Genomic DNA, 53,145 nt, shown 5'->3' on the forward strand with positions numbered 1-53,145 from the left:
TTTTTATTTTTTAAGGGGAGGTGTTTTATTAACAGCTTTAGTATACAAATAAAAAATAAAGATTTCAAACTTAAAGGGTTTGAAATGTAATTTGATCAAAGTTCAGATCGGTCTTCTTACAGTATTTTTTATCGCTGTATTTGAAATCTTCAATTCAACAGCCTATTTTGTTTTTCTGTTTGACTTGCACCTTTCTCGAATCAACCTGGCCTATGTTGACTCAGTTTAAACTGTTGAAACAAAGACCAACAATTTTCAGTGACTGGTTAATATGTCTTAAGGATTGGGACAACAGAGATATTTATATTATGAAAATAAATGGACGAAATTTATAATAATCTGTGGATTTGATTTCTATATAAACAATGAGAAACTCAATGATATTGATGTTAATATTTAAAAATTTATAAGACACGACGCTTCCAATTCAAACTGATCAAGAAGATACTTCATGGAAAAATGGACCACGTAAGTAGTTGGATCAGTTTAAATTCAAATTTATATTTAATTTGAATAAATAAAATTTAAATTTAAATTTAAATTCGATAATTTGGTTTAAATATAACACATTTTCCTTCTTGATTGTACTTTCCATTTTACTAACGTTTATATGATGATATTATTTATCAATTTGAATAAATTTGAATTCGAATTAAATATTATAAATTTGAACTAATTTTATTTTGGATTTAATTCAAATCTATTCCTAGTTTATAGGATTGAATTCAATTCAAACTACTCAGTCTTAAATTGAACAAGTCATGTTTCAAGTCAAGAAATGAGATCGTTTTCATAAAATGAACTGAGTTTAAATTGATCAAAATATTTGAGTTCAAACAAATTAAAATTATTTTTTCAATCAAGTTTAATCTTTAACTTATCGATTTTAAACTAATTTTTTTAAATTCAAATTGATGTTATATTGAATTTTTTCACACTTGACCCAAATAGAATACAATCCTAATAGTTTGACGTTATTTCAAAGATTTATTTATATAAGTGATTAAATAATACTAAATGTACTTTTAGAATTATATATATTTATTATAAATATTAATTTAAATAATAATAATAATAATATATTAATATATAATCAAATAATTTTAAATTAATAATAAATTATATCTAAATTAATATATTACTGTAATTATGGATTATCTTATAAATTTTAAGGGACTCATGGAGGGCACTCTGTCAATCATTAACAATGAACACATTTATTTGTTTATTGATAAAAGCAGTATGGTCATTCGAAAGAAATAGAAAATCGTGCTTTAGGCCACTAAACAACAGAAATTAGGTGAAAGATTCCCCTTCTTTTTCGCCTGTCATTTAAAATTTTTAGAAGGCTACTAAAGGACTATTTCCCACCCAAATATGCTTGTTTCCCAATTTTTTTTTTTTAAATTTTAAAGATCTCAAATAATTACTCATGAGTAGTTAAAATTAACGAAATTCTAACTCCTTAAAATTTTATCTCTTTTCCCCCCACTAAATTTTAAAAATTAAAAGTTTCCACCTAATTAAAGTTTTAAAAAATAATAGTTTTTTTTTAGAGTTTGATTTCTAGATCTTCAGTGTTATCTTCCTCTTGAAGATTTTTCTCCCTCCGATGATCTCTCTCTACCTATTTGAACATCCGATCAATGTTTGGAAGATAATGAGAGATGAATGTTGAGATGCAAGCATAGATAAGTTAAACTTGAACACCAATTTAATTGAGTTGAGCTCCGATAAATTGAGTTTGAGTTGAATTTATGATAAAATTTTAAATTTAAGTGATAATTGAATTAAGCTTAAATTAAAAGATGTTTAGCTCGATGTAATTCGCAATTTAAGTAATAATTAAACTAAGTTTGAACTAAAGAGTATTCAGTTTGATTTAACTCATTAACATAAATTAATTTGAGTTTGATTCGTAACTTAAATTAAACTAAGTTATATAATTATTAAAATGATATCATTTTAATCATTCTACTATTATAACTCAAACTATAAATTTAAGTTATAAACTCAAGTAAAATCATCCAACAATAAATGTTAATTGAGTTTCGAGCTTTTCTTCGATAAAATTCAATAAACTCAAACTAAACTTAAACAGTCATATTATCCTTAACTTTCAAAACTCAAACCAATTTATATTAATGCTGGACTCAACTCATTTATGTCCAATATACTTCATTTGATAAATGGGCAGTTGTTGAAAATTTCAAAGAAATCATTGAACTAATAAAATATTAATGATATAATTGCCATTTGCATAAGACGAAACCCTAAATAAATAGGAACGGAAAAATAATCGACCAAGTCTGATAGAATCGGCAACCACTTTAAATATAAGGTACACCACACATAAAAAATAACCATGTTTTGTTTTGTGTCAACTAAGATAATTTGCCCATGTCTTCATTTTAACGTTCAATTGTTTACTTAATCGATTCCTCATAAACTGTAGTTGGTTGATTAAGGTTGGTAAGAAAACTCTTTTTCACTCGTAAATTCAAGTATAAAAACCCACTTACGATATATTTTTGTAAAAATCTTCTCCAAGTTCTCCACAAAACCTTCATCTATTTATTTACATTTTCCCACACTTACTCGGATTTTCTCAATAACCAAACACCTTAAGAATCACTTTAAAACTAGAAAAATTGAACTTTTTACCCTCATTTAGACCCACATATACATTTATATCACAATTTTTACACTCTAAACATTTTTATCATTTTATATGATAGAATATCTAAATTGTCTTTATATTCAACTTTGAGAAACCAAAATAAAGTTTACAGTATTACTTGTTTTTAATGCACTATAGAGAAAGAACATGTATATATATTTAATATCAGTATTTGAAACAATATTTATATATATGTGTTAGATAAGATCAAGTAAATTTAAAATTGTTGAGTTTAAATTTTTAGATTAAATATACGAAAATTGTAAACTCAGTTGATCTTATCTATCGAGATTTTGGTTGACGTCAATCTCATATTAAAACAGCACATGAAAAGATAATCCAAGAAACCACCCATAAAAAGCATGCACTGAAGTACTTGGTGTTGAATATGCAAAAAATACATCAATATATATATCCAAAAAATCAAAACAAAAATGAATTGGATATTCACGTGAGCTTGTAGAGAATAATTTTAAATTTTTCATAAGCTTGCAGGGAATAACTTGACTTGTAGAGGAGAGATAATGCAATGATTTGTGCAATAGTATTCACGTGAAGTAAAATTTCATCTTTAGCGCATATATATATATATATATATATATATATATATATATATATATATATAGCATAGATATATTCATCTTTAGCACATCTATTTTAAACATAAAGAGAGATCTAAAATTAGCACAGTTGGATAAAAAAAAAATTCAGTGAGCAATCGGCCTACGAAACTTATTGGATTTATAGAGGTGAAATAATGGCAAGACAGTAGGTGAAGTTTTCTTATAAAACAGAAGCATAAATGTATTGTATCGTACCAAAATTAATTCAATTTAAATTTCACGTAAATCAATTTAATTTAATTCTATCAGAATTCGATTAAATAAATCAAAATATTATTAAATATTATAATTTTAATAATATTGTTAATTAGTCAATTGTTATAATTTTAAAAATAAAAAAATATCAAAAAACTAATTTTGACTAGAAAGATATTTTGAAAAGGGGGTTGACGGCGCATATTCGGGGGTTGGCACCAACCCGTTAATGAAAAAATTGGAAGGGTTGGCGTCATATGTTAGGGGTTGGTGGCAACCTCTTTTTATAACAAATAAAGGGGCTGGCATAGTTAGGCTACCCCTTCATTTTTTATTTTAGCTTTATTTAATTTTTATTTAAATAAATATATATTTTTTGTCAAAATAAATATTATTTTGTTAAATAATAAATATTAGACTGAAAATAATAAATAAAGGCGTCACCAACTCCTTTTTGTTTGAAAATTTTTCAGAAATAAATTTTTGTATTTTATAACTATTAGTATAATATTAAACAACATTATAACAATTTTAAATAATAAAAATTGTATGAAATAACGATATTAAACAACATGAAATTGAGTGGAATGGAAGAAAGTACGAAAAATATTAGTTTGGGTGTCAAGCCCTAGGTTGGCGGCGCTAACCCGTTCTTCGTTTGGAAATTTTTTAGACTATAATTTTTGTATTTTTTGACTATCAATACAATATTAAACAATATTATAACAACTTTAAACAATAAAAACATTAAACAATCTAATAACATGAAATCACAACAAAATTAAATTTCACATTAAGTCATGAACATGAATCTACCATATATTATTTGATATTTTATTATTTATAAAGAAAATACATAACATATGAGATTGAATCAAGATTAACCTGAATGTGGATAATTTTACTGTGAAATCTTTGCAACAAATGTTAATTTTCTAAATAAATCTATCAATTTTCGTTTCTCCTCCCTTGTGTCCAATTTGAATCCTTTATAATAACTTTCTCACAGGTTTTTTTGTTCAATCATATGTGTTTTCTATTGAAAAAGTATTTTTTTCCATGTTGCAGAGATTTTTTATTCATTGGAAGGCTGAAGAAAAAAATTTTCTCTTTTTGCATGTATAAATTATATCAACGGGGATATTTTGAAAAAATGAAATACTGTTATTGTATTTTTGTTTAAACTTTGAAATGAGTGTTATATATGTATACAAGGTTAAAAATAAAATAAAATTTTCAATTTCTCATATATATATATATATATATATATATATATATATATATGAAGTTAGAGGCAGGCCCTCTTTCACGCACTCATCATATTTCTCCAGAGCTGAAACAATGTCACTGAAATTCGGACGCTTGGATGGATTTGCAGCCCAGCAGCGCTTCATCAGATGCGCCAGTGCAAGCTGGCAACTCGCAGGCAGTGGAGGCCTCTCGTTTTTCCACCAAACAAGAAAAATATCAACAAGAAGAAGCCCAAACTTGGTTTCAAGAACATTGTCAAGATTGAAATGGAAGCCAGCCAGCTAGTCATGTTGTTAAATGTTACCTTCTCAGCCACGGCAGGGGTCAGTCCTTGGAATGGAAGCAAAGCCATAGTGAGTTCATGAGCCTGCCATTGTGGCTTTTATGTTAATACTCTACACACAAATATTACTCCTTCCTTCTGAATGTGTGAACTGATTTCAGAAAGTGCATGAACTGATTCAAAAACATGGGCTCTGCAGAAAAATAAAAAAGGGAAACGGATTTCATGAATGGAAGCAGGTTCATGGCTTCAAGAAGTGTATTGAAATGAAGAGAAAATTCAAGGAAACATACATTTTCCAGTGAAAGAGAAGAAAATTGTAATTTTTTTCACGGCTCTATCTAATAGGATCAGGAAGAGATTTGGTCGTTTGGCAGTAGAAAGATGAATTCAGAGCAGAAATTTCAGGGTTGTCCCGTGATTTCTCGGTTCAAAAGCAAGAATTGGAAGACCCTTTTTTTTTTTTTGGGTTTTCTCTTATGCTTATCGCTGTTTGTTATTCCTTTTCAGCGTCATTAATGCTGTTTTACAGTGGATTCGAATTCGGTTTGAATTCATAAAATCTAATTCGAATTTGAGTTGCTGATGAAATCAACATAGAAGCGTCGGAGAAGAAGTCTCTGAACTACAAATTGCAAAAACCCTATATCCCCATAAATTCGACAACTTGCCGGTTTACAACAACAAACAATTAAATGTGGGAAAGAAGTTGGCCCAGGCTGAACTTGCAAATTTTTGGGCCTTCTGCTACAGTTGCATTGATCATTATGGCCCAAATCATCGCTGCGTTAGGCCCATAAACAAAGAAGCTGAAAATAGAATTTGGCGAGAGCATTACTTCTACCAGTCAAATTATATATACAAATACAAATAAAAATAAATTTTATTAATTTATCTATATAAACTATATGATTAGGTGATAAAATTATTTATTTATTTTTTCACTTTAAAATCTTATTACATTAATTTATATACGTAAATTAATAAGATTTATTTGTATGTATAGTATTATTCAATCTTTACTAAGAGTGGGTTTGATTTAATCGGGTGAATTTAAATTGAGTTAAAGTTTTAGTTTGATAATTTAAATTAAAATTAACTTGTTTATTTATATAATAATATTATTTATCTTTTTAATAATATTATTTATTTCATTAATGCTTTTATAATAATATTATACACTAATTTAAAATTTAAATTAGAATTTAAAAATAAATATTATGTATTTAATGCAAATTCAAATTAGTGTCAAACTCGCCTACATTCAGATTAGATCTACCGTGACTGTTAGCCGCTTTTTTTATTTTATAAGGAAAATACATTATATATTGGGAAGGGATTGCTATTTGCCGACAACTTTGCACGTGACTCAAACGTGATGACTCTTAATAATAAGATTGGTTACATTATGAGATTTTGCCAAAAGGGCCATGATGTGGATCGCTTGCTTACTTGTGCAAAAGAAGACCCAAAAATGAAAACGATTGACCCTTAAACTATAATCTTAATCAAGGATTCAAGTCACCCAATTGTTTCCTTAATGGGATATTGCCTTCTAATTATTTTCTCCATGAATGATCGAATAGCCCTTTAATATTTTCATTATTAATAATTGTGTGGACCATAATTAGAATATATCACGATTATCGGTAAACAAAGATCGAACCGAACATAAATACCTCTAACTTAAATTTAGTTTAAATAAAAATGATTAGATTTAAGTTTATCAAATTGATAATCGATTTATATATTTTTTAATATGATTTGGTTGAATCTAACTAGATCACACATTAGTTAGTGCGATCCATCTAAATAACAATTTTTTGGTATGATTTTAGTCACTCAATCCAATTAAAATGTACACAATCACAATTATGGGTAAAATGATAAATTTAAAGGAAGCAAAAATAGTTAGGGTAATATAATAATTTATTTTTTTTAATTTTATATTAAAACTCTCATTCATTTACTGGGATAGGTTTTAAATAAAAATATGTAGTTTATGAATTTAAAATGTGAGAATAAATGGTTTCACTAGGATGAAAAATAGTAAATTACTCATTATAATATTTATAACAATTTTCTTAAATTTTTTTTTGAAATTATTAAATACTTTTCTTCCAATTTTTTTAAAAAATAAAATTCTTTCAAACATTAAATTAATGAATAATAATAATTATTAAATGCAATGAGACTTGACAATAAATAAAAAAATTGTCCCAAAAGATTTTTGGCAACTTTATAATAATAATAATAATAAATTGAAATATTATATTAGTAAAATATATAATTAGATCTTCTGTATAAGGTTTTAATTGCCCTTATGTAGAAACTTTGGATTCGATTGCGTGTCGCCACTCGCCACCGACCGATTGAAAACATGAATTTCCAGAATTACCCGAGACTTAAAACAGAAGTGTCCTAAAAAGGGGCGCGATTATAAGTAATTCCTTGATCAATGGCCAATAATGCCGCAAGATCCACTGTCGCCGTCGGATTCAAACAAACTGGGTCAGCTGACAGCTGGGGTCCACATGCCAAAGGTGAAATGATGAGGTGTCTACAGTATAAATATGCATAGAGCTGATGTAGACCGTAGATCAAACAGAACCCACTCCAATCTTGTAATTTATATGGGCCCTGTATAATCCGACGTTGACACCGTGTTTATGATTAAGGTATTTGATTCGAATTTAAATTATAATTTTTGTCAGTCTGAATTTTGTTCATTCTTTTTTTTAATAATATTATTAATTTCTTTAATAATATAGTAAATTTTTATTATAATATTATTTATTTTATTTAAAATTTTTAATAATATTATTAATTTAAACTTAAATTAAATATTATAATTTCAGACCAAACTTAAATCAACCTTTTTTTTGTTTTTTAAATTTTATTCCACTCGAGTCCATCCTTGCTGAGTATGATTATGAAGAAGAGGCAATGATACATGAAAGAAGATACTGTGGCAATCAGATCTGGAAATTACGGGGCCCATTATTCTGCAAAGCTAAACGTCCAGATGGGACCATTATAAACCAGTTTGATTGTGACACATCAGAGCCACTCATCACTTCAAATAGCAATGCAATGAATAATACGCTAATTTTAAGTTATTAAGTTACCTTACCCGGCAATGTTACCGGAGCTAAGGTAAAATGACCACCCATACTTGAGTATTTTGGAAAGCATTAAGCCGAAAGAGTAGAGTCAAACTGAATTTAAAAAGACGGATTCGAATTTGGAAAGTTTAACTCAAACTTAAGCGTACTTAAGTTGACAATGACTTATCAGAATAATTATAAGAGTATGAAAATAAAAAAAGTTAAGGGTCAAAAATAATAAAATTTGTAATAAAAAAAGCAAGAAAAGACGGGATTGCAAAATTATCAATGAAATATCACTGAAAAACATGAAAATCGTTGAAAAAGATTAATATGTCAATGTCTCAATAAAATCGAGCTAACTTAAATCAAATTTAAACAAAGGTTTCTTTTAGCTCAAGTTTAGATTTTTCATTTTGAATTTAGTTTTATTAGAATTGAATATCAAATTAAGTTCAATCTAATTTTACTCGATTTTATTCTTATTTAATAGAGTATTAAAAGACACTTCAACTTTTTAAAAGATAAAGGATAAAAAAGGTAAATGTAAAAAGTAAAATAAGTCACTCACTAGAACAATGAGAAATAGTTAAAAAAAGAAAATAAAACTAATTTAACTCAAATATAAGTTATATTTAAACCCATCCAAGTTTAAGTTAGTTTATCTGGGATCACCCCATCCGAACAGAATATTAAAAGGAACTTCAACTTGTTAAATATAAGGGTAAAAAGGTAAATGCATAAAACCAAAGGCACTGTAGCCCAATCAAGTCGATCTGCTATGCTGTGCCCCATCCATAACAGGCCACTAACGACAAAGCAGTACACGACCATTTGGAGACCCTGGCACATCCACATCTTATGATATTCCTCCATACCCTTTTTCGTCATTTCATATCTATCGATATGCTGCTTTACTTTCTTTCTTTCTTTTTTTCAAGCACCACGAGCTCTACTGCTCACACTCACTCACTTACTCAACTCACTCACTTACTGTTCTCAGTTCTCGTTCTCACATTCACACAACATAAAGATGACCACCAGAATCCCGTCGCACCAGCTCAGCAGCGGGCTATATGTCTCCGGTCGACCTGAACAGTTCAAAGAACGCCCGCCCACAATGGCTTCCAGAGCCGTACCATACACCGGCGGTGATGTTAAAAAATCCGGAGAATTAGGAAAAATGTTTGACATCCATATTCTCGATCAACCTCAAGCTTCATCTAATGTTTCGCCTTTGCCTCCTAAACCACCTTCCCGCGCTTCTTCGTCTTCCCAACCGAACAGTGGATCCGTTCGATCCGGGTCGAATTCTGGCCCGGTTAAGAAATCATCTGGGCCTTTACCTCTCCAGCCCACTGGACTCATCACTTCCGGCCCGTTGAGCTCTGGTCCGAGGAGGTCGGGGCCACTGGACGGTACCGGGTCGCTTTCGACGCCGAAAAAGGCAGCGTACGGGTCGGCGGTGACGAGCTTAGGGGAGGAGGTAAAGGTGGGGTTTAAAGTTTCGAGGGCGGCGTTGTGGGTGGTGATGGTGGTAGTGGCGATGGGAGTGATGGTGGGGGCGTTCTTGATGGTGGCGGTGAAGAAGTGGGTAGTTTTAGTGGCGGTGGGAGCCGTTGTTGTGCCGCTTTTAGTCGGTATGTTGTGGAACTGTGTGTGGGGGAGAAGAGGGCTGCTGGGGTTTGTTAAGAAATACCCAGATGCTGAACTTAGAGGCGCCATTGATGGTCAGTATGTTAAGGTTACTGGGGTAAGTAAGCTATTTGACATAGTTTTATATTCTCAGCTCTATCTAACGTATGTTGGTCCCGAATTAGAATATTGTTATAAATATTTTATTTTATTTTTTTGTCTTTCAAAAGATTGAAGTAGTTATTCTTTGTGATTATGCTTTTAGCAATATTGTAGAAAATGAAGAATCGGATTCACATTAGTAATTTTATGAACTGACACTGGCGTGATTTATGTTTCGCAAGCTAGTGAGATTAGGCTGATAGAGTAGTTTGGTGCTGACTAGTGGCCAGTTGTCTCTTGGATGTCGATTCCATGAGTTTGAATAAAGATGACTTTTGCTATATAACATTTACTATGGAGGAGGATGAATTCTCTTAGTAGAATTAGGTACAGTGGAAGGGATTTTTGTTGTCAGATGGGAAGCGTGCTTACTTTGAGGGATTTTATCAAAATAAGGTTTTGGTCCATGTGATCTGAGCAATGATAGCTAAACTATCAAAATCAATTTCTTGGCTTTCTGTGTTAATATTAGTTTCTTGGAACCTAATATTACTTCTTGAGGGGTTAAATGACAGATAACTCCTAATATTAGGCTGGTATTTTTGCCTTACACCATGTGCTGTAAACTCACTTCATTATTCTATGTATAGAATAAATGGAACAATCAGAAAGTGAGCTGTGTGATTGGATTTGGGTGTCATAAAATTAACTGTTCTCAATTGTTTTTGTAAGAAGTTGCTAGGGGATGGTATAAGTTTCTTCTTTTCACTGAAATAAACAATTAACATGGTTAATTACGTTCATAGTGAAACCAGGCCAATGGAACGTAAAATATAAATGGTTGACTCACTCATTGTTTAGTCCCACTATAAGGTGGTATAAGATCACTTTTGTAAGGCATTATGGAATTTACAGCTCCATTGTACGACTGAAACTTGTCATCTGCACCAGAATGTGTACATTGTTTTAATGATAGTGTTTGTGATAGTAAATTATTATCTAGGTTACTTACTGTAATCGTGTTTAATGCTTTAAGGTAGAAATGATATAACCTATTGAAGATGTTTGAATCGTGTTTATGTTCATTTTTCTGTTTGTTATTGTCTTCAGAAGCAACTTGTCTTACACATGCCTTATTTGTAGGTTGTCACCTGTGGCAGTATTCCTTTGGAGTCATCTTACCAGAGAGTACCTAGGTGTGTATATGTTTCCACAGAATTGTATGAATATAGAGGATGGGGTGGAAAATCTTCAAATCCTAAACACCGTTGCTTCTCCTGGGGATCTAGACATTCAGAGGTTAGTTTGTTGAATTAATGTGTGGTAATCTGTTCTGAATATTGGTTTGACAATTTCATTTTGCAAATGATAATCTAATCACACAACAAATGGGGTATTGAAAGACTAAAACTACCTTTTTTGGTTTTAGAATTATTTATCCTCTACAATTCCGAATTGGTGAATTTCCTCGGTTTTGAATCATGAGTTTGCCTTCATTTCTTTCTGTTATCCACTGAATGTTTCCAGCTGTTGCCAAGAGTGCATTGTTTAAAATGCTAATTTGATAGCACTCTTCATGGTAAGAATAATAGCATCTTGGACCCAATATGGAAATATAGTGTCATGGGTTTGTAAAAGAATCTTCAACCAAGTCTCCAAGCATTCATTAGGACTAGGTATATATTTTTAATCTCAACTTGTATATGTATCTTTGTGTGGTATGCAATTTGTGTTTTCCTCGCCCAAGTTTCTGACTTTATATAGGTATAGCACTTTGATGTGATGTCTCTGTTTAATTGGGACATTTTTTGTGAACAGAGATATGTGTCTGATTTTTACATATCAGACTTTCAATCTGGTTTAAGAGCCTTGGTGAAAGCAGGCTATGGAGCTAAGGTTGCACCATTTGTCAGGCCAGCAACTGTGGTTAATGTAACCAAAGGAAACAGAGACTTATCTCCTAGCTTTTTACGCTGGCTAACTGAGCACAACCTCTCTAGTGATGACTGTACAATACGCCTCAAAGAAGGGTATGCCACTGACTCACTCTTTTGTGTTTCGGTTCCTTTAGGGTTTTGCAAGACATCTTTGATATTTATCTGTTGTATGCTTTCTAATGGCGATCATGTTATTTGTCAGCTATATCAAAGAAGGGAGTACTGTAAGTGTGATGGGGATTGTCCGGCGCCATGACAATGTGCTCATGATTGTTCCTGCCACGGAGCCTGTATCAACGGGCTGTCAATGGACCCGCTGCTTACTCCCAACCTATGTTGAAGGTCTCATTTTAACATGTGACGATAATCAAGATGGTGATGTAGTTCCCGTGTAAATGTCTGTTGTATCATCTGAATTTTGTTTATCAAAGTAAATATTGGAAAATGTAGCTCATGGAGGCATCAAACACCGCCGGGCTACAGTTCTTAATTGTATGTAAAAGTGGGTAGAAGATTGAGAAAGAAGAGAAAGACCACATAGCAATCAATGAATAGTGTACTTGTGAATTAATATGCTGTGAGGACCCTCATTGAGATATCCAGGCTGAAGAAAATGAAAGATCTCCCACCTGAGAAGCTAGAAGATATGGTATTGTGCAGTGGCTGCATATTTTGGTTTTGGCAGATTTTATGTACATAAAGATGCAGAGATACACAGAAGGTCTGGAAATGCTTGGATTCTTCGAATAGATTGATTCTAGCTTGGAAGGTAAAATTATCAGTGTTCCCAAGAGTTTTTATGTAATTCCAGTTGATTGTAAGTTTGTGAGAAACTCTGTGTATATTCTAGTATTCTACCGTCCATGTCATGTAAACTGATCAATGCTACTTGTGTAAGATGGTTGCTGAATCCCACTTCTTTGAAACCATATATGAACCGTGTAATTCTTGTCACAGTTATGACTAGGGTGATTCAGTCCAAGCCGATCTTGGGTTATGTTATTCAATTAGAATTTGTTCAAGTGGATATACAGTATATTTGGAAGATTATTGATCAGAAAAATAATATCATCTAAGAGATACACGGTGTCAATAAATAAACAAATAAATCGATTTTAAATTTATTTATTAAGTTAGAGTTTTAATTCCAATTTGACTTATTCAAACTAAATCATTAACTCATAAATTCATACAATCTGAGTCTACTTGGATTAGATCCATCCTCTCTAATTATGAATGCAATTTGAACCCACCCAGTTCTTTCCAAATTCATTTAGTGTTCTGCTCATTAAAAGAAGCCTTTTAACACTGATTTTTTTTAGGCAATCTCATTTAAAATTATATGTTATCATGCAATATTAAATAATCTAATTATTTATTTTATTTTTAATTTAAAATCACTTAATAATATAATATTTTATCAATTCGTTTATACCTCCTTATTTGTAGCAACTGTTTATATATTAAGTATTATTGTATAATAATTAGAAATTACGATGATTTGCTGAGAAATGCTTAAAGTCGAGATGGGATTCCTCCAGCCACCACTAAAGTTTCTCCTGTAATGTAGGCCGCATCATCAGATGCTAAGAAAGCAGTAGCAGCAGCCATGTCATCCGTGGTACCAAGCCTATTAAGCAAAGTCTTCTCCTCAATGGCCTTCCTCTGCAGTAGTGTAGAGCACAATCCTCAAAATTAGTCCATGGCAGAAGTTCCAATTCAGCAAGCTGAAGAAAAGACTTAATGCTAGAAAGATAAACTTACAACTGTAGGATTACTCGTGATAAAATTTGCAAAGTGTGTTGGTACAAAACCAGGAGCAATACAATTCACACGAGTATCTGGGGCCATCTCTGCTGCAAGGGCCTAAATGATAAAGATAAAAGGCTAAGAACAAAAGCAAGAAACTTATACCCAGTTCAAGGAGTTCTCAAAGAAACTCATGTAAGGCAAGAATAACACATTTGAAAATATCAAACAATCACATTTTTTCTATTGAAAAGACTAAGTTTTCAAATTATTCTGTTAAAGGGGTAAAACTTTCAGATTTTCCTATTAAAAAACTAAATTGTAACTATATCATATTAAAGACATCAAACTGATCATTTTGTTTCCAAAACGAAACAAAAAAAATAATTTTAATTATATTTATTTAGCACATTCAATAAAAAATATTGAAAGTTTGATACATTCTATAAAAAGAAATTTGAAAGTTCAGTTCTTTTAATAATACAATTCGAAAATTCAATTTTTTCAATTGAAAAAAAAAAAAAAAAAAGTTAAATATAATGTATCATACCTATAAAGTATGTAAGTCCTGTATTTACCTTGGTTAACCCAAGGAGGGCCGTTTTAGTTACTCCATACATCGCCATAGACCCTTGTGGTTGATAGCCAGCTATAGAGGAAACTAAAACAACAGAAGAGCCCTTCTGCAAATGAGGAGCTGCATCCTGCAGGAAAACAGGAAAGTGGGTACTAAACATAAAATCTTACAATTACACCCGTGAAAGTCATCAAAAGAATCATAAGGAAACCCACACAACTATAGGAGCAAAAAGTTAAAACAATTTTAGGCGAGACTACCATTGACACATCCATGGCATGTCTATGTTTCATTAATAGTCTCGTGAATATTCAATTTATATAAGAGTAATATTACATGTACTAATAGATGTGTATTAAATAGGAATATATTCAAACTTAATGGAAAATTAATTCGAATTCAAGTTGGTTGAATATATTATCGGAAGGTTGTTGATAGAATAGATAATACTATCAACAAAATGAATAGTATTATTAATGTAATAAATAGTACAAAGATGGGATAAACAATATCGTTAAAAGAGGATTCGAGCTGAGCCATCGAACTAAAACTTTCATTTGAATTTAGCTTGAATCAAGCTAAACACCAATTCAAGTCAAATTGGATTGGTTCGAATCCATCGCTAATACAAATGGGTATCAACGGCTGACATTAAGGTTAGCTTGAGTTTGACTCAAATCCTAAATAGCAAATTCGAAGTCAAACTTCTTTAAACTGGTCACAGATATTGTCAAAGGTCCCCTGTGGAATGAATAGTATACCAATAGGATAAATAGTCATTGACAGAATAATCTATGTTATCAACGAAAAATTCATGCTGAATTACCGATCTAAAATTCTAAGTTTGATTTCAGCTGGAATCAAGCCAAACATACCAATTAAAACCTAAATGACTTAATTTGAATCTATTCCTAACCGACTTATAATTATATCACCCTATCACAATACCATATTTCACTCATTAGTACCAGCTTCTACGTAAGTGTTCGTTTTCGTATAAACCAAATTACCTGTAGAACAAGTATTGCGGATTTGACATTAATTTCCCACAGTTTGTCAAGAACAGATTCTTTGGTTTCCAAAATGTTGTCAACAGACGGATTGGCAGCGGCATTCGAAACAACCACATCTATTTTCCCATATTTCTGAAACACAATTTCCGTCAATCAACAAAACAATATTTATTCAACCACAGATTTCATCAAACATTTCACTACCTGAACAGTCTTGTCTATGAGATTCTTCCTCTGTTGAGCATTTGACACGTGGCAAACAACTCCAAACACTTCAATTCCTTTAGCTTTGAGATTCTCAACAGCTTCATCTACATTTTTCTGCCACAGTTTGACTTTAGCAAATTAACACAAACGATTCACGCCAAAAAGAGTATAAAAGTAATTGAAAAGCTAAAAAAATTACAACTACTAACGAACCTGCTTTCGAGAGGAGACAACAACAGAGGCGCCTTCAAAGCCGAGCCGTTCAGCGATACTGAAGCCGATGCCCTGAGTCGAAGCCGTGACGATCGCGACTTTCCCTTCGAATCTTTTGCTTGGCCTCGTATTTATCTTTTCCATTTTTAGTTTACCGCTCCCGATAGAAGAGGCCATAAGCAAATCCCTTTATTTAGATTTATTCAAGATATATTTTAGTTGAATGCTGACCGTCTGATGTTGTGATGTTTCCTTGGGATTTACAAATCAAGAGGGCCTGGGTTTACTTTTTCACTTTCTGATGTCAAATTTAAATTCAATTTAAAATAAAATGATTTGGGCATATAACGACTCACAGTCACTGAGCTGACGAAAAGCATGACGTATTTAATGTGTGCCAACTATTTCAAACCGGACCAGACCTTGCTCCGGTCAAGGATTCGATCCAGCTCTTTTCTAATGCTATTTCAAAAAAAAATCGTACTGATTTCAGCAGATTGATTGAACCGTGATCCAGACCACCTCAACCGTAGTTCAAAACGGTCCAAGATAATTATACATAAAGCATGCAATAGAAGAGTCATAATGGCGAATAAGCTAAACAAGCTCAACAAAAAGAATTGAAAGTATGAACTCAGTGTTACAAGTGCTGGACTTCAAAATTCTTTTGAGATTCTACTCATAAGGATTTCTAAAATTCTTCAATAATTCTGGGATTTCGTAAGCAAGCATGTCATCTACGGCTTGTACTATCTTGGGTTTGAGTTTTTCAAATTTATCAATGCTATATCCATTTAAGACCTCTCGATAGTGCTCCACATTTGGGAAATCTCCTGCTGGTAGATGGAAATCTCTTTGAACCTGTTTTACAAGAATTGTTAAAAACATATGAGTAACTCTGCTTATACTAACAAAATAGATATTTAAATTATGGTTGACTCAAATTTGGCTAGATTACATGTATACAAAAATTAAACTCGCCGAAATGATAAAATCTCGATTCAAACTTAAAGACAAAAACAGCTTGATTTAGCTTAATTAAAAAATATATTTTTTAATTTTATAATTTATATATTTATTAATTATCCTACCTTCAAAATTAAAAAATAAAATTTTAAAAAATAATTACAAAATTAAAAACTTTTAAAAGTTTATTAATAATTTACTTGAAATTGAGCCATGAGCTCACTGGATTGAGACGAGAATTTAGTCAAGATGAGCAGAGGTTTGAGTTGCTCAACTAGTTTCAGCCCTAATTGATTGAAAGCATATATGCATAGAGAATAAAGAGATTTTAAGAGAGTGAAAGAGCAAGAGAAACTATGCCTTTGCGAATTCGTCTTCGAGATTATCAATCAGGCGTTGCTGAGCTTTAGCTTTGCCCATCATGGCAGGCATCTCTTTCTTAAGATGACTAATAATATAGGCATGAATCTTGGCAGCTCTTGCTCGTTTTACAAATTCATTGATCTATACATTATGCAAAAAGTGAGGGTCAGTCTAATAGACATGAATGTAACCAACATGGCAAATAATTTGAAGAAAAGATATGAAAAGATGACGCACTCGACGATCACAAGCTTTCTTTGGAATGCTGACTAGATCCATGAGGAGATCATCCTGTTCTTTCTCGAAAAGTTCTCGTACTATTGGGCCGACAAAGTCTTCATTTACAGGTTTGTCATTAAAAGAGCTGCGAAACCGGAAAAAACAACAATTTAGCATAAAGCAGTTGAAATGGAATGCTAGAAATAGTTGCATGGCCAAATCTTAAAAGGAAAATCAGCTTTATAGCCTTTAGCTAGTGCCCACCCAATATAAACACGAACCACCTCAGGAGTATTCAGTACTTTTCCCAGTGACCACATCAATGCACCATAAACTCTCATCAACTGTCAACAAAGCATCAATAAGAGTCGATAGAAATATGTTCACCAATTTTTTTTTTCCTACGAGAGCCAAGTGAAAAAGTAATAAAATGAATTACTTGTTGAGTATCAACTTGGTCTGCTTTATTAAGCACAACACGAATCTTGTCATCATTACCACGTAAGGATGCAATTACGCGCTTGAATTCATCACTAATATCAAGTTTATGAGGATCAAACAAAAGAAGAATAAGGTCACATTTTGCTGCAAACCATGATATAACACCAGTAAAATCATAACTGCGTTGCGTTCGTTGTTTTTCGCCTGATAAAACCCCAGGAGTGTCCACAAATGTAATTTGATCTAATAACTGCAATTATATGAATGATGTAGGTGAGAATAAGAAAGAAAAACATGAAGGATAGATGACAATTCAAGAAGGGAAATAGAATTTAACTCACAGGATGAGGCATTTGAGAACACTCGAATTTGGATAAAAATGATCCTCCAAAATGTGTCAGACCACTGAATGGCATATCAGCATGAACAGCAATAGTGTTCCCAGGTATACTCCTTTCATCAGGACCAGACTAGGTTCAAGAATTAAATGAGCTATTAGATACTCACAACTTGTTCAATATAATTTATTACTCATAGTTTTCAAACTTAAAAGAGCAAACTATACCATAACAACAACAAATCTATCTGTTGTAGGCTCAGGTCCTATGTGGGCTCCTGCTTGAAAGGAAGAATAAAGTTAATGCAATAATAACTCATGACTAACTGGAATTATGAACTAGTGTAAAATAAAAATCCTAGTTCTTAACCAACCTGGGTAGTCACATCTTAGCAAATGTTTTATAAATGTTGTTTTTCCAGTTGAATACTGACCCAAAAGCATAACCATAGGCTTTGCATCCAAATCACTGTTTGTCTACAAAAGGGATAGAACATAAATGTCCATATAATTTTCTACAGCTGGATTGCAGACGCAGTATGTAACCATTCACAAAAAATAAATTGTAGCTAAAAAAAAAGACACCCCAACTAAATTTTTATATCCCATCCTAATAAATCAAAAACCATCTTCAGCATACTAACCAAGAATGGGGATACAAAATCATTAAAACGATAGGTAGCTTCTAGTGGCTTTAGTTTTTCATTGTACAATCTCTTCAAACCATCAATTATTGATGTGACTGCAGTTGAAGGTGCCTGAAAGAGAAATAAGAAGCAAGCAGATTCATCAGGCGAAAATCAAATAAAACCCCTCTTAAAGAGCTGTGGAATTTAGTAATCAAGCACACCAGTAACATATATGCATTATAATGCGTAAAACAGATATGTATCATAGCAATACAAAAATGTTAACAAAATAGAGTATGAATCATTTCCTATACATTAATAGGATTGATGTTAAGATGTACAAGGAAATCTGTCATTGCAGAAATGGTCCATTAACAAGGGCCACTAAGTACCATAGAGATCATATCCAATTAAAACAAGACAAAGAGCAATAGTTGGAATGCCTTTAATGAATCAACAATAGAGCACCACAACACTGGAAAACAACCTTACAAGATTAAAAATAAAATGCATGATGAAAATTTGTAACACTGATTTCAGATGGTAAAGCACAAGTCAAAGGCATTCTATAGAGGCAAATGTCTAAAGCATTAACCTTCTGACAGAAGGATCGATAGAAGTTCCACAGGGCACACAAACAATTAATAAACATTATACCTTCTTAGCAGATTTTGAAGTAAACCAAGAAGATGATGATAAAGTTTGTGATGGAGCAGAGCCTGCACCATTTAGAAGATATTAATTTATCAACTCGTTCAACAAATTTGTTACAAAGAATTGAAAGTTGAAGATTCTCTAACCATTCACAGCAGGCTCATTGTTTGTGATTGAACTCTTATTTTTCTGGAAATATTAAAAAAAAAGAACGTTTGAGAATTTCAACTACACAACTAGCCATTAAAAGACAAGAAAAATCGCTTACCGTTGCAAATGCCTCTAAACCTTCCATTGTTGGTGGTTCAATATTCTCCGCTTGGACTGTAATTCAAAAAAATAAAATAATATATATATATATATTTAAACAACAAAAACACAATAAGCAGGGGTTTCACCAATCAGCCTCTACTGTCAGTGCGAAAATTTTCCATACAGCTGAACAATGCTATATCTTATCTTATCACATATTATTCAGCTTAAACTAATCGTGAATTAGGCTACATATTTTTTCGTGCATATTTGTTCAGAGGTAAATGAATTCTTATTGTACTACTTGCCTCCATTTTTAAGGATATCTGAGGTTATTTCATGTCCAGCTTGTGCGAGAGATACAAGCTGATCATCATAAGCAATAAATACATGAATAAACAAAGATCAATATCTCATAAATTAGATTAAAAAATTCTACACAGAAAAAAAAAAAAATTATACAACCTGCATCGCAATAACAAACTCCGCAAAATCTAAAAAACCTTGTCGTTTAGAATCAGCAAGCGCCCAAATCTTGGCACAACAATAAATAAAACCGAAACGTATTAACTTATTGGAAACTAAAAATCAACAAAAGGCATCCAGTGAAGTAATTATCATCCAAAATCAGCAAGTCTAGAAGTGATATTTGAACCTGCTTAAGTTCTTGCCGAGAAAGCTTTGATAGTGCAAAGAACTTTGTAGCATCATTTCCAGTGATGCGTCCATCATCATCTGTAGAAGAAATAATCGATAAATTAATTAATTAATTATTATTTGCAACTGTAAATGAATGAATCGTGTTTGATTCAAGATAACAAAACCTGAATCCGCTATCTCGAACCATTTGCGAAACATCTTTTGCTGCTCTTTAGAGCACAAAGCGATCATCGGTGCAGGAGCTATCTCCATTTTTGAACTGTAATTAAAATTTTCAAAATATTAATTTTGAAAGAGAGATAAGGAAGAGATCGTTAATATAGATTTTATAGTGCTTCATTTGAGGACAATGTACCAGTTTAAAACGTCGGCTTTTCGTTGAGTATTTAAGTTTGACGTTATGCGGTTAATCTGAACCGTATGATAGTAGCTGATGTCGATTTGAGAAATTGTGTTTTGTTGACGTGTGTTGAACACAGAATAATTACATAGGGCGTTTCGCATTGGATTTCTTTCCCTTCTTTGGTTCATTTAAAGTTTGAATTAAAGCGCCATTTTATTTCGGTCCCAGCCAGCCCACAACGTCCATCAACGGACAGGGATGACCCACGTGTACAGTATTAGTGATCGATCGAGTTTGAACTTTGAATTTTCTTATTCAAAATAAAACAAATACTGTTTTGTTTTGAAATTAAATTTAGGCCGAATGTCATATTTCCCACCGGACCATAAGATTGCAAAATATTTATAGAATATGTTAAATTTTTATAAAATTGAAGATTCATTTTATCTTTATTAAAATTAAATTACAGTTTATGCCAGAAAATTTATAAAATTTTTATCCCCTAGTTGATAATTATAATATCTACAAATTATTAAAAATCATTCACCATAACATTTTGTATGTTATTATTATCCTTGCATTGTTGTCCGTTAATCTTTTAATTTCTCATTATTATGTGATAGAGATCTCTCACTCATACCACGCTTTTAATATCATTACAATTTCTCAACGTTATCACTTTAACTAATCGTTAACTCAATTCAAATTCATTAAATCTCACTTATATTTGACATTTCTCTCCAAACTTGTCATTAACCATCACCTTGTTAGTTAAATTTTATTATTTTCATCATCTACAAGATGTTTTATCCCATACAGAGTCTTGTTGCATCTAAACTAATACGTTATTTAATAGATATTTTTCAATGACTACAAATTGTAAAAGAAAAAATAATACATGCACAAACTTATTGAATACAGATGAACTATGGAAAGTCTGCATCAGATCTAGAAACAATATAAACAAATACATGCACAATTTCTTTACCAAATTTTTGACCTTTCATACATTGCCAAAATAAGAGCACATACTACAAAGGAACATTCTCAACAAAAGATCACAAATAATATTGTTAAAAATGATATTTCAATTGTTCGTATGTAACTTCAATGAGAACCATCGATGCCATATATGAATTTGCTGATGAACCACATGAATCACTTGCGTGAAAATAAACCACAACATCCCTGCATGGTATCACAAAAAATTAATGCTTACAAGATACGAGAAGCATAAAAGAGAGTAACAATGGAATGGTGAGGCTCTTGCAAATTGTAGTACTGACTGACAAGAAGCAACGAGAAGTAGCAGGCGTTGCACAGTTACCTTCGACTTGGAGGGAGAAGAAGTTGAAGTACATCTCTGACCATCTGAATGACTGCTTGCTTTTGAATGCACAGTTGGGAACTTGGTAGATGCAATTTGCTTCTCCTTCTTCACTTCGTTGAATATGATAGTAAAACCTTCACCTGATTTCGGGTCCGTTTCGTCCCAAGCTCCAAATTTGGGTACCGATACTGTTCTATGATGCCGCTGCTACCGAATTAAATCAACAAAATCAGAAATAAGTAGCAATTGCTTAAGTTGATTGAATTGTCATCGATGACTGATCTAAATTATAGCTTCTTATTAGCACAAAAGGGAAAGGAAATGTGTAGATCTCTAATTTTAGCACGAAAAGAGAAGTCAGTGGTCTTGATCACATTCCTTGCACTAATTTCAGAACTCATATGATCACCTAATTTTAGTTGAATGGTTTGGCAGGGAGTCTACTTTTTACCAAAAATTAGAAGAAAATATCAATTTCAGGATTGGTTTTCGCTTCGTATCATCTTATAACCAGTAAATCAATTATAGGTTTTTATAAGTCAAGCGACTCAATTATGTCTATTGTTTGCACTTGCTGTAGCAGAACATAAGCAGTTAGAAAAAAGAGGGTTTACGGTTTCATCAGATGAATAACTTCCACTTTTCTGCCTGGGGTCTCCTTGTACTGATGTAGAAAAGCTGTTACTTCCTTCACCTGGACGCTTACTTCGATCAGATTTTAAAGGTCTGTGACCAAGCTGCAGATGTGAATAATCAGAATGACTTTTATTGCTCCCAAATTCTGATTTGATGCTCTTCTGTCTCCCTTGAGGATTATGCACTGCATGACTCTCAATACCTTGTTTTTCTACTGAAATGTACTTATCAGATTCAACATAGACAGGAGTCTGAACTGGTCGGAAATCCCCATGGCCTACCAGATCTCCTCTCCCATACATGAAGGCCTGTGGATTCTCCTCTGGATCATTTGGGTTCATCCTCACAGCGGCTTTCTCTTTGCGCGCATTTTCAAAGTAGGTTGTATATGGGATGTTATCTTTCTCCCAGTTGCCAAATTTTGGGACATGAGGATGTTTCTGCTGCCAAATCAATCACAATCACAAAATTAATGTAACATCACCATGCAATCGAGAAGAACTGTAAAAACAGAACTTATGACAGAAAAGAGATGCTTGAAACCAAATTTCCCTAGTGTCTAGGGGCACTTAATAATAATGCTTGTAAAGAGATTGATTAGAAAGATCATCACGTAGCACCACTACATGTATGGATGAAGACCTTTATTTGATTAAAAGATTCAGTCTTTGATGCCTCTTGTTTTATAAAAATCTTTTCCAACTTTCTATTTGCATGATTTGAGCTCAATTGAGATGGCGGAGATTTTCCTAGTCCACTCACCTGTTCTTTTAGAGACATAATACTGTCAATTGCTATGAGTGCTACAATGATCCCATCAACACAAGCAAAACAAAAGAAAATAGATTTGGGGAAGATTCAAAAGGGATTAGTCCTAATTTGTTTCTGAGAAACTGATTTATAATTCTCCCTTGAATTACAAAGACAGCTCTAAACACCTACCAGGCTACCAGAAATTGTTGGTAGTACATAATTAAATCTCATTTATGTTCCCCGGTGCCTTTCCATTTAAGTTTTCACTGGTAAAAGTTAGCAAGTCACAGCTATACATGCTGGAATTATTAGTTGATCAGAAAGCAGTAACTAGGGGTGGAGCTTGGATTCCAACTCGTTCAAATTGGTAGTAAGTATCATTGGGCTCCAGTGGAACAAACAATGTTATGAGAGAGATGAAAACAGTATCATCAAATAAATAAACAAGTTAGATTTCAAATTGGGTTGTCAAACTATAGTTTCAGTTCGAGTTCAAAATTGACTTGATCCAAACCAACTCAGATAGAATTAACACCTCTAGCACCAATTAGAGAGTAAATGAAAACACCAAAAATAAGCCCCAACCATAAAAGAACCCCTTTCGTTTGGTGGGTTGATTGCTTACAGATTCTTATCAACATAACTGAAGCAAATCTATCCTATGTATCAGCTTAACAATTTCATAATTATAATAAGCTTAGTATAAGAACACTTACAGCCATTACTGAGGAAGATTACAGCTCTGGAAGAAGAGAAACAATAAGGATGGAGATGGTTTGAATCATTTTGAGGTTAAACGTTTTCCCCCCGGAAATTCCGAGGCTTGAGACAACATTTCGATGGTTACAAAGTTCACGTAGCCAATGAAAGTGATTAACATAAAAAATCCAATAATCAAAGTCCGTTTCATTCAAAGATACCGAATAATTTTCAAGGGTTTAGTATAAGAAAAAGCCTTTTGTCTTCCTCTCTGCAACATCTTCTTCTTCGTCTGTACCCTATAGTCTTCAGGCCATGAACCTTCCAACTTACGACAATTATAAAAGAGTGATTAAAATTTCCCACCATATTTTGTAGCTTAAAACAATCTTTCATCCGTTAAACACATAAATTACACTTATTTTTTTAATCTCAAACCTTGCAAGTTTTTTACAGCACTGTAGTTTAGTGCAAATCCTCCCAAATGCAATTTCTTTTTAGTATCCGAATTAGTAAAATAGATTAAAATTACTCGTAATTGCAATTTTTCCTGTCCACATCAATATGACATTATGGTAATGTCAATGTTATGGACTTAAGGGAATCGACCCTCATGATTGAGTTGCAATCCGACGTACCTCTCTTAATTTGACTGCAAGTTAATCCAATCCAAAGACTCTGTATAAAATTGAAACTTTCAAACTGGGTTAGTCATCGAGTCTTGGTTAAATAGATTGGTCTAATCGGAGTATCAAAAACATACTCAGAAAATCTTTTTTTATTATTTTAATTATTAATAAATTATACACATTTAATTTTAAATATTTAAATATATTTAATTTTGAATTAATAATAAAATAATATTTAATTAAATAATTATATAATTTTTTAACATATATTTGATATTAAAGTGGACACTATAAATATTAAAAAGTCAAAAGAATATCTTTTATCTATGTTTTAGCTTAATTAGAAAATCATATTTACGATAAATAAAAATTTTAAATATTTACTTATAGATTAACTATCATTAAAATTTTTAATTAAAGATAAGAGTAAAATTATTATTTTATTAATAAATCTTAAAATCGTAAAATTTATATCATTTTCTCCCCATATTTTAAAAACTAATTCTTCACTTCATTTTCAAAGTTTGAAAAGTTTAAATTTCACTCATACGTTTTGTTTCTCTTTTTCGACCACCATTATTCTGAGCAACGTCTAGTGCTTTCCACTCATCTTCCAAATTCGACCATAAAGGACAACCACCTATAACAATGAAGGGTTATCCTTTGTTGCTTCTTCTTCATCTGGACGACGAATGTTCATCTTTAATTGGAAAAGATTGTTGTTTTTTCTTGGTCACTAGGCCGTTTTCTTAAGCCACTGGAGATGAAACCTAGAAAGAGAAAAAAAAGTGAATTTTTTAAAATTTAATTATAAGGCAAAAAAATTGTTAGTTTTCTAAATTAAGGAGAGAAATGATATAAATTTTTAAGGTTTTAAAGTTTTAGGATAAAACGATAATTTTACCTTTATCTTTAATTGAAAATTTTAAAGCAGTTAATTTATGAACAAATGTTTAGATTTTTTATCTATCGTAAATGTATTTTTAAGATTTGACTAAAACTTGAATAGGAAATTGACCTTCTCCCATAATAAAAAATTGTATAAATATTGACCGACTGGGTCACACAGGTCCATTCGGGGCAAGTTTTTGAATTTGAGCTATCCAAGGATTAGTCTGTCCGACCTCGGCCGGCCCGGTCATTCGGGCGGGCTTACGGGTTAGTCATTTGTCGAACTCAACAGTGGGCAAAAAGAAAGAATATGCGCCTACCAAAACCGCCTTTGTTGCCAAACTGAATGGCGATATAAGTCTTCGCTGAAAATCTCCTTTACTATTTCTCAATTCTCACCATCCGTCTTCTTAATATCTCTTGATCTACTGATTTCACTTTTTATGTTAAGGTTCTGTTTCTTCCATTGGAGAGAAAATGTTAGCCACTTTTTCTTCTTCTGCAGTTTCTGCAGCGACGACTGTCTCCTCTAATAAGCTGAGAAATTGTAAAAGCTTAGCTTCATTCAGCTCTAATAATAATGCTTCGCGTTTCAGTCTCCTCTCTTCGCCCCGATCGCTCTCTAGGTTTGCTGACAATTTTAGCTTCACAGATTAGTATTTCTTTATTTCTTTCGTTCTATTGAAGTTGAATTAATTAGTATTTGGGATTGTCTCCGTTTAGGAAGTTATATCGAGTTCAGGCGACGGTTCTGCAAGATGATGAAGAGAAAGTCGCTGTAGAGGAGTCGTTTCAACCGAAAAGTTTCCCTGAAATTGAGAAGAAAGAAAGCCGCGAGAAGTCTGCGGAGGATTCTTCATGGCTTGTCAAGTTTGAACAATCTATCAACGTTTTTCTTACGGTATTATTATAATTTCTCTGTTTTTATTACGCTAATTGATGCTTTTGGTGTCTGATTATGAACTCTGTTGATCGTTTCAGGATTCGGTGATAAAAATTCTTGATACTTTGTACCGCGAGAGAGATTATGCTAGGTTCTTTGTTTTGGAAACCATTGCAAGAGTCCCTTATTTTGGTGAGTGTCGATGCTTTTTAGCGTGTTTGTGAAACCTTTCTGGTTGATTTTTGTGTTTACTGATTGGCTGATGGACTTTTGTTAGGTAGTTATAGTAGTGTACTTGTATGGTGATTAGTTGTGAATTGATGGCATTTGTTTGTTTTATGGCAGCTTTTATCTCGGTTCTGCATATGTATGAGAGTTTTGGTTGGTGGAGAAAAGCAGACTATTTGAAAGTACATTTTGCTGAGAGCTGGAATGAGATGCATCACTTGCTTATCATGGAAGTAAGATTTCTAAATGATTATTCCTAACATTTTTAGGTTTATACTCTTTGGTGTAAATTTTGAGTCAGACTGGTCATCCTAAGAGTCTTGGACTGTAACTTATATTGGGATGCTTGTGGTTTTCTCCAAAATCCACATGCTGTCTGCTTTATCCAGTTCGCCAACTATATATATGTTGGGTGAAGTTTCAGGAACCTTACTATAGGCAGCATAACATTGGTGAAGTAAAGGCAGTATACAAAGATAAAACAGTTGAGGAGGATAATGGACATTGCCATTGAGAAACACGATGGAGACCGTTTTTAATGAACATGTTCTTACTAACTTCAAACACATATGATTAATAGGTTTTTTTTTCTTTTTAGTAGATGTTTTGACTTAGTTCTCCCCACCTTTTTAATGTACGCTCCAAGATAGCTGAAATATTTTTCTTTCCAGCAGCTGTTCAGTTTGTTGATTGTATAGGCATTTGTTTGCAGGAATTGGGGGGAAATTCTTGGTGGTTTGATCGCTTTCTCGCTCAACATATAGCAGTCTTTTATTACTTTATGACAGTTTTCATGTATGCTATAAGCCCAAGAATGGCATGTAAGTTTTGTGTACTTAAATTTAACTGTACAATTATATATTCCCAGATTTTATCACAAGCATCACAGCCTGCTGGTTTAGTTTTCTAAATGGTTGGAAGAGCTTTTTGTTCTATTTTGAGCCACTGTGATGGAGCAAGTGGACAAAATTTATGTGATTCATTAATTTTTGGCCTAGAAAAGAGGGGCCTTCACTTATTTTTTTCCCAATCATCACTCTGAGATAACTTGAAAAATGCACATAAACACTAGTGTTGTGGGAGTGTGATTTAAGAATAAGCTAACACAAGGTTGTACCAATTACAAATACAGAATTTAACTTATTTGCAGATCACTTTTCTGAATGTGTGGAGAGCCATGCCTTTGAAACTTATGACAAATTTATCAAGGCCCGAGGAGGTAAAGAGTCTTACTATATTTTTAAGTTCAGTTAAGGGACAAATTTATCACTTCTGTGCATGTCTTGCTTGTTGACATGAAGTTAAAAGAAAAAAGATCCCCATTATTTCTATTTTATAAATACTCATGATAAGTCTTTTCACGTTGTGCATTTAGAGGCTCCTCAATGCAATAAGAATAGAGAGATCAAATTATCTTCATAATATCTATAGTATAGTAGTGTGATTTTTCTAATATTAATTTTGTCTGGTTATTCTCTTCTAGAGGAGTTGAAAGGGATGCCTGCACCTGAGGTTGCTGTTAAATATTATACGGGAGCTGACTTGTATTTGTTTGGTAAGTCTGATCTTTTTACAACCTATAGCTCCATCATTTAAAGTGAGACCTAGTTTTGACATGTCCTTCATATTCTGTTCAGATGAATTTCAAACTGACAGAATCCCCAATACTCGAAGACCGAAAATAGGTAAAGAACAGAGTCTGAAAAATTTATGCAATGTTAGTAAGTACTTCAATTTCTACATTATACTATTATGTGGGGATATATGATGCTCTATTTGCACTATTTTGTGGTGTAAATTTGACTTCAAGACATCATTAATGAGTCATACCTTTTATAGGAACAAAAATTTCATTATTTTTAAGGAGGATGAATAATGGTAATAGATATTAAACAGAAATTGGAGTGCCTCTTTTTGATTTCTTTTTTCATTTTCAGAGAATTTGTACGATGTGTTTGTGAATATCAGAGATGATGAAGCAGAACATTGTAAGACAATGAAGGCTTGTCAGACACGTGGAAACCTTCGTTCCCCTCATTCTTATCTGGATGATGACTCAAAAGATGAGTCTAGTTGTGTCCTTTCTGAAGCAGATTGCGAAGGAATTGTAGATTGTATAATGAAATCTGTTGCATCTCCTCGATCGAAGCAGACTTAAACAGTTTAGAGAAAAAAGAATGAAATATTCACTTGAAATTACCAATAGTGGTAGAGTTGTTTATGTAGAAAGAAACAATATAAGATCAAATGTATATTGTATATTGACAATGAATAATACAGGTTATCGTTATTGAAGATTCATGAGGAAATTACATCAAATTTGTGATGGCCCTCTCAATTATTAACAAGCTTATTATTTTCACGGGCTGGGATCCGGTAAGTTCCGCTTGCTTGCTGTAGGTGTCACCAATATTTATAACTGTGTGGTCTAGCTGTGCATCAGAGACTTGTGTGGGTTCATGGTGATGTGACGACAACATTTTGGGTGATGTGTACTCTGTCCTTGGTTAGTTTCTTCTCAAATTACATTGATGCTAAATATTGAATCAAGCAACTCTGTAGAATGTGATAGAAAATATATCAACTTGTAATTTGTTCCTGAGAAATCCCACTTCTGTCAAGTTTCGTGTAATAATTGACGATGTCGTGTCATTATGGCATCTTATTAGCCTTAAGTCTACTGATAATCAAATTGTGAGGACATGAAATTTCGGTTCTAGTGCCGGATGTCTAACTTAACAGAAGAAGACAGATGGATGATCCATTTAACCCGATTTTTTCTGTTCATTATCTTTTATTCTCGCTGAATCACTGCAGATGGTTTGATGAGTCTTAACCGTCAGTAATCTAGTTTGATGAGAATATAGCTTTCGTTTGCTTCCGTTTCTTTTAAGTAGACTTTCGAGTTAAAGTTTCAGCATCTAGTTCAGCTTTAGAATGGGATATTTCCCTTCGTAGTGGACAAAATGTTACAATTCTAGCATGTTGGTGTTACCAAATGATTCAGTGCTTGTAGTAAGCTTTCTAATATAAAAAGAAAAAATGCTGACCTGGCACATAGTAGGTTAGAAATGCTTCCTTTCTCTCACCATAAAGACACTCTATATTTGTAAGAGCGGACCAAAACAAATAATGCCTGCATTGCCAAGTTCCCAGGGGTAGATTTTGAGTGGAGCTCGAATAACGGCCAATCATAGTTGCATGCCCTATATACCAGAGGGTGTGTAGCTTGCATCTTTGTCAAGTTAAAGCCTTAGCCTTCTGTGGAGCGGGCATTTGCTTGCTGGCATAATTTATTCTAACTGGTTTCGAATGATATTGTTAGCGGATTTTTTCAATACGGTTTCTCCATTTATTGTTGATTTGACAGGTTAAAATCTGGTGCACCAAGTAAGATATGAAGGCAACTTTACCAGTAAGTCATTGTGCCCTGAGCAATTATTTCCAGTTGAGGGCTTGTTTCATCATGATACTTCATTGTTCTTCAAGTAGTAGTATTATCAAATTCATCTATCAGTAGTTCTACATATGCCTGTACTTTTTATAGCATTAAATAAATACTAATTCGTGAAATACAAATTACCAATATCTTTATGTTTTGCAATTTTCTCAGATACACACTAGGTCATGAAAATGAGAACTTTGTGGGTCTCTCAATTCCAGCCATTTGAGGCGCCAAAAGCCTCCCTTCAACCCAAATGCTGCCTTAGCCCCAGTTTCTTTTCCTTCCTTTTACAATCCTACCTCCAATTTATTCAAGTGATCAGTTATTTTCCCGTCAAATCTTGTAACTATTTTAGTTGTGATGGTATTTTTGCAGGTGTCTCCAAACCCGCAGCTTCTTACAGATCTAGTTCTGATGTAGAGGATGCTGATTACAATGTGGAACCACATTTCATCAATGCAGTTTTCTGGACGAGTGGCAACCCAACAATGCTAACTGCTAACAGTCAAGGAAAAAAAAAGTACTGGTACTCACAGCCTAAACGGTAATAGCAAAAGCATATGCAATCAAATTGAATTTTATGATCAACTCAAACATGTCAAATGGATGGGCTGGCCCGTGGATAGTCCAAATGCTTTTTTGGGTGCAACTACTCATGGACCATACAAGCCATACCAGGGCCTTGGGCTAGGGCCTATGAACTAGCCCAACATAATAAATTAAAAAATATTAAAAAATTATAATTTGGTTTATTCACCTGAAGTTATGGTCCAGCTTCTAAGCACAGTAAGCTGTGTCAGAGCCCCTGCCATCTCTAATCAATAGAATGAAATTTTATATGTCATTACATGTGAAATAGGTTGGTTCATTCCTCAGTACTGAATATTACTATTTATTGATGATATAATCCTCAACATTGTTTTAAAACCAGACAAGTTGGTCAAACTAATTTGACCTAAACCTAGTTACTCTAATCTAAATTGATATCTAAACTTATATTATCTATTGGACCAGATTGATATATAGTTGAATTGGATAAATCACACCAGGTCAATTATTAAGATTCGGCACCATACTATTAAATAATAATTGTGTTTATTTAAATATTATTATAACATTTATTCAATTTATTATTGATTAGACTGATCAAGACTTAAATCGACCTAATGATTAAGCCAATGCCTAATTTTAGTACGAAAACATTAGTTGTAAAACATCTATTTTATGGCTTTCTTGTCATATATGATAAAGAGGTATAGATTTAGAAAACCTTTTTATTACTTTAATGAATCTTAGGTAGCTGAACATTTTTCAAGTTGTTTCGGGGAGCTTTCATGTGGGCACAAAAAACTTCTAGATATGGAATAGCTAAGAAAACGCGTAAAGGCCTTATTTCTGAAAATTAAATTCAAAAGAATCATATGTTATGAGACATTATCATTTGGAGTAATATTTCATATACCAAAGTATGATAACTAATGAATAGTGACAGATAAATATATAATTAGATTATTTAATTATATAATAATATTATTTACTTTTTAATATAAATAGAATTACTTAGTATCCAATTTTTAATAGATATATTATTACTCGGTTTGTTATGCCATTTTTGAGCCATTATGTTTTTGTGATTATTGTGGTTTTATTTGGGTTTACAGATGCAAGCAAAGGGACAAGAAACGAGTTTCCATCTCTTTCTTGTATCGAACAAAGTGGGAGATAAGATAAAAAATTCAAATTCAAATAACAAACATTGATTGCTTAAGAGTATGAAAAATGTGTCCAGTCAAAGACAGTCTGTACTCATTATAAGTATGATAGTTATGTGAAATTATTTTTTATTAAATAAGTATTTGTATAATAAATTATTATATAATTAAAATATTATTTTATTTTTAATTTAAAATTATTTAATTATATAATAATATATTATTTAAATATTTAAAATTAAATATACCTAACCTTATTGTTATTATAATTATTTCCTTAACAAAGTCTTCCTATTGTCTAATCAATTTGTCCATTGTTCATTTTTCAACTGCCACACATGCCTACTTTGACTAACAAGTCTGACTTTGCAGTCTGCTAATGCGTATTATGAACTTGTATCACTATTATACATAATTGATCTGAGAATTTCTAATGTTTTATTGAAAAAAATATATGAAATTGACATTAATTGATGTTTCGGATAACTTTTTTTAATAAAACTTTAGAACTTAATATAAAAAAATATATTTGATTTATGGTAGTAAATAGATGATAATGAAAAAATAAACTAGTATTAAACCTTAAAACTTAATATAAAAGTGATCTCTTTTATCGATTAATTGGTTGAGTTTTTAATTATTAAATAAAATAAAAATAATTTATGAAGAAATTATTATAGTTGTTGAATCAGATTGGATTGTGATTTAATCATTCAAATTATCTGCATTCGTGTCCTGTAAAAACCTATATTAAACTCGACCATCGATATAAAGTTATCAGGATTCATTTTTAACTTATTTATACCCAACACGTTAGCCTCGGGATGTTGAGCTGTAAACAAAGAGAAACTAAACTTTCCACGTGTTCTACTGTGATTGGTTATGCTCACTTTCCGCAGACCACCCTTATATCCTGATATCAGCGGTTGCGTCTCCGTGACTCCAGCTATATCTGCAATCAAACTTTAAACCAAAAAATTTAAATTTAAATTTTAAAAAACACTTTTTTATTTACTTTTCGAACCCCGAGATCCCCTCTAAGATTCATATTCTCTTTTGATCCAGAAATTGAAGGTGCATAACGACAGATTCTTCATGAGATTCTCTGTATCATAACTCCACCAAGCTCTCGTAATTCAAATTTCTCAATTTCGAATTTGAAAAATTTTGGCGCGAAAGATATGAAACTCGATGGATTTGGAGGGCAGAATTGCGCGGTAATGGAGTCATCTCCGACGGAGACTCCGACAGCTCCGTTCGTTGGAAAAAAAGAGGATAACAGGGATGGCGAGGTTGCGTTAGTGCCGCCGTTAAACTTTGCGATGGTCGACAACGGCGTTTTCAGGTCCGGCTTTCCTGATTCTGCAAATTTTACCTTTTTGGAGTCTCTGGGGCTCCGTTCAATCATGTGAGTGAAAATTTAAAAAATTGAAAAAAAAAAATGCTTATTTTGTATATGAATTTTTTTTAAGGCTGGTAACTGCCATATTTTGTAAAATTTTGTTAGATATTTGTGCCCGGAACCTTATCCAGATTCACATACCGAGTTTCTGAAGGCGAATGGAATTAGGCTTTTTCAGTTTGGGATTGATGGATGCAAGGTAGGGAGTAAATATTGGCTTATTTTTTCTTTTCTTTTTTTTAGTATAATTGGCTTAATTAAGTTTATTGGCGGTAACGAATTGTTAGTTGATCTCCGTATTATCTTATGAATTATGCCTGCATATATAAATGGATTCTGGTGATGGGTAATCATGATTCAAACTTCAGTTAAGCAATTTTGAATTATATAAAAGGGTACAAAGTTGATGAGCCTTTTATAAAACCATCTCTTAACAATATGGATCCCTTTTGTCTAAGAGAATAGATGTGTGTGAAGTGAAGTTGCTACTAACCATATTGTGTTTGAGTTCATCTCTTTCCACCTCGCTACTGAGATTCGTGAATTAGTTTTGTTAGTTTGAATTGACATGTCCTTGTATGAGATTGGTTGTTTGATAGTCGAGATTGAGCTTCAGGCATGTAACTGTAGTGTAACTAGTGGGGTCACTTGATCCCTTAAATTTTAAATATATAAATTTTCTATTAATTTTTTATTTTGTTGGCAATTGCACCTACTAAATATATATTTGTGACTCCGTTAGATAATTTATTATACTAAAAATTATTAAATAAAAAATTAGATGTGAGTCATCTGACCCCATTTAAAGATAAATGAATAACAGAATATATAAAAATGAAAAAGTGATGTTGTGTCATGCCATAAAAATTCTTAGCTTACAATTTTAATATACCTCTACTAACTAAAATTTCTAGCTATGCCCTTGCCATGCATAAAAAAAAAGCTGCACAATACAATACTGAATTCATATCTGGCCTGGCATGTGAATCCTGACACAAATATCTAATTAAGTCCTCTTATATATGAGAGGTTTTTTAAGATCCACAGAATCTTGGTTCATTTCCTTGTACATGCTTGTGTTGTATTTTTGCCTCCATAATTGTTGGCCAATTGCAAAATCCTTTTTTCTTTATTAATTGCTGTCACTGAGAAGGGAAGAAGTCAAGTCGGTGCTTTGATTAATATTAAGTCATTTGATTTGTGTACTACAGGTTGATCACTGAATGAGAGATAAGTTATTTCTCTTTTTGAATTGCTTGTCAGCTTCCTGAAATGGATTTGCATGCATACATGTTTTTAAATGAAACTGTACTAACTTTTAGAGGGGAAGAAGCATTCTGTGGAAACATAGAAAGGGATTGATTATGCCTGTTAAACTTGTCCTCTTCTTAATGTTTATGCCATGAACTTATCAACTTGTTGGCATATTGATGGTGTTTATTAGTGGCTCTTAATATTATTAACCATAATTGTTTCTGGAGGAATTATGTGATTGATAATTAAATAAATTAGGATCCAAAATTAACATTTTGTTCCGCAAGTTGTAAGTTTTTTAACCAATGTGAACAGGAGCCTTTTGTGAACATTCCGGAGGAAACAATTCGTCAGGCATTGAAAGTAGTCTTAGGTACTGTCAACACTTGAACTTCAAGATTACTCATGATTATTTTTCTCTTGTTTTTCCAATCTGCTTATGTGTGTTCTTGGCGCCAGATACAAGGAATCATCCTGTGCTAATTCATTGCAAGCGAGGGAAGGTACTTCAATGTTGCCATGTTCTTGTCTCCTTTAACCAAATTTATTTGAAAATTTTCCACCAATTTGTATCAATAATTTGTGCAGCATCGCACTGGGTGTCTTGTGGGGTGCTTAAGAAAACTGCAAAGATGGTGCCTGTCTTCCATTTTTGACGAGTACCAGAGGTTTGCCGCAGCTAAAGCTAGGGTATCAGACCAGAGGTTCATCGAGTTGTTTGATGTTTCCAGCTTGAAGAACCAGCCCCTGTCATTTTCTTGTTTGAAGAGGTAGCAAATTATCAGGTAAGTAAGATGTTTTTGCCCCACAAAAACAATCGAAGAGAAGAGTCTGAAGAGCTTTAGAAATAGTTCATAGTTCTCCGTATAACACAACTGCTTAATAATGTTTCTTTCCCCTTGTTTTCAACATTTGGGTATTTTCACAAGTTTTGTCACACAAGCTGATATATCCTTACATAATGGTGTGTTATTTATTTCTAGTAGGATTAGTTTAAGTCGAACTTAAATATAAATTAATTTAAACTCTTCTGAATTTATAATGAATAATTTAAGTTCTAATTCATTTGAATTAATTAGAGATGTTGGAAGATTGTCCATAGAATGAGTAATATCCCAGATGAATAAATGGTTATCACTGGATAACGATGAAGTATACTTTCTTATTAAATTCATTTATGTTATTTAGCAACTAAACCAAAAATTTCAATGTAAGCTTTTCAAAAAGTCTTATTTTTGTTATAGAAAAAGGTTGAATCTGGAAGAGCAACAATCGAATCGTCAATCAAGAGAAGTGACGACTGAAACGATATCTCTGCCTTTGATTTTGATATACCTCACTTTTCTTCCCGAATGAAGAAACATACAAACTGTCCTTCACTCACCATATAGAAATGAGGTGTAGATCTAAATTTTCGTTAAAACTCAAAAGAATGCGTACTGAGAAACTGAATCACAGAACCAGAAATTCTACCAGCGTCCTACGTTTTCAAGGTTCAGGATGAGTGGGGCTTTTATAGAGCTGTGGCAAGGCAAACCCTAGAGCACTTGTTAATTGACCAAAGCACCCTTGACAGCTATGGACTGTCAGTAGGTCCTTAAGTTGTTATTGGGCCTCTTACTTTGCCGGTTACCTTAAATGAATTAACAAAAAGCGTAGGGTTGGATTTGATTTGGTTTATTTTTTAATTGAGGGCACTTGGTCTAAAATCGTCACTAATATTAATGGTTAATGTAGTTCTTGAAGGTTAAATTAATGTAATTATTGACAAATTTAAAGATTAGTTGCTAATTATACAAATTAATAGTTGTGTTTATACCCCTAAAAAGCTATTATCATAATCTGTTCCAAGATTATCATAAGGATCTTTAATACAAATATATTAAAAAAGAGTAATGTTATGTGTATAATTTTTTTAGTATATATATGATATATCATCATGTAATTTAATATTATTTTATCTTTAATTCAAAATCATTTGATGACACACATTAAATATATAGTCAAAAAGTATATATATAATTTTATTTATTTAAAAAATTTACCATCTCTATTTATATATAGTTAGAACACTTTTTTTTTTAAATTTGGATTCGACCCTAATCCAGTCAAAGAGTCAATCTACAAGTCGATTAATTTGATGGTCCAAAATCATCAACATCACTTAATAAAAAATTTTAAACAAATTTTAGTTATATTAATATTAGTATAATAATCAAACTAATTTGATTTAATGATTAAACTATAATTCGATATGAATTATTCGATTGAAACTTTTATCAGTCCGGCCTAATCACTAAATTTAGCTTTAACTATGACTAAATTTGTTACATGTTCCCAATCCGGCCGGTCCGGATTTGTTAACAACAATATTTATTAGTTAAAATAAAAAAAAACATATATATTAATCTCAATTCAATATTAAAACATATATAGTTTTTTATGGTTAATACAGAAATATAAATATCATTTATTTAATTAGCCGGAAAATAAAATCATCGGCCACACGTACGGTAAGAAAATCTGGATTTAAGTATACGAAGATGCTGGTGGTAATTTTGAATTGTTTTGATCAATGATTGATGAAAGAAGTATCAGACGGCTACGAATGAGTTCGACTTAAAGATTGTGTAAATCCGCTAAGGTAGTGGATTTATTTAGGGTTTCAAGTTACAGGTTTAACTTCCCAAAACCCCATCTTCCATTGCCACTCTCTGAGAGCCCAAATTTTCTCCAAATTCCCATCTTGTCCTCATCACCCAATTCACGATCTTCAAAGTAAAGCTTAAAGTTTTAAGCTTTGTAATTTGTAAGTTCATCTTTTACTCTTTTATTTTTTCCTATCTGTTTGTTTATAAAGATAAAAATATTGCCTTCAACACATTTGAAAGATTGTTTGTTTGAACTTATTGTGATTGGATAGATTTTTTTTTGTTCTGGTAAGTGATTGGATAGAAGTTTATATTGTGAGAAATAACAAAGGGGTTGTTTGAGAGATATAAAGTTTATTGTGTTATATGGGGAGGTCTGGTGGGAGAAGGAAGAAGGGCGGTTCAAACTCAAGCCAAGTTTTGGGTGATAAATCAAATGCAAATGTTAATGGTGGTGTTGATTTGGACTCTTCAATCTTCTTGAAGAGGGCCCATGAACTTAAAGAGGAAGGTAACAAGAGGTTTCAAAGTAAGGATTATGTGGGTGCTCTTGAACAATATGATAATGCTCTTAGGCTTACTCCAAAAAACCACCCTGACCGAGCTGTGTTTCATAGCAATAGGGCTGCTTGTTTGATGCAAATGAAACCTATAGATTACGAGACTGTGATTGCTGAGTGTACCATGGCACTTCAGGTCCACCCTAGGTTTGTTCGAGCTCTTCTTAGAAGGGCCAGGGCTTTGGAAGCCATAGGGAAGTATGAAATGGCGATGCAGGATGTTCAGGTGTTGTTAGGGGCTGACCCAAATCACCAGGATGCTGTGGAGATTGGTCGACGATTAAGGACTGCATTGGGACCTCGCCCAGAGGCTCAGCAGGACCTCCAGAGCCGCCCATCCCCTGCTGCTCTTGGAGCTTCTGCTGTTCGTGGTGCTCCAATTGCTGGTCTTGGGCCTTGTTTACCCGCTCGTCCAGTAGCAAAGAAGTCAGCAGCTTCACTAGGTTCAGTTGTGTCTCCTACTAATAAGCTGGAGAAACCCCAAATGAATTCGGCCGCTGAAAATGGTACTCAGAACAAAGCCCAAATGCCAAAGCTTGTGTTGAAGCCGTCAAATGGTTCATCAAGAGCTTCTGGCAGTCCACGTAGGGATAGCCAGAGAGATCAGTCTCTATCTTCATTGGTGCAATTGCCTACACGTGGACAGGCTTTGGAGGCTGCAATTAGGTGGAGACCATTGAAGCTTGTTTATGATCATGACATAAGACTTGCCCAGATGCCAGTGAATTGCAGTTTCAAAATGTTAAGGGAGATTGTGAGCAAGCGTTTTCCTTCGTCAAACTCAGTTTTAGTGAAGTATAAAGATAATGATGGAGACTTGGTAACTATTACCTGTACAGGGGAACTGAGGCTGGCAGAAGCCTCTGCAGACAGTCTAATGACAAAAGAGCCAGAAACTGATATATCTGAATCATTTGGGATGTTGAGATTGAATATTGTTGAGGTAAGTCCAGAACAAGAGCCACCTTTGCTGGAAGAAGAGGAGGATAAACCTCTTGAGAGTGAGGGAACTAAGGGAGATGAAGTTGGGTCTTATTCATCTCTTGGTGAGTCTGTTCTGGAAGCTGCTGATGCTCAGGTTGACAAAGCTGTGATAGAAGCTCCCAAGGAGAAATCAGGAGTTTCAGAAGATCCTGAGAGCAAGGAAGTGGAGATGGATGATTGGTTGTTTGAGTTTGCTCAACTGTTCCGCACCCATGTTGGTATTGACCCTGATGCTCATATTGACTTGCATGAGCTTGGCATGGAGCTCTGCTCAGAGGCTCTTGAGGAGGCAGTTACTAGTGAAGAAGCTCAAAGCCTATTTGACAAGTCTGCCTTAAAGTTCCAGGAGGTGGCTGCTTTGGCTTTCTTCAACTGGGGAAATGTTCATGTGTGTGCGGCAAGGAAACGAAACCCCTTAGATGAGTCTGCTGCAAAGGATGTTGTCGCAGCACAACTTCAAACAGCTTATGACTGGGTTAAGGAAAAATATTCTTTGGCCAAAGAGAAGTATGAGGAGGCACTCTCGATTAAACCTGACTTCTATGAGGGTCTGCTGGCATTGGGCCAACAGCAGTTTGAAATGGCTAAACTTCATTGGTCTTTTGCACTTGCTAAGAAAATAGATCTTTCAGGGTGGGATGCTGCTGAGACACTTCAACTTTTTGATGGTGCAGAGGAAAAGATGACAGCTGCAACTGAGATGTGGGAGAAGTTAGAGGAGCAGAGAGCTCTTGAGCCAAAAGATCCAAATGCAAGCAAGAAGGATGAAAGGAGGAAGAAACAAGTAAGTGGTCCTGATGGAGAGCCCTCGGGAAGTGGTCAGAATGAGCTCTCAGCTGAAGAAGCAGCAGAACAAGCAGCTGTTATGAGATCACAGATACACCTTTTCTGGGGTAACATGCTCTTTGAGCGATCCCAAGTTGAATGCAAATTAGGGATGGATGGTTGGAAGAAAAATCTTGATGCCGCTGTTGACCACTTTAAACTCACTGGAGCTTCAGAGACTGACATTTCCATGGTTCTGAAGAATCATTGCTCCAATGGAGATGCAATAGAAGGAGAAGGAAAGAAGAATCAGAATGTAAGTTCTGGTGTTACCAATGAAGCTGAGAACAAAAATGTGACCAAGCAAGTATCACAGGTTTGATGTTCCCTTTATTTCCTGTCCATGGGGGCTTCACTGGATGTTAACGTGCATTAAGAAAATATTAGCATGTACTCAGAAAAGAAATTGCATTTTGACTCAACTACGGATTGATTGCTTTTAGGAATTGGAAAATTTTCAGTGCAGATATTAAGAAATGTGTAATCAAAAGATTTTGGATTTAGGGTCTCCAGGATAGTTTTCAAGGCGACAGTTCTCGAAATTGTTTGCAGTCCTGATGAGTTACACAGTTTTGTGTACATTAGGTTCTGATTTTTGGCTTTGCTGCCCCATCTTTATTTTCATGAGATTTATAATTGTCATGCTTTAACCTGTTTTAAAGGGTATGGCATATTCATTGTTATTTGTTTCCTTTAAACCTATTTTATATTGCCAAACTTCTGGCTTTTACATGTGAAGTCGTTGTAGAAGATTGATCCGAGCAGAGCCTTAATCTTAATGAATGTTTCCGGCATCATTATCACCCAAATGGGGACAATGCTCTCCCCTTTATAACAGGAACATGAATTGACTGGTTCTTAAAATTTAGGAATCAGAAGTAGAACATGTAAGGATAGGTTTCTACTTGGGACCTATCCAGTAGGTTTCACACATTCAATCGAACAACAAATTCCACATTATTATTGCAGTCGGAATTACTAAACTCTTTATTTCAATCAGTCATCCCCTCCCAACTGCTTAACCCTCGCTTCAACAACCTCAACTTGAAGCCACCACCGGCAATTTTCACTGAAATCTTGCTGCTAATCACCGGCCACCAGCCAGCCATTTTCTCTGTGTTTTGGCTTTTTCAGCTCAGTAGGCGTGCAACGACTGCAGTTTTGTGTAACTGCGTCTTGCAAACTAGTGTCGTGCGCCACAGTGCCATGCGCCACCAGCATCACCACTATGTGGTGCATCACCAGCGTCTTTCACCACTAAGCCATGCACCTCCAGCGCCACTACCTACATCGCCTCACACCATCTGAAATCGCCGGTGTGATTGTTTGTGTTTTGAAAGTAGAAGATCGGGATTCTTGTAGTGGTTGCCTACAAGTATTTGTAAAAACGCCTATGTGGATGATGGTTTCATAGTGCCTACTGCCTACCACAATCCTGCCGAACACCCCATATTTTCCCATTGCACAGCTTTGTTATTGCCATTAATGAAGTTTCGAGGCTTGAGGAGTTTAGTGAGGAGAAAGAGAGAGTAAACGATAGAAAATGGTTTTTAAATAGGTCAGTCAGGCTGGGTAGGTTCCCAGGTAAGTTTCGGATCTGGTTTTTAGGGCAATCCGTGTCTATTGAAGTTGTGGAACCTGACCTTACCCACATAGTGTCGGTTTTGGGCAGGAATCGGAACCGCAACACCGAACATCCTATGTTTCGAGTTTGTACCATAACTTTGGAACATATAATTCAAAGATATTTTGTGCTGTCCAGTTATACATATCTATCACAATTATTTATAGCATTATTGTCCATGGAATCTCCATTATTCATTTATTTGGTACCATCAGTTCAGAGGTACCAGAATCTGTTGTCTCATTTGTGGGAAAGGATAACTGTAACACGACGAGCATTAGTGGGTTCATAATTGAGGATTTCTTTCTCTTTTAGCTCTTCTTTTAAATGGCCAATTGTGTGCCACTCTAATAAGTACAGTTACATTACTTTATGAATTATGGTAGCCTGGATCTAACGCATTTTCTAAGTGGAGTTCTATAGATTTTCCACTTTTAGAGTAGTCTACTGGGACTACATATTTGTGGATTACAACAGAGATTAAAAAGTCATGCTTATGGATTATAATTTTGAGAAATTGCTCTGAAGAAATGAAGCCCGGTTCACAAATTACTATCTCATTTGGTTACTGCTGATAGCAGAGTACTTAAAATTGTAAGACATTGTTTGTTTTGGCTTTTGTTAGTTTTATAGTTTTGCTCGTTGAAAGGTCTCATGAGAAAGACAATAGGTTTATATTGACTTTTAACATTAACACAATCTCTCAATCGAAGGGTTTAGAAAGAGTAGTTAGTATCGTTTTTACAAATGACGTTAATATTGATATTATCTCAATTTACACTTAAAACACCACTTAAAAATTGTGTGGTGGTGTATGTCCTTAAAAAACAGCCTGTACGAGAAAAGATGAAATGAGCTTATAATGACTCAATACTTGACTCCTGTTCGACCATTGTTTGGAGGGGCCACAAGAGAAGCCCCACAAGCACGAGAGCAACACAAAGGCAACTGAACAGAAGGAATAAAAGTAAAATCAGGAATATAGATCACGGCATGATAATGTCATAGAGATAGATTAATAGTAAGATAGCTTCATATAAAGACGATTCATGTTGTCACTTTCTACATTGAGTTGAGTAATTTATCAGCAACACAGCACTAGACTTGACTCTCCGGAAGAGCCCTATCAATCCAACCTTTCGGTTTATTTAGAACTTACATGTTCCACACTAGCCAACGACAGAGTCTTAAGCAACTACTTAAACATCCCTTAATAATAACTAAAGTACTAATTCCAACAATGAACCCAGACATCGAGATTCCATTCCACCAGTAAACTATACTTGTAATGGCAGAACAGTTTTGAGTATAGGGAACTTAAACAGTTGCAATAGGGCCCAAAGTCACAGTGGACTCGATTGCCTTCATGGCTTCGAATCTGGGTTCCTTGGCCTGAAACTTGAGTCCTGCGTAGAGTTTCATGTAGTCCTCGAACACAAATTTTGGATAGAGCTGGATCTCAGCAGCTTCTTTATCAATCAATGCCGGTGCTGGGTAGATGACAGCATCACTTCCTGGGTTGTAAAATGAAGCTATGGACATTCTGTTACCATCAGGCTGAGCTAACACACGGTGCAGCACACTTTTGTACTTGCCATTTGTAATCACCTGTGTCAAAGAGATCAGGGCTGAGCTTTAACAAATGTTAAACATAATCAGAATATTTTACTTGTTGAAACTGAGTGAGCACCTCAAGCTGGTCACCAAGGTTGATGACAATGGAGTGTTTCATGGGTGGAACATGGACCCATTGACCATCTTTGAGGAGCTGGAGGCCGCTGACTTTGTCATCCTGGAAGAGCAGGATGAGGCCACCAGCATCAGTATGGGCCCTGAGTCCCATGATCAGATCGGGTTTGGGACATGGTGGGTAGTTGCTGATTTTGGTGCCAAAGTTTGGTGATCCTTTGGACCCATAAAATGCCTTTTTCAAGTATCCCTTCTCCAGCCCCAGATTCTCACACAGCAAGTCCAAAAGCTGCTCAGCTAGCTTCTCCAATTCAACAGCAAACTTCTTCATTGCCTTCCTTTAAAAAAGAACCAAGTGTAGTTAAGATACATGATGAAGCTATCTTTGTTGAAGAATATTTTAAGTAAGAGTGAACTACTGACTTGTAATCTTCTTCAAGATCAGGGATTTCAGAAATGTTTGATTCAGGAAGGTGGCGTAAGTAGAAAGTGCTTTCCCAGTCTAAGTCGCTGACTTCAGACTGAATATCTTCCAGGCCTTTACTGGCCACCATTTCCTTGAATCTTTGCTCCATACACTTTCTGTAATGCTCCTTTGTCAGCCTCTCCACTGTGTCCATCAGTTCAGCAGTTATCCCATGGTTCACCAACTTCAAAACAAGCATAAAAAACACACAAAAAGCTCATCAGGAATTAAGAAATATTACTTTAAAACGTTAAATAATACGTTAAAAAGATTTTAAAAAAGCACCTCAAAGAAGCCCCAGTTCTCGCAGGCATCTTTGATCATCTCCATGATTGAGCTTCTCCCATCACCATTGAGCTTTGACAAGTCAATAACTGGAAAACCCTCCATTGTTTCTCTCTTTAACAATCTCTCTACTTAACAAGTCTTGTGTGTAAAATGAACTTATGGGCTCGCAATTTATAGGCGTGTCAAGGGGAGTGGCACGATAAATAAAGGCAAGCTTAATTTTAACAGTGATAGCAAAATACGAGAGTTGGAACAACAGGGCTGGTAGAGCATGTACGGATATCGCATCTTAATGGACCCCCCCTACTCCATCTTTGTCGTCTCAAAGCTTTGTGATCTCTATCCATCCAAGAGAAAAAAATAACTTTCTTTTCATGGTGGAGGTAGGGCCCTTTCCTGGTGGCTCTTCACCTCTACTGAACTTTCCTGAAACCTCGTGACTAACTAAAACCATACAATGCCTGTATCTTTTCTTTTTTTTTAGCATAAAAATCATCAAATCAGGAGCTTGGAACTAGAATCCTGTCAAATTATACAACCTAAAAAAAAAAATTAAAGAGAAATAATTTGAAGAAGTAAACCATTGTTCTGATCATAGGCATTATTTACATGTACTGTGCCTCTTCCTTCCTGCAAAAGAGCTTTAGAGGTGAGAGTTTCTCATACACTTGTATATCAACTCCTAAATTCATTCTTGACAAATATGATAGTAGAAATTTTTTTTTATAATATACCGTATCGTAAAATACATCTTTTTGTAAATAATAATAATATAATAATAAATTTTAATAATCACATCATTATATTGAAAATTATCTTAAACACTTTTTAAAATTCTAGAATTTATCAAAAATACTCAATCACCTCATCACTTATCTAAAAAATATATTGATTTATATAAATAATATGTATTATGTTTTACTAATTTTCAATATACTTTAATATATATATATATATATATATATATATATATATATATATATATATATATATATCATTTTTCATCTATATTGTATTGTACAATAACCATTATAAAATACTAATAATTGTATTTATAAATATGAGTTCTTAGGCCTCTAGGGATAGGCCTCTCCCACCCTAAAAGCTCTAAGGGGTGAGGTTCTCCCTCTCACTTATACCTACATTCAAACTCATTCTCAATTAACGTGAGATTTCTAATAACATGTAACTTGTTCTTTTCATCAAAACCCTATATAAAGATAGAAAGAGTCAAACAATATTCAAAAGATTTTTCTCAAAGGAGATTTTTAGATACATCAGACTTTTTTCTTGTAAGCACGACATTTTTCTTCAAAAATAAATAACATAATTATAAATATAAGTCCTCAAGTATTGAACCAAATAACTTTAACAACTTTCTTATTCTTCTCATTCATTCATAAAATTTCCCCATATTTTCAATCGTCTTTATCATATGTTACCTAGACTTTTTATTGCATACTTTCAATTAGTAACAAAACATCCTATGAAGAGTAGTATTTGTCATTGATCTCGTGCAAATGATGCATCTCTTTTAGTTTCCCTTTTTTGTTATTGGGTTTATTTTCCTTTATAAACATGACTTTTAAATTAATCTCTATTATTTGATTTTTTTTTTTTTAACATGTGATGTATGTTGACGTTATAATAATACTAGTTTTAGATACTTACGTAATATAAAATTACCAGTGCTTTTGAAAATGAGTATAGTATTTAATATTTAATATGAAAATGATTTATAATATAATTAAATAATTTTTAATTTAAAAATAAAATAATATTTACTAATAAATCCGACAATAAAGTAACACATCATCTTTGATATCTGTATAGATATGCAAGGTATGTGTACAACCCGTGTACGTGATTCTGAGCGAAGAGATTGGCCAGCCTCCTCAATGTTTTTTGGTGGCCAAAATAGCAGAAGGCACCTTGCTTTTCTCTGGATTGGCTATCCTTAATATATGAAATATTAGTGACATTGAAAATCTCCCCAAAAGTGAAGTTTTTTTATTTTTCATTTTTATTTTATTGTTGAGATAACATTAAATATTAATGAAACTTTTATTATAAAGTGTTAATAGGATGATTAGTTGCGTGTACTAGCAATTGCCAAAAGAAACCTTCAAAACCAGCCATGAAATAACAACCCAAAAATCATACCAGTGTTAGGAATAAATTTGAGTTGAACTGAGGTTTTAATTTGAGTTTAAGAATTCGTCAATGATTCTTCACCAAAACTTTTTTTCATCTTTTCTTTTTTTAATAATTTTTCTTCTCTTTCAACAATCGATCGCATTTAGTATTCAATATTTAAACCAAATTAAGCTAAAACTTGAACTAGCTTTAGAGATGAGTTAAACTCACCTAACTTTTGTTCAGACTTGGTTTACTCAAATCCTCCCCCTAATTGTTGTTACCAGGGAAAATGACCCCAATCAGAATAATAATCTACAGTTTATTGTGTATTTAACTTCCCTGCCCATTTGTTCATTTTGTCTAGAGCAAGTAACAATTGATTGATTATGTATTTCATAATTTTCATATATATATATAGAGAGATTAAACATCCTTAAAAAAAAAAAAAAGCCTTTAGCCAATCGATCTTTTATACAATCACTGTATAAAAAGAAGCCATGCATGATGAAAGCAGTGAAAAGATGAAATATTATTAAAATATATGCTTCATCAACTATAGTTAGTATACTTTACGTGCCATTCTTTTCTCTTTCAGTCTTCTTTTTTTCTCAATAATGGCAAGAAACAAGAAGATTATAATATAATATTCGAAAAGAAACAAAGGCCATGAGAGCTTGTGGAGATGGTAGGCAATTAAAAAGAAGAAAGGCATGCATAATTAGTGAAAGACTGTAAGAAAAAAGTTACTCTCAATCCCAAAGAGGACATCTTGCTCGTGAAACTGCAAAATTTTGAGCCATTTAAATTGAAAATTTTGCAAGTTATCGTAGCATTAAAAAGAAAGCGTTTTAGTTTAATAACATATAATCCAACTGAAATTTGAAATAGGGTTCTTAGTTATACGGGGAAAATATGATTTTATCAACTGATTTTCTATCTACAAAGGCTATAGATTTGGGTTCTCTGTGAAGAAACGTAAGTTGCTAACACTAATCAGGGAATGTTTTGATTATTTTCCTCTAAAAAGTTACACTTATAAAAGTTACGCGATTATTCTCACTTTCAGAGAAAATGTATAGAAACTATGTTGTAAAAGCATTTAACCACAAAGAAAACACGCTTAGCTTACAATTAGATATTTTGTCAACATATAATATAATGCTAGAAGCAGCCTTCATTCTAGCGCTGTAAAAAGAGTTAAATTTGACCGTTCCCATGATTTCTATTCTCATGGGATTATTATGCGTCATTATGTCTCATCTTCACGAGTTAATGTCAAATAAGGAAGATTAATAAAGATCTAGATTCTATACATTAAGATGTATAATAACTACCTATGTAATCACTTATTTATCTCTGATCATCACCCTCTTGATCACATATCTAATCCTTCGTACATATATCCTTTTGAGTTATTGGATTATGAGTCTACCTGATTTTCACATCAAATGGGACAATATAGAGGCATATTATGTTATTAACCTTCGGTTTTTAGGAGGGATATTTCCCCACTTTTTTTTTTTCGTTAAAATTTTATTTATATTTTCTCTACAACCATACAAACAACAAAGGGTGCCTTGAATTCAATTCAAAAGAATCAATATAAGTTGACGAAGCGTGGACCCTCCTTGTCTGTATATATGCTCTTCACTTTACTCAGTGATCACATCTATATATAAGTTCAAAGTTTTGACTCAGTGTATAACTTGATTTTATATCTTAGGAGCATGAAAAAATCGTCCCAATATGGAACAAAACACAAGATGTGATTAATCTGGAGAATTCTGGTCGGAGAACACCAGATCTGTGATATGTAATATGAATCACTTGTGGGCCTCCATTGAAATATGTTTTGATTATATTCTTACTTTATCTTCTTAATTAATCGCTAATCGTATCTAATATGATCAAATTGATACACAGGATTTCAACTCTCCAACAGAATAAAACAATATTTTAGACGATTTGTAGGACCTAATTTTTTTAGAATTATCCCTCTTATTGGTATGATGTTTTTATTCCTTAACAATATTTTATTTTTTAAGTGAAAAAACAATTATTTATTTCGAATACGTAGTTAAGAAAGAGTAGAAACCTTAACAATAAAATTTTATTCCAGAAACATCCAAATAAATTCGTTTTTATTTTAAACTTTTTGTAGCAGTTTTTATATGACATTTAACTGGGTTTAATTTGTTAAAATACATTAATATTATGGTGCATCAACGTAAAATGTTATTTCAAAGTTTATTGACAGAATTTTGATTTCTTCAAAAAATTTACAATAAAGTAAATAATGAAAAGGATAAAAAAAATATTATCAACAAAATAAAATATTTTATCAAAAAAATAAATAAGTCAAAATCAAATTGAATTGGATCTATCACTATCTGGAGTACATATGTTGAAGTTAAAAATGACCACTGAGCATGCTTTGTTTGAAAATGACGTGACATAAGATTATCGTCTTCATGTTATCGATCAAGACCCACCATTAAAAATTCTGAAGGAAGAAAGAATTTTGTTGACAAACAGATTGCAAGGAGTGCTAAAATTAACATCATCATTTGTCCTTTTAAGGGCTCACAAAATTCGTAAGCAAGAGCTAACATGGAATTTGCGAATTTCACTATTTCAAGAAAATTACTGTGGCTAGACAATTTTCATCACAAAGCTCATTCAGTTTAATTGAGTTGAACTCGAATTTAGATAACTATAATTTAAGTTTGAGTTAGGTTTTCCCGAATCTGATAAATTGTCAAAAAGTAATCACTAAATTTATCTTCATTAATATTTTTTTTAATTTTTCTCAAACGAATCTTCTTTTTTATTTTTAGTGGCTTTTTTTCATTTTTTATAATATTTTCAAGTGGTTTATTTAAAGTCCTCATCACCAACTCAAATTTCTAAATTTAAATTAAGCTTAAGCCAACTCTTATTTAAGGTTTGGCTCGAATCCACCTGAGTGATAGCGAGAGATTAAAGATTCCAACTTATAATAAAGAGCGAAAAAAGGCTTTTTTTTAAAAGCATAGAGGTATATATTATGGTAAAATTTGAACAGCCTGCTACTAAGTGGCCACTTAATGATGGAACAAAGACGAATGAAAGAAGCCTTTTGCCTTAAAAGAGATATATACTCTGCATTTATGAAGAAAACATCGATTTCAAACACTTGCCCAGATTCTTATGCTTCTCCTCCTTGTGTGTGTCCATTAATTAATATAATTATTTCACATTCTTCAAACTGTTCTTCCTGTTCGATAATGTCGATAATGCTGTAGCTGGATGCCCACTTTGAAAGAGGCTGCCTCCCTGGCCCCCCATGCAATTAATTATGCACGCTTGTGCCATGCAATCAGTTTATTGATTATTTATACCTCAGCGATTGTCAACGGTCATTTTGCAAATTTACCATCTTCGGTGCTCTTTTTTGTCCCGACATTTTTATATTCTATTGATTATGGGAAGATTTTGTAGTTGTTGTATCTTATTGATATTAGATTAAGCTCAAGATCATTTGACCTAGTAGACAATATAACTAGAAGATTGTCAACGAAGTGAATGATTTTTTCAAAAAGGTAAATATAATTATTGACAAAATGAAATGTATCATCGAATAGATAAATAAATTGATCTTAAATCTAACAATTAAATTGAAACTTTAACTTAAGATCGACTTATTTAAATTAAGTCAGTTTAAATCAAATATACTACTAATTAATATTAATGTTTGATTTAATATATTTTTAATATGGTGTACTCTATTTGTGTGATAAAGAACCTCATTTGGTAGAGTCTAATAACTAACCATCAAATCAGTAAACTTTAAGAAGATTATCTCAACAATTCATTATCAGGATCTTTTATTGATTAACGAAAATATAAAAAAGAATTAAATGAAAAAAAAAAATCATTCTTAGATATGGCTTACTATTAGGAAAAACAATGTATAAAGGTAATTAAACATCACCCATAGACGCTTTGCTTCAATCTGGACACCACCAACAATACCATCTTTGTACGAAGAATTTGAGTCTAAAAACATTCAAACATTTCTAAATATACAAACATTTACAAGTACTACGTAATAACCATAATTATTGACCACCAGGATGGTACAGCAACCACGACAAGTAAGACAAACAAAATTAAGTGTGTTATCCATATCGGTCTTTGTTTAGCAAAGTTAAGAGTAGTACAAGTACTGATTTTGACCAAGTAATTGTGCATTTCTAGTAAGGCACAGACCTTTTTGCTCAGAATACCAAACCAAGAAGGATCGTTTTTACATATATAGCCGAACCTTGGAGACCTTTCCAACTTGGGGCCTTTTGGGTCATTTGGGTTTGTGGAATGCAAGCTGTTCAAATGAAACTCTTTGTTCGGCCTTTTTTTTCGGGCCTTGTTTCATTTTCAGCCTGGTTTCTGGGAAGCCCATTTACAATTCAGTACCCACTAGAGTAGGTAGAGCTGGTGATAAGGTGCGATGCTGATTGAATCTTACGGATCAGAATGATTTCAACTGGCGGCTGGAATCATATTCGTTTGATGCAACTAAACAGTTTTGACGACGAACGTTTGTAGATGAGACACAAAGTTGAACTGTGAATCTGAACCACAACTATATTCAAATTATAAATTTAAGTTAAATATTTATTTGAGTTTGACTCGATTTTAAATATGAGTTGGCTCTTTTAACACAAACTCAATTTGAATTTGAATCAAATCAAACTAATTTTTGAAACTGAACCAATTTAGTTTAGATCCAACTATAAACATAAGTTTAGATTTTTATTTCAACTTTGAGGTAACTATTTCTAGTTTTAGCTTAGTTAGAGAGTTATCTCCTTTTTGTTGTTACAAGTACAGTTGGATTTGATTGAGATACTTAAACTTAAATCACAGCTTTGATTGAACAAGCCAAATTTAAATCACAGCTTTGATTGAACAAGTCATTTTCATAAACAAATCAAATTCAAACAAATATAATTATTTGAATTTAAACAAAACTCACACTTTGTAATAGATGTTAAACTAATTCTTTTAATTCAAGCAGATCTTGAACTAGGTTTTATTCAAGTTAGTTATTTTCGAATCTCCCCCTAATTATATATGTTTTGTTTATAATGATTTATATATTGAGTTAATTACTGAGATTAATTTTAATTATAAATAAAAATTCAAAAGAAAAAATAAATTAATGCATGTTGAATGAACAGTTAAATACAAGTGAAAACGAAAACAAAATTATTAAATTTATATGTTGGAAGATTTCTCTCTTACACCTATACTTCATCCTCACCGTTAAAAGATCAGTCAGAATAACTGCAGGGGCCAAATTTTTATGATCATCTGTGATGAACGATTGTGATTTTTCATTAGAAGATATCGAGAATCTCGAGGATCGAACGGTTGCAGAGGGGACAAGAGCCTCGATTTAACCACAAATCCCTTGAGCACACCCTACAAAAAGTGTGCCCACATGGGATAAACGCTGCACCTTTATTTCTTCTCATGCACACGCAGCACATCGTGTCACTCCCCACCTCCCCTCCTCCCGCTTTCCCCTCCCCATCACAACCGTCCGATTCCACCAGCAGTCTCATCAACGACACCCTCAACGGCGTCCCCGTTCTAGAAGCCGCATTCCCGTTCTCATTATCAGTCTGACCCACCGCGTTAACAGTCCCCTCTGCCGCCCGGAAATGTCTCTCCGCCGCCAAAGCCGCCGCCAGATTCATGCCACTGGCAAATGAAGAATCCGGCGTACTATCGGGGCGAACCTGACCCGGATTTATTATTTGCACTTGATTTGTAGCTTCCTGATCTTCTTGTGGTTGCTCAAAGTGTTGTTGGTTTTCGTCGTCACTGTCGCTTAAGCTAATCGTGTTTGGCGGCCTGAAACTCCAGGTGGTCCCACAGCAGCCCATGCTTTTCAATCCTAGCCGTTCCTTTAAACTCCTTCTCCTCGTCGGCGTTCTGATTCGATCAACACCGTCCATTTGGTCAGTCAGCAAAGCCAGGATCGTTAATCTCGTCTCGCTTTGAAGCGGTTCCTGCAACATCAAACTCAGTTGACTCATTTTCTCCCACACCCAAAACTCAAAAACACAGTCGCATAAAAAGAAAGGATTAATTTTGTAAGTGAATGTCCATGGAGGTCTCGTGATTATTTTAATGCATTAATAAATATGAAAATTAAAACCCACCTCTGGATTAATTCATGGAAATGAAAACGACAGAGCGATGAAGTAACGAGTGGAATCCAATGAAGACGGCGAGAGTGCAAACTGAGCTCATGGCCAGCTTCTTCATTGAGAAGAGTTTACAGAAGAAGCAAAGCAGGACAAAATAGAAGAGGAAATTTGAGTGCTTTACAGGGTTTCTTCCTTCTTTTTTCTCGTTCTTGTTTCTGTTACTACAACTACTACAAGTGACAATATTTTATACCGAATTTGGAAATATTTTATTACTGGGAATGAATTTTTGCATTTTGTAGATGATGGTCGCCGGCCAAAAATGAAATCAAAAGCCATTCAAGCCGGCGCAGCAACCGAGTTGGTGCCAAGTGGAATCAAATTAATGTTGGCGGAGGATATACATATTAATATAAGTTTCCATACATTTCATAAAATCCCATTATTCTAGTAAATAGAGGTGTATTCTAAGCCTCACTTGATTCAAATTCAAAGCTATATTTAACTTTGATAAATTGAGCTCAACTAAAGTTATAAGTTGATTAAAATTTACGGGTCTCATTTTGTCGATAATTTCTTTTTGTTTCACCAACAAGATAAATAATAATATCAGAAAGATAAATAATATTATAAATAAAATAAATAGTTTCATCAGATAAATAAATAAATTAATTTCAAATTAAATTATCAAATTAAAATTTTAATTCAAGATTAACTCATTTGAATCAAATCAATTTGAATTAAACTTATCCTTATCTCTTTTTTTTCGATAATTTTTTTATTTTATTTGACAATTTATCTTTTTTTATAATATTATTATTTCCTAATTGATTGAACCTAATTTATGCACAAATTAGTTGTTACAGTTTTGAGTCAAACCCAATGGATTCTTATTCATATTTTGTTTTGCTTGGTTAAGTTCGATAAACTTTACATATAATTTATTATACCCTTCCAATATATGTACAGTATATTATATTACTTGTAAACTTTCTTATATTATATTAGAAAATAGACTTTTCTGCAAATAATTATCAGAAAATTTAACAATTCCATGAACGCAGAATAATTGAAAACAAGAGAATCAGGACGAGGATCATCAGTAGGAGGATTTTAGAGGTTTTTAATTGGGATTGAAGTCAAGTTTTCGCAGCTATTCTGATTACAATATTGTTGATTATAGTTGGGAGTTGAATGAACGATTGGTCTGCGTACTTCAGTCAATTATGAGGCCTTAGATGTGATAAGCCTGCCACCAAACCTCAATCACAATCATGCTTTATTTTAATAGGGTTTTAAGTACTGTTTGGAGTTTGGCAGCCTCTGGTCTGTACTGTTTTGTCAGTTGTATTTGGACATTTCCAGCTAGTTTGTTTCATCTATACATGCTGCTGATTGATGGATTTGAACTTTGAAAGTCA

General features: G+C 33.2%; 9 protein-coding genes and 1 non-coding gene across 14 annotated transcripts; 4 read left to right on the plus strand and 6 right to left on the minus strand.

The window, feature by feature from the left end:
* Positions 1–9,070: 9,070 nt before the first annotated feature.
* Positions 9,071–12,744, plus strand: LOC123218847 (uncharacterized membrane protein At1g16860). Its single transcript, XM_044640499.1, has 4 exons — positions 9,071–9,892; positions 11,020–11,175; positions 11,695–11,906; positions 12,016–12,744. The coding sequence occupies exons 1-4, from the start codon at positions 9,173–9,175 to the stop codon at positions 12,206–12,208; spliced, it is 1,281 nt and encodes a 426-aa protein (XP_044496434.1). The 5' UTR covers positions 9,071–9,172; the 3' UTR covers positions 12,209–12,744.
* Positions 12,745–13,171: 427 nt separating this feature from the next.
* On the minus strand, positions 13,172–15,769 carry LOC123218848 (short-chain dehydrogenase/reductase SDRA-like). The gene is made up of 6 exons (XM_044640500.1): positions 15,573–15,769; positions 15,357–15,473; positions 15,150–15,284; positions 14,141–14,266; positions 13,578–13,679; positions 13,172–13,478 (listed from the first exon to the last, which is right to left on the minus strand). The coding sequence occupies exons 1-6, from the start codon at positions 15,747–15,749 to the stop codon at positions 13,329–13,331; spliced, it is 807 nt and encodes a 268-aa protein (XP_044496435.1). The 5' UTR covers positions 15,750–15,769; the 3' UTR covers positions 13,172–13,328.
* LOC123218845 (EH domain-containing protein 1-like) lies at positions 15,573–20,409 on the minus strand. Its single transcript, XM_044640498.1, has 16 exons — positions 20,258–20,409; positions 20,089–20,168; positions 19,899–19,967; positions 19,742–19,799; positions 19,450–19,505; positions 19,328–19,370; positions 19,185–19,246; positions 18,543–18,656; positions 18,273–18,375; positions 18,127–18,176; positions 17,903–18,031; positions 17,560–17,811; positions 17,385–17,464; positions 17,139–17,265; positions 16,899–17,042; positions 15,573–16,433 (listed from the first exon to the last, which is right to left on the minus strand). Exons 1-16 carry the CDS (start codon positions 20,343–20,345, stop codon positions 16,248–16,250), a joined length of 1,641 nt encoding a protein of 546 aa, XP_044496433.1. The 5' UTR covers positions 20,346–20,409; the 3' UTR covers positions 15,573–16,247.
* Positions 20,410–21,259: 850 nt separating this feature from the next.
* On the minus strand, positions 21,260–24,184 carry LOC123218603 (RPM1-interacting protein 4-like). Of its 5 annotated transcripts, none has more exons than XM_044640107.1 (4): positions 23,872–24,184; positions 22,381–22,842; positions 21,764–21,973; positions 21,260–21,624 (listed from the first exon to the last, which is right to left on the minus strand). In XM_044640107.1, the coding sequence occupies exons 1-4, from the start codon at positions 23,875–23,877 to the stop codon at positions 21,595–21,597; spliced, it is 708 nt and encodes a 235-aa protein (XP_044496042.1). In that variant the 5' UTR covers positions 23,878–24,184; the 3' UTR covers positions 21,260–21,594. The 5 variants fall into 5 exon arrangements, with proteins under 5 accessions (XP_044496042.1, XP_044496041.1, XP_044496040.1 ...); XM_044640106.1 differs by having other exon boundaries at positions 22,381–22,845; XM_044640105.1 differs by lacking the exon at positions 23,872–24,184 and adding an exon at positions 23,165–23,286 and having other exon boundaries at positions 21,764–21,970; positions 22,381–22,845.
* A 1,440-nt stretch (positions 24,185–25,624) lies between these two features.
* Positions 25,625–28,780, plus strand: LOC123219161 (ubiquinol oxidase 4, chloroplastic/chromoplastic). Its single transcript, XM_044640931.1, has 9 exons — positions 25,625–26,000; positions 26,098–26,275; positions 26,356–26,449; positions 26,603–26,718; positions 27,198–27,306; positions 27,636–27,704; positions 27,969–28,040; positions 28,123–28,170; positions 28,423–28,780. Exons 1-9 carry the CDS (start codon positions 25,852–25,854, stop codon positions 28,641–28,643), a joined length of 1,056 nt encoding a protein of 351 aa, XP_044496866.1. The 5' UTR covers positions 25,625–25,851; the 3' UTR covers positions 28,644–28,780.
* A 3,823-nt stretch (positions 28,781–32,603) lies between these two features.
* Positions 32,604–35,257, plus strand: LOC123219162 (probable tyrosine-protein phosphatase DSP4). The gene is made up of 5 exons (XM_044640932.1): positions 32,604–33,050; positions 33,150–33,243; positions 34,614–34,671; positions 34,758–34,801; positions 34,887–35,257. The coding sequence occupies exons 1-5, from the start codon at positions 32,824–32,826 to the stop codon at positions 35,070–35,072; spliced, it is 609 nt and encodes a 202-aa protein (XP_044496867.1). The 5' UTR covers positions 32,604–32,823; the 3' UTR covers positions 35,073–35,257.
* Positions 35,258–35,553: 296 nt separating this feature from the next.
* Positions 35,554–35,686, minus strand: LOC123219851. Its single transcript, XR_006502930.1, has one exon. It is a non-coding gene; the product is annotated as a small nucleolar RNA snoR111 (small nucleolar RNA).
* A 1,103-nt stretch (positions 35,687–36,789) lies between these two features.
* On the plus strand, positions 36,790–40,050 carry LOC123219062 (protein CLMP1-like). The gene has a single exon (XM_044640779.1). The coding sequence runs from the start codon at positions 37,316–37,318 to the stop codon at positions 39,638–39,640; it is 2,325 nt and encodes a 774-aa protein (XP_044496714.1). The 5' UTR covers positions 36,790–37,315; the 3' UTR covers positions 39,641–40,050.
* Positions 40,051–41,953: 1,903 nt separating this feature from the next.
* LOC123218435 (1-aminocyclopropane-1-carboxylate oxidase-like) lies at positions 41,954–43,555 on the minus strand. The gene is made up of 4 exons (XM_044639895.1): positions 43,383–43,555; positions 43,055–43,281; positions 42,633–42,969; positions 41,954–42,550 (listed from the first exon to the last, which is right to left on the minus strand). The coding sequence occupies exons 1-4, from the start codon at positions 43,485–43,487 to the stop codon at positions 42,260–42,262; spliced, it is 960 nt and encodes a 319-aa protein (XP_044495830.1). The 5' UTR covers positions 43,488–43,555; the 3' UTR covers positions 41,954–42,259.
* Positions 43,556–50,712: 7,157 nt separating this feature from the next.
* On the minus strand, positions 50,713–51,776 carry LOC123218463. Its single transcript, XM_044639924.1, has one exon. It carries the CDS (start codon positions 51,608–51,610, stop codon positions 50,906–50,908), a length of 705 nt encoding a protein of 234 aa, XP_044495859.1. The 5' UTR covers positions 51,611–51,776; the 3' UTR covers positions 50,713–50,905.
* Positions 51,777–53,145: the final 1,369 nt, after the last annotated feature.

The sequence above is a fragment of the Mangifera indica genome, chromosome 6 (genome assembly GCF_011075055.1).
Source record: "Mangifera indica cultivar Alphonso chromosome 6, CATAS_Mindica_2.1, whole genome shotgun sequence".
Taxonomy (NCBI): domain Eukaryota; kingdom Viridiplantae; phylum Streptophyta; class Magnoliopsida; order Sapindales; family Anacardiaceae; genus Mangifera; species Mangifera indica.

Coding starts and splice junctions, on each gene's coding strand:
- LOC123218847 (XM_044640499.1), top strand. CDS start 9,173: ATGACCACCAGAATCCCGTCGCACCAGCTCAGCAGCGGGCTATATGTC. Junction 9,893..11,019: donor AGTATGTTAAGGTTACTGGG/GTAAGTAAGCTA, acceptor CCTTATTTGTAG/GTTGTCACCTGTGGCAGTAT. Junction 11,176..11,694: donor GGGGATCTAGACATTCAGAG/GTTAGTTTGTTG, acceptor TTTTGTGAACAG/AGATATGTGTCTGATTTTTA.
- LOC123218848 (XM_044640500.1), bottom strand. CDS start 15,749: ATGGCCTCTTCTATCGGGAGCGGTAAACTAAAAATGGAAAAGATAAAT. Junction 15,474..15,572: donor TTGTCTCCTCTCGAAAGCAG/GTTCGTTAGTAG, acceptor AAACTGTGGCAG/AAAAATGTAGATGAAGCTGT. Junction 13,680..14,140: donor CCCTCCTTGGGTTAACCAAG/GTAAATACAGGA, acceptor TTTATCATTTAG/GCCCTTGCAGCAGAGATGGC.
- LOC123218845 (XM_044640498.1), bottom strand. CDS start 20,345: ATGGAGATAGCTCCTGCACCGATGATCGCTTTGTGCTCTAAAGAGCAG. Junction 19,800..19,898: donor AGTTTGTTATTGCGATGCAG/GTTGTATAATTT, acceptor TATGATGATCAG/CTTGTATCTCTCGCACAAGC. Junction 17,266..17,384: donor GTGGTTCGTGTTTATATTGG/GTGGGCACTAGC, acceptor CCGGTTTCGCAG/CTCTTTTAATGACAAACCTG.
- LOC123218603 (XM_044640103.1), bottom strand. Junction 21,974..22,380: donor GTTATTCATCTGATGAAACC/GTAAACCCTCTT, acceptor TTAATTCGGTAG/CAGCGGCATCATAGAACAGT. Junction 21,625..21,763: donor CTTCTCCCTCCAAGTCGAAG/GTAACTGTGCAA, acceptor GATACCATGCAG/GGATGTTGTGGTTTATTTTC.
- LOC123219161 (XM_044640931.1), top strand. CDS start 25,852: ATGTTAGCCACTTTTTCTTCTTCTGCAGTTTCTGCAGCGACGACTGTC. Junction 26,001..26,097: donor TCGCCCCGATCGCTCTCTAG/GTTTGCTGACAA, acceptor GTCTCCGTTTAG/GAAGTTATATCGAGTTCAGG. Junction 28,171..28,422: donor TACTCGAAGACCGAAAATAG/GTAAAGAACAGA, acceptor TTTCATTTTCAG/AGAATTTGTACGATGTGTTT.
- LOC123219162 (XM_044640932.1), top strand. CDS start 32,824: ATGAAACTCGATGGATTTGGAGGGCAGAATTGCGCGGTAATGGAGTCA. Junction 33,244..34,613: donor TTGGGATTGATGGATGCAAG/GTAGGGAGTAAA, acceptor CAATGTGAACAG/GAGCCTTTTGTGAACATTCC. Junction 34,672..34,757: donor GGCATTGAAAGTAGTCTTAG/GTACTGTCAACA, acceptor TCTTGGCGCCAG/ATACAAGGAATCATCCTGTG.
- LOC123219062 (XM_044640779.1), top strand. CDS start 37,316: ATGGGGAGGTCTGGTGGGAGAAGGAAGAAGGGCGGTTCAAACTCAAGC.
- LOC123218435 (XM_044639895.1), bottom strand. CDS start 43,487: ATGGAGGGTTTTCCAGTTATTGACTTGTCAAAGCTCAATGGTGATGGG. Junction 43,282..43,382: donor AGAACTGGGGCTTCTTTGAG/GTGCTTTTTTAA, acceptor CTTGTTTTGAAG/TTGGTGAACCATGGGATAAC. Junction 42,551..42,632: donor ACCTTGGTGACCAGCTTGAG/GTGCTCACTCAG, acceptor TCTTTGACACAG/GTGATTACAAATGGCAAGTA.
- LOC123218463 (XM_044639924.1), bottom strand. CDS start 51,610: ATGAGTCAACTGAGTTTGATGTTGCAGGAACCGCTTCAAAGCGAGACG.